This window comes from Lemur catta, chromosome 9, assembly GCF_020740605.2.
Source record: "Lemur catta isolate mLemCat1 chromosome 9, mLemCat1.pri, whole genome shotgun sequence".
Classification (NCBI taxonomy): domain Eukaryota; kingdom Metazoa; phylum Chordata; class Mammalia; order Primates; family Lemuridae; genus Lemur; species Lemur catta.
In genome coordinates, this window is record NC_059136.1 from 62,178,730 (window position 1) to 62,250,818 (window position 72,089).

Sequence of the window (72,089 nt, forward strand, 5' to 3'; positions counted from 1 at the left end):
GCAGCTGAGATTGGTCAACAGAGACAGGCCAATCCCCTTGCAAGACAACGCTTGACCACATGTCACACAAACAACGCTGCTTAAACTAACAGAGGCTGGACTTGGAAACTCTCTGTCATCCACCATATTCACCAGACCTTGCACCAACTACCACTCTTCCAGGCTTTGGACCACTTCTTGCAAGGAAAAATATTCGATTCTCAACAAGCTGTGGAAAATGCCTTTCATGATTTCATCACCACTCGCTCTCCAGGCTTCTTCACTGCTGGCATAAACAAGCTACCGTTAAGATGGCAAAACTGTGTCAATAGTTTAGGCATATACTTTGATTAATTGTACTGCTTCTTCTCTGAGATATAATAAACTACACTTTTATTTGAAATCAGACATTTCATATTTAATGACTTAATATTTGGCCACGGGCAACTACACAAAGCATGCACGATGGCACACTGTTCTCCTTAACTAGGACTTGTGCCTTTGGCCTCTATAATACTTTCAAAATTGACAGTATAAACTCAAAGCCTGTGGAAGAATCCTAAGTTCCCCTGCATCCTCTAGTTCCCCTTGAATTTTATTCTTTCCTTAATGGAATTCCACATTATGAAAATTAGATGATGTCTCCTGAAAGTCAACCAGAAGCTTTTGACAAACTTTCCATTTTACTAATGTTTCCAAATTCCGAAAATCATGGGATCTATTCTGAGAGATCGGGCCATCTCTACTGCCATCACTTCCATTGCCTGGCACGTGCAAGCTGTCTTTTGAACTTTCATGTCAATGCCACATCATTGTGTGCCCTTTTTGAAAATATTAAATAATAATTAATAACTTTTGATGGGTCTGTCTGGTGATGCAGATAGAAGGAAAGTCCCCTCCAAAGCCCTTTAATTCAAAATACTCTTTATACCAAGGAGTCATACTTTGGGGTAAAATTTCCTGAGCTCCTTCAACTCTTTCCTATGGAAATTTTCCCTTGCGAAAAGTAGATGATATCGAATATTCTTCCACTATTGAAACTGGCTGATTCTAAGGAAATGTATAGAAACTCAGAATTTTAAGACTGATGGCATCCCCCTCATGTAATAAGAGAAAAACTGAGGCAGTGAGACTCAGCAACTTGCTAGGGGTTCATGAATGTATTTAAGAACATCTCCCCATGACATTGTCTTAGCCGAAGATGGGATGAATCTGGGAAGAGGTCACGAGACTGTCTTAGCTAAAAATGGGATTAACTGGAACCTTTAAAAGCCCTGTACTTTGGCTCAGAAGCAGGACATCGGTACTTTGAGACAGGAGTCTGCCAACCTCCTCATTTGCCAGCAAATTAATAAACTTCTGTTTCCTTCTCCCCCACACTCCCCCAAAACAAACAAACAAATGAAAAAAGAACATCTCCAAGAGGCCAAACAAGCAAAAAGTGAAATGCCAGGGATGCTGGGATGTGCCTGAGCATGTCCATTGGAGAAACATGGGCTATTGCCATGGCCAGTGAGCCTTTGGAGTGTGACACCAAAATAAGGATGCAGCAGGGTAGACATGCCCTGGCTTCTCCCCCAAAGGATGATAGTTTACTTCCCACCCCCTCCAACTGACTGCTGGCAGGTGGCAGTCACAAGGAGGGGGCCCAGCTGCCTGGGGGTTGCCACTTCCTCCTCACCGCAGCAGAGGCCCTCTGGCAAGTGGATGTGTCTGTGAATGTCTCCACCTACAACTTGCAAGGAATCCTGGACTGCCCCTGCTGGAATGACTCCCCAAAGCTGGAGGGAGCATTTCTTCCTCCGCACACTGGCAGATAACAGGAAAGACAATGGCACTAACATGAAACCCACTAAATCAGGATGAAGGAGATGAAGCAATTCAGCAGTGACAGATCTCGTGATAATTGCAACTCAAAAATAAAACAAGCCCCTACTCACATAGTGTCTCAGACCTCCAGCTTAATGCCATGACTGCTTTGTGAAGGGAAGTTTGCTCAAGCCACTGACCGGGCACGTCTAACCCCAGCAAGGCATTGCAACTGGGAGCCCGAGATGAGGCTTGATCACTTGTTTGTGGCATGGGGATCTATGTCTATAGCATTTTGATCTGTCTCTTTTTGTCTCTAAGGAAGGACCAGGGGGTAAGCAAAACCTCAGAGGCATCATCAAGGCAGCCACTGCAGGATGAATTTTATGGGTTCTAGCCCAAACTTTTCCAGTTTTTCTCCTCCTCCTTTCAGGATTGAACAAGTCAGTAGGAGGTTCCCCCAGCAAACAATAGGTCCAGCAGCAAGCCTAAAATTGCATTTGGGTATATAAAGTGGACTAAACCCTTGCAGAAAACATATCTCAGGCTTCTAGGCCAAAAATGAAAAGGACTTAACTTCTTTCAGCCAGTAAACCTGCGGGAGGGGACCACCCACATACAGCCCTTCCCACCAATTAATGACTAGGTTCTCTGGCGGCGCTGGGCCAGGGTAAGGGCCTATAGCAGATCCACTCAACCCTGGCTACATGTTAGCTTAATATGGGGCACTGTCAAGAAATTCTGATGCCCAGGCTCACCAGACAGTTAAATCAGAGCATCAGGGGAAAGGTCTGGGCATTGGTTATTTTTACAAACGTTCCCTCTCCCTGCTGCACCTGAGTGTGCAGCCAGGGTTAAGAACTACTGGCCCGGAAGCTAGGAAGGAGGCCTCAGCACACTGGAGTTCCCACAGCAGCCACTAGCACGTACAGACACAAAATAGGTATCAGCGTCCCCGAGCTACAGACCCCAACCTGTGAGATAATGCTCCAGGGGTGTAGCTGGTTTCAGGTTGCTTTCTCTCTACCCACCCTGCTAGGATGCCCCAGATAGTGGATATGCAGAGTTGTGTGGACAGCTGTTGCTTTTTAGAAACAAACACCTCCATGTTTCTTTGAGGGTAGTTCTACTGGGACTGTCCACGAAAGTGCCCACCCCCTGGCTAAGGGAGGGGCATACTAGGCCGATCCAACTCTCTCTCCCAGGAATCTGACTCTGGGTGGAGTAACACAGGAGCAGAGAATGGCTGGAGTGATTCTGCTGGTATCAGCCCATGGGTAACAGCCAAGAGTCCTGGAGTTGCCCTGACACCTAAGACATCCATGTTAGGCCCCTCCTTCAAGTCTGTGAGCTGCCCACGATCCACCAATCCCTCTTTGCTTTAATTAGCCAGAATTGGTTTCTATTGCTTACAATCAAATAACTCTAAGTAATGCCTTTATTGATCACAGGAGGTTTAGTTTTCTCTGTTGGGTGACAACTCCAAATCTCAGTGGCTTAAAACATGAAGGCTGGTTGCTTGCTCATGCTACAGCCCATCACAGTCCACTGGAGCTCTGTGTCATCCCTGGAAAACTGCCAGTGACTGTGGGAGGGGGAAAAGAGCACCCTGGGGGTCTCACAATACCCATTAAATGCTCTGGCCCCTGCGGGAGTGCGGGGGGAGGCACACGCCATTGCTCACAGCTCTTTGGCCAGAACCAACCAGAATTCCCATGGCCCCACCCAACTGTTAAATGCCACTCCACAGTGCAATATTTGGCAAACAACACAAATGGTCTTTAGCTAGATTTTTTTTTTTTTTTGAGACACAGTCTCGCTCTGTCACCCAGGCTAGAGTGCCGTGGCTTCAGCCTAGCTCACGGCAACCTCAAACTCCTGGGCTCAAGCCATCCCCCTGCCTCAGCCCCCTGAGTAGCTGGGATTACAGGTGCACGCCACCATGCCTGGCTAATTTTTTCTATCTTTTAGTTGCCTGGCTAATTTTTTCTATTTTTAGTAGAGATGGGGGTCTCCCTCTTGCTTAGGCTGGTCTCAAACACCTGACCTCAGTTGATCCTCCCGCCTCGGCTTCCCAGAGCACAAGGATTACAGGCATGAGCCACCGCACCCAGCCTAGCTACATTATTATAACAGCAAATATACTGTAGACAACCAGCTATATTATAGCTTCAGTGAGTTTTTGTGGGCCAGCTTGGAAACCTGACCACTACTCAAAACAGTGTTCTTAGGAGAAAACATGTGCCAACTTCCAAGCTGCTGACTTAGAAAATAAGTTGGAACACAATCTGTTAGTAAGTCAAGGCTTCTTATACTCAAGAAATTATTTTAGAAACATGGCCCCAGAATTTGACAGGCTGGATTGAATTATTCAACCATAGCCATGAGAACCAAAGCCAGCCCTGTAATTTGTGGGGCCCAATGGTGGGGTCCCTTGTTCAAAAAAAACCAGGGGAAAATACCACTAATGGTACTAAAAGATAAAGCTTTTTCCTTTCTTCCACAATCTCTCTCTTGGTTTTTCATAGTGTTTTTATTTGCTATTTAATGTTGTTCTCAATAAAGAAAAAGTAAATTTTAATATCAGTAGCATGAATTTTTCTGTTCATTTTTATATTGTGCAATGCCCTGTTTAAAGGCAAATATAAGAGCATTTTACACACTTCCTATTTCAGAGTTGGTGCATACATATGTGGTTCATTCTTAGCAGAATAGTGGCACTGCTGCACGAAACTAATTTTATTTCACTTCTTAATACAAAGCAGAGTGCCAGCATTCTACCTTCGGCTTACTGACAAGTAAAGAAGTACAAAAAGGAAAAGGTGGCCCTATCTTTCCTTTTCCTTCTATGTCACCATTTTCAGTGTTCATGGCTGGCTAATACATGGAAGTAACAGGAGAAAGAGAACATATGGTGGGTTCCTTGGTCATTTGTGTTTCTTGCCTTCTTCCTGTGTTGAAAGCAAGTTTCGATTCAAACAAAATGCATGGCCTCAAAAGCTTTCAGAGGCCTTGCTTACTCAGGCGTAGACATATCACACTTTTTTTTTTTAAAGAAAAACTTTAGACAAATTAATTTAGCAGGGTTTATTTGAGCAAAGAATGATTCATGAATTGGGCAGCACTCTTGAAACTGAACTGAACTGGGTTCATTTGCCATCGCACAACAGAGAGCCAGACATGGAAGCACCAGGCTTTTGCAGCTAGAAAGGTTTATTGTCAGGCGGCCAAAACAAGGAGACAGGAGTTTGGCTCAACTCTGTACCCACCGAGCTGGGGATTGGGGCAGATTTTATAGTCAGAGGGTAATGAGGCCTTGTTCTTTGTGGTGGGGTGATGCCAGGAGACATGCTCTGACTGGAGACTGCCATGGGGGATGCCAGGGCTTGAGGTGATTGGATCCCGGATCCTGCCACGTGGATCCACTTCTGAATTCAGTCCCCACTCCTCAGACCAAGCATTTAGGTTCCACCCATGGTTGCACACTTGGTTCATCTAGGCATGCCCCGTTACATGACCTTCAACTTGGGGGTCCATGGCAACTGAAAAACAACTCACAACTCTGTTACATGAAAGGTGAACCAGATTAGTCTGATGTGGTTACCCTCCCAAGTAGGAGAGGTTCAGAGAGCTCCACCCAGCAGTGTGGGCAGGCAGTATTTATAGACAGAAACAGGAAGTGGCAGCTTGATTGGCTACAGCTCAGCAGGCCTTATATGGACACGAGCTGATCGGCTGAAGCTCAGCAGCCATGATTGCCTATGACTCTCAGCTATTTGTTACTAAAATGCACTCCTTAAATCAGGTTGCAATTTGTTTACATATTAAGTCAGGTGGCAGTTTGCTATGTACAGAGGCAGCTTTAGGCCAAATTTAACACCTGTGCCTGCTTCAAGTCTCACTGAGCTCTCACAGATCAAGGGGCCACTGGATTTCTGTGTTCTTGGGGCATCATGAATGTTATATGCAAATGGGGTGGCAAGAAACAGGGTCAGACACGTACATTGCATGTCTCCCTCTCTCACGTGCATGCTCGGCTGTCCCATTAGACTTCACTTACAAAGCAGAAGTTCAAAGAAAAAATTATTCAGAATTTTGAGACAGTGACAGCAGAGCATTAAGCCAAGCACAGGACCCTTCTGAGGCCCTTTGCAACTGCATGGTATACCCTTATGATGACAGCCGTATCCCCTCGTCATTAACCCTGCCACAAAATCAACTAGACCCATATTCGGCAACTCTGAGTAACACTGTACTAAGAGATAGAAAGTGTGCTTGAGCTGCAGGCCTGCCTCATTCATTCCACAAGTGTTTACTGAGCACCTACTATGTGCCAGGCAGTGATTTAGGTGTTGGAGATAAAACAAACAAAAAGCCCTGGCCTCATAAAGCTTACTTTCTAGCAAGAGAGAGAGAGACAGAGAGAGAGAAAGAGAGAATGTGTGAATAAAATAAATAGTATATTAGATGGTGATAAGTGCTAAGGAAGAAAAAATAAACCAGGAAAGGGGTAGGATTGGATTGAGGGGTGCAACTTTTGGAGTTAACGTATTAACGTTTTTACAGCCATTCACTACAACAGTTAGAAGTAGAGAAACTATCACAGGAGAAAGCTGAAGAGGAAAGTGGAAGATGCTGGTAGTTGGAGAATAGGAAGCTTTTCAGGAGAGGGGACACAGTTTGTGATCATGCTGACACCCTTCCAGCCAAGCTGGTCTAGCTTGTGTAATGTAAAACGAGCTTTATTAAAAGAGTTTCAGTGAATGTAAGGGCTGAACAAATTATTAGTTCTTGTAGTCCCTAGAGTGTTCAGTAGCCCACATTTAAATCAGCTTTTCAGTCAAACCTTTCATATTCATGGTTAAATGAGCCAGTTGATTAAGCACCATAACTCAAGCCAAAAGTGGTGTGGGGTAGTTTTTTGGGTTTTGTTTTCCCCGGTCCTGTAAATTAGAGGTCCAGTGTGCCCAGGTGAAAGAGAGAGGGGAAGGTGTCTTCTGCCAGGCCTCTTTTATTCTGCCCAACACAGACCAGCACCAGACCTTCAAGAACATGACGCAGTTCAGTCTGTCTTTTTAATCAATGGTAGAAACCATTCAAGGTCCTCCCCAAGGGAACTGTTTACTAATTTCTGTTCATTTTTAAAATGAGGTTATAATCCATGTCTTGACAAATATAATACTTGACAATAGACATGAAAATGGAAAAGTCTAGGAAAAAAATAAGATTTCCTCTTTACGCCTTGTTTTTATGATGATTTTCTCCCTCTTTTAGTAAATCAATAGACAAAGATTACCAGGAAGCTCTTGAAGTCTTTGTTCTTGAGTCGTTTTTACACCTTGGGTTCAAATTCCACTTCTATTAATTTTTAAAACATCTGGTTGTGTGGGTAACTTTGAAAAGTAGAAATCGGCGTGGAATATGCTAACTATCCAGACGCAGGTCCAGGTACCGTATCCACCTTGTCACTCTCTTTAATTTGGGCCAAGCTGAAGTTGAAAGTTAACTGCTTAGCCAAGGTTTCCTGCCTGGTTCTCCAAGCTCGTGCCTGGTGCTGGCCAGAGGAGGGGATGCTGGGGCAGCTGGGGGGTGGCAAATAATAACTAGGGGTTGGCTGCTGCACCCCACCCCCACCCCACCAGACATGTTCACCCTGTGCTCTCATGCAGAAGGAAGAGGGCCGCTGGGGACGCCAGTTACTCATTTACCACTGCCACCCGGACCTCGGGCTGAATGGGCTCTGGCATGATTATTTGTTGGTGGATTCTGCCCACGTCCCGTCAGCGTAAACCCTGGCATCTCAGAAGCTGGCCCTGTCTCCCCCAGCCATTGTTGGGTTCTGGATGCATCTCTGCATTTCGAGAACTTCATGAAGTAGAAGAGACAAGAAGGGATGGTCAGACAGGACACACTGGGTCTCACCAGCCCATCCAATGCCAAGGAGCTCCCACATCTTGAGGAGACAATGAAAGGTTAAGGCGCAGCTATGCCCCATTGACCCTTAGGCTAACATGAGAGTATTATGATTAAAAAAATAAAAAGCCAGTTGTCGGTTCATTGATTGTAACAAGCGTACCCCGCTGGTGCGGCATGTTGATGGCAGGGGAGCTGTGCGTGTGCAGGTCAGGGGTGTAGGGGAACTTTCTGTACTTTCCACTCAATCTTGCCGTGAGCCGTAAACTGCTCTAAAAAAGAAAATCTGTTAAAGACTAAAAGAAATAAAAAGCTGTGAGGAAATCCCCCTATTCAAAATGTCTTCAGAGCCCAACCCCAATTGTTCTGTGGGGATGAAATAAAATGAGATTAAAACAATAAAAATATTCTTTATCCTTAGCAGCAATTTGCATGCAATTGAAAATGCAAATATTATATTTGAAAAACTGAACGTTTTAGTAGTTCCTATTAATAAAACATTTGCTGTACCCTGAACCAAGCACTTTAATTATTTTATTGACTCGTTAAAAACCATTATGAGGAAGGTACCATTATTATCATCCCTATTTTGCAGAAAACATGCTTAAATAATTAAGAAAATTGTGCCAAATCACATAGCCAATAAATGACTGAGCTCGGAAATTAGCATAATTGAATACAGGAAAAATTGACTGAGACAAGTCACTAAATATTTTTTGCCCTAAAAAAACCCTCCAAAATAAACATGTAAAAAGATTTTAATTAAAAAAAAAAAAAAACTTACCCTGAGCTTTAAAGGATAAACAAGCTATAGTTGACAAGCTTAGAGAAGGAAATACATAAAAAATAAATAGAGGGACATAGAAAGTGAGCACCGTTTTCCAAGCAATACACAGTGGGAGTGGGAGGTTTAAGAGAATTCTGCAAAAAAAAAATTGAAGCTAAGTTTGGAGAAAGAAAGTAAATGGCGAGAAGGAAGTACAAAAGAGAAGAAAGAAGTCTGTTGACAAGGTGGGACGCTCACATTTTTATGACTTTCCTAATGGAATTAATTGGTTTCAACAAGATGATAGTCTATGGTGGCACTGGCCATGCAAATATGCTTTTAAATTACTTAAATTCAATTACTTGATTCAAATATAAAACCTCTAAGGAGTTTTTAGTTTTTGTTTAGTATAGGTGCTGCTGCCTGCCCTGTGTAAGCCCAGAATGAGCTGGATGAAGACATGACCCAACTGTCCCCTCCATTAACTGTGGTTCCTGGGCCTCTGGTGGGGAGAGTGTCTCACGGCTCAGTGCCTAAAGTGATGTGTTTGGGGCACACCATGGCCCCTAAATGCAAGCCAGGGACTTCCCCTGGTGCTTACCTGAAGAAACAGTCACCTGTCTGACGCTGAAAGAAATGCTAGTCAAGTTTGTCTTCCTGAGACATTATGCTGGTCTTTTTCTAAAAGATTTTCAAGAGGATCCTCAACTTTGCTGCATTTTTGCCCTGTGTGCGATAGCACAATGTAGCTCCATGTACAGATGGCATGGGAGGGGACTGTCCTTCCACTCCCCACCCAACTGCACCCAAACACCAGAAACATCCAGACCTGTGAGATGAGCCCTTAGCAGAAGCCACCCTCATTGACAACAATGAGTCCTCCTGCTCTCTGTTCTCTTCCTTAAAACACTCATCTTAAAAGACAAATCTTCATTTCTGCATTCGTTGTCAAATTACACCAGTGCCCTGACCGTCCTGCTTAGCAAAGGCCTGCAAATAACTCGGAAATCAGGAAATTTGGGTTCTGGTCCTGCCTCTGTCTCACTGCCTCCTCTTGACAGTGGATCAGATGACGTGAGGCCCCTCCAGCTAACAGATTTTTATGACTGCGTTTGCATAATGCCTCACAGCAGGTGAACGCTGGAGTGAAAAAGAACTCAAATTCTGATCTTGGATATGCTACCCAAGACTGACCAGTTCACACTCACATACAGGAACACACTTGCACACGAGCGCACACACACACACACACACACACAGGCACACACAAACAGCCTCTATCCCATATGGCATAATACAGGCTAAGGAACTCTCATCACACAAATACAAAAGTATTACTAAAAAACCAGTCTCTATTACTGTCCTGCACTCCCGAATACGAACCAGTGGCTCCTGCTAAAATAGAATGAATAGATTTTTAAAATAACAATGAAAGAGCAAATGTTCAACCAGCAGGAGAATGACTGGATTGGCAGCCACTGGTGAAAAATCTTGTAAAATAACGTAATTCTGCTCCAACTTGGAGATAACAGTCATGGGAACATCTTAGGACAAACTAATGACAAGGAAATCAGCAAAACGATCTGCCCTTTACCTGTGATTGGACTGAACTTCCCTGTCTATATAGACTCCTGTTGTTATTATCACCAAATAACAAAAGGAATAAAAAATAGGAATGGGTTAATATTATTATAAATTGTTGAGTAAGTCTGGGTTGTGGAGAAGCTCAAAATAAATTCAGAATGTTTAAACAACCAAAGGGTCCACAACTCTGAGAATGTCACATCTAACATCCACTGTGTGAATTCATCCATCCCTGGAGCTCTTCAGAGCCCCCAATCCTACCTTGGGTGTCTACTTAGACTTTTATTTCTGTTACCTTTTATTTCTCTAGTCTGTCCTCGTGTTTATGAATTATTTATCCCTGGAATCTTTAACTAAAGAAGTCAAGGCATGAATAAACTTATAAATCTAGAGTAACAATGCCTCATTTAAGGATTGTCAGGTGGTGTGGTCACTGCAACATCGTGATATGCATACGTTTGGTTCCTAAGCAACGTAGAATCTGAAACTACATTGCAGGAGACTTATTTATAGTTGAGAATCATCATTTATAAGAAGGAAGTTACCAGTTGATCACAGTCTTGACCCCTTTGATCCAAAAACCGGCCGTCATCCTCAGTAAAGAGTCAACTTTCGATTCCTCAGTTCATAGGAAACATTGGAATAAACAGATTCAAATTACTCCCAAAGAAAATTAGTAGAAAGGTCTTTCCTCCTGAGAGGCAGTGGAAATCAATTAGTAGTCAGCTTAACGCTTAGTGTTTATTCTCAGGCTTGCTTGGGAAAAACTGTGAATAACCCAAGTCAGAGAGTGGGAGAGAGGAAAGGAGGAACGGAAGAGACATTCCGCACCTTTGCCAGACCACAGTCAGCCTGTCATTTCTCAAGCTCACAAGGAAAAACCTGCAGAGGCTTCTTTGGCAGATTATGTGAAGATCAAGAAATGGCCCTTGCAAAAGAGTCACTTGGGCAGCTCGGCAAAGGCAGAGCGCAGCGCAGTGAAGTGGTGCAGATGTCTTTTCAGAGGGAAATCCCTTGTCCTTCTGGCACTTGGAACACAAGGACGGGCAGGCCACCCCTCCTGTCACACCCGCAGAGCCGGCCAGTTAAGCAGGAACAGGTGGCCTGGCGTTCCTTGGCACTCACACTCGGTGAATTGAATATCAACAACCAGCAGTACTTCACTGCAGCTTCCAGTGCCTGCTTTGAGAAGATAATGTACATCTGCAGACTCAGAAGACATTAATCTGTCTCCTAAGGGAGCATGCTCAAGTGGATGCTTTGATCAAACTCAATTCAACAAGCAATTATTGAGCACCTACCATATGTCAGGCACTGTGTGAGGTGCTGAGGATAAATGGATGGACAAGGCAGCCCCCAGTCCTTACCGGGTCCTGAGCTAGCCCAGGAAGCAGGTAGGGATAAACCAGCTCCCCCAGAGCATAAATGCAGCGCTGCTGGGAGGAGGGAGTGAAGCAGCGAAGGCTCTCAGAAGTGAGAGCTGGGTATTCTCCAAACTTCCAGCTCCAGGAAGCAAACCCCAATCTTTCCTTTCAAAGTTCATTGTTCTAAGAACTGGCAAAGGCTTATAAAGAGCTACATTCTTTAGATACACAACATCCTAATTAGTGGTTGTCCTCCAAAGCCAAACAAAGCAGCCGAGTAGCAGGCTTCAAAGCAACTCTTCTGGTGACAGACTAGGACACAAAATGACTTTAAATGAGAGAGAATAAGCCCTGGCTAAGCTACATTTTGGCTAGTATCTCAATTATCACCATTGTTGGCATGCCTAATATATTCACTCAAAAAAACTCTTTTTCTCTTTGTCATCCCAGACCAAGCTAAATCTTTCTTCAGTAGTCACCAAAGGGAAATATTAACAAATTCATTAATTAAAAGATTTATGTAAACTTGACCCTGAAAAGCACCATTCCGTTTGAATTCAGTAAGTGAGCAAGTTCTTGTATCCAAGTCAAATATTTCCTAGCAGGGCTGAGCTTCACCTACAACTGGAGGCTGACTTTATTTTTAAGCATGGGTTACTTAAACAAATGTTCATCCTTCAGAATGGAATTGGAACAGTATAGTTGATTCTAGTTTAGGACAATGGACTTGATTTCTATCTCCAGCTTTAACTTTCATTCATTCTAGCATTTATGAGGCACCCACTACGTATATAGTACGGACTCAAAACTGAGCTCCCTCCACCACGTTCAGCCCCTGGTCCCCTCCTTCATTTTTTGTCACGGCACTTAGACTTCCTGACGTTGTGTCAGATGATACACTTAACTAGAACATATGCTTCACGACAGCAGGAACTTCAGACTGTTTTGATCACTGCTATAATCCTGGAGCCTAGAACAGCGCCTGGCAGGAAGGTTTTTGCTCGAGGACAGCACTTGCTCCTTCACGCAGGTGAATGAACGAGCCAGGCGCTGGGCGAGGCAGTCGACAGAAAGTTGTAGAATAGAGTGGCAGCGACGTCATTTCCGTATGTATGGAAGGAGTTGATGGGTCCCAGTCTAGGCTGGGAAGGAGACTTGCCTTACAGCTGGTTCGCGTGGCAAGCACAGTGTTTCTACTCAGATCACGATTTGGTGAGAATAATGGAGACTATGGGAGAGCAGTTTAATTCCTGCCCCCCACAAGATGGAACCCTCTCCCTCGGGAAACTGAGATTGACTAGGATAGACAGACATGTTAAACAGGCACATTGCGATAAACATGGTGGGTGCAAAACATACATAAATCAAGTGCTTGGGAAGCCCCAGGAAATCAACAACTAAATGGGGAAGATGCACGAGGACCTTTGAGCTGGGCCTTACAAGAGTAGAAACCTGCCAGTGTTACTGGTTTGCTCAAAAATCTTTAATAGTTTCCTCGAACACACATAGAGACGTTCTTGACTTCCAATAGCCTCTTTAGCTTAGGCACAGGCACATGAACTCTGGAGCCAGATTCCCTGGGTTCATGCCCTGGGCCTGCCACTTGTCAGATGTGTGACCTATCTCCCTGTCCCTATAGGTTAAGGATAATAATGTTCTGCCTACCTCAGAGGGTTGACATAAGAATCCATTTGCCTTAATAAATGCACTTAGAACGCAGCCTGACATACAGAGTGACACTAAGTGTTAGCTATTATTATTATTGCCATTAACAGACTAGCATGCCTAAGGATAAAAAGAAATTACCAACTATCACGTAAAGGCAGTTCTACTTTCCAACATAGGCCCTGAGGTCTATTGGGCATCCAAATGAAGACCTACACCAAAGAGAAGGCCAGTTTTAACACTGTAGGTAAATCTTGTCCCTAAAACATCAGCACAGCTTGTCATGCAAAGGGAATCGAATTGAATCATTCTTCTATCCACAACATGGCTTCACAGAAGCAATGAAGGAGGAGGAGAAGCGAATGGACTCTTGGCCCTGTGCAAGGCACAGTAAAAAATACTAAGTAGGAGATTTTATTTACTCATTTATTCATTTATTTGTTTACAAAGTGTTTCATGCAGATCTGACATGGCCTACCACTAACTCATAAATTGGAACGGTTCCTGCTTTTCTTTCAAGAGTCTTACTGTAGTATTGATTTTATACTCATTTAATTGAGAATATCCTAAATATTTATGATATACTAAATCACACAAATAATTTAACTTTTAGAGTCCTACTCCATGTTGTCACAGATGACAAGATTTACTTGTTTTTTAAGGTTGAACAGTATTGTACTATGTATGCTATACATTTTATTTACCCATTTATTTGTTGATACACACTTAGGTTGATTCCATATCGTGGCTATTGTGGATAATGCTACAATAAACAAGGGAGTGTAGATATCTTTGATGTACCAATTTCATTTCCTTTAGCTATATATTAATACTCAGAAGTGGAATTGCTAGATGATTTGGTAGTTCTATTTTTAATTTTTTGAGGACCTCCTATACTATTAGCCATAATGGCTGTACTAATTTCCATTCCTATCAATAGTGTGCAAGGCTCCCGTCTTCTCCACATCCTCACCAACACTTACGTTTCATCTTTTGGATAGTAGTCATTCTACCAGGTGTGAGGTGATATTTCATTGTGGTTTTATTAATAATGTGTATTTCCCTGATGATTAGTGATGTTGAGCATTTTTTCATGTGAGGACACTTCAAAAAGTTCATAGACAAATGGAATTAAAAGATAAAAATAAAAAATATAAACTTTATTTCTCAGCGTAAGCTCCATCAAGTTCAAGACACTTTTGTAAGTGATGATACCAGCCATTTAGTCCATCCCTAAAGAACTGAGGGTCCTAAGAATTTAACCGTGTCAATACAGTCTTTTTTACATTATTAACTGAAGAAAAATGGGTGTGCTTTATAATTTTTTTTTACCTTATTTCCTGTGGTCTTGATACACATTTTTTTAAGATTAGGATACAAAAAGAAGTCAGAAAGAGCTACAGCAGGACAGTAAGGTGGATGCCTAATGATTTCCCATTGAAACTCTCACAAAATTGCCCTTGATTGATGAGAGGAATGAGCAGCATTGTCATGGTGGAGAAGGATACTCTGGTGAATCTTTCCCAGGCATATTTCTGCTAAAGCTTTGGCTAACTTTCTCCAAACACTCTCATAATAAGCAGATGTTATTGGTCTTTGGCCCTCTAGAAAGTCAAGCAAAATGCCTTGAGCATCCCAAAAAAACTGTTGCTATGACCTTTGCCCTTAACTGGTCTACTTCTGCTTTGACCGGACCACTTCCTTGCCTTGCCTTGCCTTTGCCTTGATTGTGCTTTATCTTCAGGACTGTACTTGAAAAGTCATGTTTTATTGCCTATTACAATTCTTCAAAGAAATGCTTCAAATCTTCATCTCATTTGTTTAAAATTTCCATTGAAACCTCTGCTTTTATCTGCAACTGATCTGGGCACAACAATTTTGGCATCCATTGAGTGGAAAGTTCACTCAACTTTAATTTTTCAGTCATAATTGTACAAGCTGAACCAGATGAGATGTCCATGGTGTTGGCTATTGTTTCTGTCGATAATCATCACTCCTCTTCAATTAGGGCATAAACAAGGCTAATTTTTCCCTCTCAAATTGATATGGATAGTCTACTGCTGTGGGCTTCATCTTCCACATCATTTCATCCCTTCCTAAAACGAGCTGCCAATTTGTAAACTGCTGATATCTTTGGGGCATTGTCCCCATAAACTTTTCATGAAGGGTCAATGATTAACCATTCTTCTACTTAAGCTTCACCATAAATATGATGTCTGTTCTTGTTTCAGTTGTAGGAGAATTCATGTCTTATCCTTCTTAGTGCCTCATACTAGAGCCTGTTCACACATGTTATAACAAGTTAGAATGCGTTTATTTTGATGCAAAAAAAAATTTGAAATCCACACATACTTTTTTCATCATAAGCATTTTCCATGAACTTTTTAAAGATCCTTTGTACCTCTTGGCCATTTTTATGTCTCCTTTTGAGAAATGTCAATTCAGGTTGAGTCATTCTTTCTGACAGCATTTGGACAGCAAAGCCAAATTATATTAAGGCAGCTCCCAGTAACCATAAGCCATGTCTTCAGCATTCGGAAGAATGTTTCCATTTTCTAAGTGTACATGCAGTACCTCCAAAAATACAGTTTTACACTACTAAAACAAAAGGCCAATGCAAACACATTGCTGTTTTACTTGATTGGAAATTTACTAATGAATTATCTAATTCATTAGGAAGTAGTTCTCAACTCTTAATTATGGAGGCAATATTAAGGATAAGTCCTGTGTGTCAACAGCCAAGAGTCCTCACCAGACTCAGAGTTAGAAGAAAACACAGAAGAAGTAAATCTTTATGATCTTAGGTTAGGCAATGGTTTCTTAGATATGACACCAAAAGCACAACCAACAAAAGAAGAAATAAACTGGACTTCACCAAAATTAAACTTTTGTGCTTCAAACAATTCCATCCAGAAAGTGAAAAGACAACCCACAGAAAGGGACAAAGTATTTACAAATCATGTGTCTGTTAAGAGCCTTATAACCAGAATATATAAAGAACTCTTACGACTCAATAATAAAAAGACAACCTAATTTTAAAATGGGCAAAGGATCTGAATAGAGTGACATTTTTCCAAAGAAGGTATACAATGACCAATAAGCACATGAAAAGATCCTCAACACATCATTAGTCACTACGAAAACACAAATCAAAGCCACAAGATACTTCAAACACACTAGGCTGGCTATAATCAAAAAAAGACTGCAAGTGTTGGGGAAGATGTGGAGACATTGGAATGCCCCTTCAATGCTGGTAGGAAGGTAAATGGTACAGTCACTTTGGAAAACAGCTTGGCAGTTCCTCAGATGAAACATAGAGTTAACTTTTAACTCAGCAATTCCACTTCTAGGCATACACCCAAGAGAAATTCAAACCTATGTGCACACAAAAATTTGTGCCCATATTTCCATAGCAGCATTATTTGTAAGTCAAAAAGTGGAAACCACCCAGATGTCAACTGATGAATAAATAAAAATGTGGGACATCCATACAATAGAATGTTATTTGGCAATAAAAAAGACTATGTATTCATGCGTGATATAAGATGGATGAACCTTGAAAACATACTAAGCGAAAGCAGTCACCGAAGACCACGTAACATATGACTTCTAAATATAGTAGTTGGTAAACTCAGGAATTGGCAACAGTAGAATTGCTTGGCTTAATAACTGTCTTAGTTTGTTTTCTGCTGCTATAAAGAATACCAGAGACTGGGTAATTTATAAAGAAAGAGAAATATTGTTAATTTATATGGTTTAAAACTGTGCTTGCAATGGCTCACACTTGTAATCCTAGCACTCTGGGAGGCCAAGGCAGGAGGATCGATTGAGGTCAGTTCAAGACCAGCCTAAGCAAGAGCAACACCCCATCTCTACAAAAACCAGAAAACTTAGCCAGGTGTGGTGGTGCACACCTGTAGTCCCAGCTACTCAAGAGACTGAGGCAGGAGGATGGCTTGAGCCCAGGAGTTTGAGGCTGCAGTGAGCTATGATCACGCCACGGCACTCTAGCCAGAGCAACAGAGCAAGACTCTGTCTCAAAAAAAAAAACCTTTGCTTTCTCGTGCTGAAATCATACATGAAGTATATGATTATAAAAAAGTTCAATTACTGTAGATGTCAAGTACAAAGTAATTTTTAAGATATTTGATATTTAAGAGAAAGTCATTAATAACCCTCATAGAATTACCTTTAAAGTCTGAAGCACCCAAACCCGATACTATAGAGCCTGAGTAACAGAGGTATAATAAATGTTAAAATAATTTAGCCTTTAAGAAAAGACTTTTAAAAACTACCAATAAACACAATTTCATGTCTTTTCATCCTAGACTTCACTATTAAATTTTATTTACCTTGTAAAATGTATAGTAATCTAATATATGTGGATATGTAGATAAATAATTGTTACCACACTGTTTTAAGTTACAGGTATACGAGAATAAAATTAGCACATGTGAAAGGAGGTTTCAGATCAAGTACTGGGACCACCCAAGAATAATAAGGTATACAATTTAATACAACCTATTTATAAGAATTTTGGAATCAAGGTGTTAAGGATAGAAAAAGTAACTTTATATTAACTATGGCCATTTTATGCACTTGACCCAAAAGCACAAATTTCCATATTAAGGCATATTCAATTGAATATTTTTCCTTTACATCTACAGAATTTTTCTTGCTTTACACCAATGGTTACCAATTTGGTTAATGTACTGGGTAGTCCAAGTAAATTTCATTCAAGAGGAATGATATGAAAAATCAACACCAAATCATTTCAGGTTTATATAACCAAGATTTATATGAACTTTAAAAATTACAGAAAAAAATTCTGGAAGAAAACACTTCTTGGGTTCTACTTGCATATAAACATTGTGAAAAGGAGAGAATTTATGTTCACAGCTCTACCCTAGTGCCTAGAACAATGCCTGGCACATAGTAGGCATTCACAGTTGTGGAATGAGGCAAAATATGCATAATATCTTTATTATCTCAGCAAAGGCAAGAAAATCTTCAAATCACAATATACAGAGAACAGAAGGCAAGTTGTAAAATATTTTTATTGTAAAAACAGTCAATAGAAGTTGACATAGAGGTTGACAATGCAAATTTTATCTCAGAACATTTCCCATTGGTTCCTGAATTTGCTAGCTTCCTATGTACCAGCAAGTCTCCATTAGCATTTCTCAGGTTTCATGGTCTTTTTCAGATATGTTGGACTGATTGTATGTATGTATTGCTTAGAAACAAAAGCCCATCTGATATTGAAAAAACAAACAACAAAACAATAAAACCCTAGTTCTGTTGTGCTTTTCTTTCACATTTCCTACAGGGAGATCTGTGTATCTCAGATGCTTTCCAAAACTTAACAGTAAAATAAAATTAGTGCCTTAACCAAACAGTAAGATAACAAAGAATCCTCCATCACAAGTTATTGAATCAAACCTCTCATGACATTTGCAGTATATTCAAATTTAAATTTTTTTTATTTAGAATTTAAAACAAACTTTAGAATATTTTCCATATTTCAAAGACTGTAATTATTTGTAGCATAGAAATGGAGAGAGTAGTGCAAAATGCATCAAGTTTTATATGATAAATATACTTTCAACCTAATGGCTGCCTCAAAAGCAAAGAATGAAAAATTATCACTTCTCAAAACAAATCTAGACTGGCTTAAATTTCACAATTTAGAAATATCAATTGCTACCCTATTTCCATAGATTGCAAAATTATTTCAGAAACAGATTACACATACAACTGTTTTACAAAAATAGAAATATTGTTTGGGACTTTACAAAACTTTATAAAATATAACACTATATTTGTAAATTCAAGATAGTTTCACACTGAAATAGATAATCAGATATGAAGTCTAGTCAAACTTTGACTTACATATTATTTCTTCCAAATCTTCAAACCTAAGTAAATCTGTGCTCTATCATGTGACTTTTTTTAAAGAGATTGTGTATTTTCAAGGGTTTTATAAGATTTTCATTCTAGAAATGTTAAAGCAGATGAATTTATATCTAAAAATAAGTCATACTAAAAGTAGAAGCTAATGCAATATGACAATTCTGTATTATTGATAAATTTCAAACCAAATTCCTAAGAATGACAACCTATTATTAATTTAAAATATATATTTGACAATTATAATTTGAGACCTATAAAACATAAAAATATAATCACAACTATTTTATGGAAAAATACGTATTCATACAGAATGAAAATACCTCCAAATTTAGTTATTTGTAGCTATCAGATGAGAAGTATTTCCTAATTATATCCATTCATAAACACTCATCACCTCAAAGAGCACCAGTGTATTTTTTAAACAAACCAAAAAGTGAGAAGGTAGGGGCTTATTTCATGTAACAGTGCTATTACGATAAGGCACCACTAGGTATATGAAAAAGCCAAACAAAGAATTTCCAAATCATGTATTTTTGTTACTGGTGTCTTAACCATTAGATAGGCTGGTTAGAAAAATGCTAATAATAGTATTAATGAACCACCTTATACACCATTTCTCATCATTCTGTGCTTTTAGTTTTTCCATATAACAGAAACGAAAATAACAATGTAGTACATGATTTGTTAAATAAACACCTTTCCCAACCTTCCAAGAAAACAATCTAGAAATAAGAAACAAAAAATTTATGTGATATATTTGTAAAAGTCTATCCCTGTAGAAGAGTGAAGAAGGGGAAAAGGCAGGGGAAACTACTTTCTATAGAACATATTGAGGCACATGTAGGTTACAAGTTTCTCAGGCAAATTCATGGCTAGAGCAAAATCAAGAGAGAGCTCAGAACTTTACAATTCCCCCAAAGCTGATTTCTCAGATAGTCACACCCAATTAATTAAATATTTCAAAATGCGTTCTTAGTCACTGCTATCATCATCGTCATCATCATCATCAGATACATCATTTAAAGGAGACTTTAATGACTGACTGTAAGAGTCTGATCTAGTAGGCTGGCATGTGGCCATGTCCCCAGTAGAAAGCAGGTCATAGCAGAAGTCACAAATCCGCACAGGCTTAGAGGACTGGCTGGGAAGAAGAAATCTCTTTTCAGAGCAGGGCCCACAGACAACAAAACCACACTTGCGGCAATGATGACGACGATTAACGGGTGTGAATTTTGCTTTCTGACAACGCATACATACAGTTGCCTCAGAGTCAGGAACCCAGACAGCTGCATGTTCATTACTGGGTGTCTTCCCACTTTTGGAGAGTAAATCAGTAACACATTTATTTATGTGATTCATCCATTCTGACTTCTCAGTAGCAGTGGCAGCATAAACTGCAAATGATTTAGTTGGTGTCTTGATAAGCCATCCATTCCTTAAGTCTCCCTCATCTTTAATGGAATCAATAGTGACATTTTCCAGGGGAATAATATGTTGTTTGTTATATTTTTTCTTCTGGATGACAATATTACCATATACAAGAATATCATTAAATAAGAAAAACTGCCTTGCTTTGGGCTTTTTTCTGCACAGCTTAGTCAATACTCCTTCTCCAATAAGAACCCGTCCTGGTATAGTTAAGGGTTGACCAGCTGCTCCAAAACAGTTTTCCACTATACTTATACGTCTAGTATTTGCTTCACTGTTTGCCAAGCGATCCACCATCTTTTCCTAATAGCCTTAAAAAAGAAAGAAAGAAATTAGCACATATAAATTATCAATTCCCACAAATTAATAAATTATATTACCTAAATTTAATCTAAAATCATTGCTTTTACACAAAGGCAAAATGTTCCAAATTCTTTCCCTGTAAGATAATCACTAAGCACACCAAAAGGACTAATATCTCTTAATTTTTATAATCAAAAATAATTACTAACCATCTCCTATAGAGCATCACATTAGTTATACTGGTATTTATAAAAGTATCAACTTCCTACAGACATAAATAATGAAAATTCAGCAATTAATATCCATCATCTCTGCAAAATGATAAACCCAGTTCCATGAAATTTAATCTCAATGGGATTCTGAACAACCAAGGACCAAATATTATATAAACTAAAAAAAAAATGACTACCATTTTCCCAGCAAGCTATTACCACTGAGCCAATGTCTTAATTCTCTCACCTGGATTACTGGAACTGTTTCCCAACATGTTTCCTTGTCTTCAGTCTTGTCCACTAAATCAATCTTTAGGCAGTGACCTCCAAAATGCTAATCTGACCCTGCCATTGCTCAAAATGATCCCCCTTAACCTATAAAATACAGGGTGTCTTTAGCACGGTACTCAAGGCCCTTCATTACCTGGTTCTTTCTTATCTTCCCAGCCTCACCATAAGTCACTTTTCACCTCAAATGTATTCTAAGAATACCCCACTACTTGTAGTCCATTTCGTTGTTGTTTCCTTTACTACTTACTACTCCAACTAACTCTTACTTATCCTTCAAGACTCAGTTTAGGTTATCATATCTCCTTTGGGAAGCCTTCCTTTAAATCCCTACACTAGATAAAACCTTCCTCTGTGCTCTCCATATTACATGTATATTCTAGCTTCACTTTTATGGAAGTACTGAAATATGTCTCTCCCACAGATAGCTGCATAGCCTGAAAAGCAGAGAATACCTGATATCTTTGAAAGTGACAGTCTGACATAGCAAAGGTATTAAAAAATGTTAACAAGAACATTCTAACTATGTGCAAAAAACCCATATTAATCAAATCTAAACAATCATAGATTTAATCTCTGGATCTAATATTGACTTCATTCAAGTCCCAGAGTTGTGTCTTATTTCAAACCTACTAAACTAAAACTACTACACTACAACCAAGTCATGTATGTTAAAGAAAAACAAGGTTTGAGAAGAATATTTAAAATTTAAAGACTAACAGCATAATCTAAGTTCCAGCATTCAGCTCACAAACTAATGATACTATAACCCTCTTGGTCTCCATTATAAAAGAGATATCATACAGTTCTGGTTATTCCTGAATTCTGTCTCTCTCCCAATCTTGTGGCCTTACAATATAAAGCCCTCTTGTCCTCCACAAGGGTAGGCTCTGGCAGGCCAGAACGTTGTATTGAAGAATTAATAAGTTAATGCATGGTTCCAAACTGTGAAGGTTTCTCTTTGTAATTACGACTAATCTGCCAGCCAATTAAAAGTCTACTATCCTATGCACAAGTACATCACAGAAGAGGAAATAAAAACAGCTCATAAACATGAAAAGAGGTCCAACTTTTTTTTATAATTAAACAACATTAAAACACTAAGATATTTTTCACTTAGATTAAGAAAAATTTAAAAATTTACTAAGATGTGGTACTCACAAAGACGTAGGGAAATAGGTGCCTTGTACACTACAGGAAGTATGTGTACCCACCAATCTAGGTATCTAAGCACAAAAATCTCACTCTCATGCATAAAGGTATATACAAGGATAATCAACACACCACAGGAAAAAAAACTGGGAAAGCCCCAAATGTCCATCAAGATGAATTGGTCGACCAAGTTAAGACACATTCTTAATCATAATTCTTGAGAATAAGATAGATCTAGAAAAAGCAATATGGGAAAATGCTCAGGTGGGGAAAAGAGCTGAACATCATGATCCCATTTTTGTTTCAAACACATACCATATTTCATCAAATCTAAAATGCTATAGACTTTAACACATCTTTATGTGCAATTGAGAAAGAAAAAAGCGCTGCCCATTAAACCACAACATACCCTTGATTATAAGACATTCCAATTTCAGAGACTTTATATACTAAAAAACATTTATCTTTAGACTCAATGAAATATATTAGGTTGGTGCAGAAGTAACTGCAGTTTTTGCATTGTTGAAATTTGCCATTAGATATTGGAAGACATTCTTAAATAAATGTGGTTATGTTATATATCATTTTAATGCACATTTCTCAATTTATGTTTTTTTGCTAATGACTTGTTACTTGCTGTTTATTTTATATTTATTTTAGACTATGGAAATGATGTTAGACAAAAAGCAAATTCAAGTGATTTTCTTGTTCGAGTTGAAAATGGGTCATAAAGCAGCAGCGACAACCCAACAACTCGCAACATCAACAACGCATTTGGCGCAAGAACTGCAAACGAACGTACACCGCGGTGGTGGTTCAAGAAGTTTTGCAAAGGAGATGGATGACAGCCTTGAAGATGAGGAGCGCTAGTGGCCAGCCATCAGAAGTTGACAATGACCAATTCAGAGATGATCCTCTTACAACTACAGGAGAAGCTGCCAAAGAAGTCACCTTCCCAACGCTGTTGTCCTCGACCATTCTACAGTCATTTGGCATTTAAAGCAAATTGGAAAGGTGAAAAAGCTCAGTAACTGGATGCCTCATGAGTTGACCAAAACCAAAAAAAAATTGTCATTTTGAAGTGTCATCTTCTCTTGTACGCAACAACAACAAACCATTTCTCCACTGGATTGTGACATGCAACGAAAAGTGGATTGTATACAACAACCAGCTATGACCAGCTCAGTGGCTGGACCGAGAAGCAGCTCGAAATCACTTCCCAAAGCCAAACTTGCACCGAAAAAAAATCATGGTCACTGTTTGATGGCCTGCTTCCAGTCTGATCCACTATAGCTTTCTGAATCCTGGTGAAACCATTACATCTGAGAAGTATGCTCAGCAAATCAAGGAGATGCACCAAAAACTGCAACACCTGCAGCCAGCACTGGTCAAGAGAAAGGGCCCAATTCTCCACGACAACCCCTGACTGCACGTCGCACAACCAGTGCTTTCAAAGTTGAACAAATTGGGCTATGAAGTTTTGCCTCATCTGCCATATTCACCTGACCTCTAGCCAACGGACTACCACTTCTTTAAGCATCTCGACAACTTTTTGCAGGGAAAATGCTTCCACAACCAGCAGGATGCAGAAAATGCTTTCCAAGAGTTTGTCGAATCCCAAAGCATGGATTTTTATGCTACAGGAATAAACAAATTCATTTCTGATTGGCAAAAATGTGTTGACTGTAATGGTTCCTACTTTGATTAATAAAGATGTGTTTTAGCCTAGTTATAATGATTTAAAATTCACAGTCTGAAACCACAATTACTTGTGTACCAACCTAATACTGTAAAAGCATTATTATAGACATTTGTAAATATGTAAGCACACACAGAAAATAAAATTAGAAAACTATATGACATACTATCCACAATAGTAATTTATCTCAGGAAAGTATGATTACAGATAATTTTTTTCATACTTTAAATTATATTCAAACATTCAACAAGTATTTGTCAGGTACTTAGGATCTACGTGCAAGAAAAATAAGAAACAATACAGACACGGTCCTTGCTCTTCAAGGTTTATGTTCTAATAAGGAAGGAGAAACAGAAAACAAAATCAAGAAGTAAGTAGTAATTAATGCTAAGATTTTTAAAAAGTGATTTTAAAAAGATCAGCTAACTAGATGGTCAGGGAAGGCCTTTCTGAAATAGTGTCATTTCAGCTGTTAAAAATTTACTAGCTAGGCAGACATATGGGGTGGGGACAGGGGAGAATATTCTAGGCAAAAAAAAAAAAAAACAACTGCAGAGACCCTAAGGCAGGAAAATAGGTTGGCACTTTTAAGGAACTAAAAGTATCTATCCCCATCTGAATGAACAACTGATTCTACTCGTTTGGACATAGTTATTAATCAGCTCATACACAATGCAAACAGGTTTCCTATTGTTGCTACCACTGGAATTATTAATAACACCACCATAAATTTGTACAGTGCTTTCTGTATTTATTATATCTTCTGATTTTAACTGTCTTAAACTCCTATAAAGTAACTAGAGAAGCTTTTATTATCTCCCAAAGAATCATCTAACAATATTAGCTGAAATGTGAGCTGAAGAAGAAACTAAAGCAAAAAGCGAGAGCTTCAACAATGTTAGAAGCAAAATTTAACCTGGAATTAACTCTACTTACAGAGAGTCCAAGCGATGTGCTGAGCATTTTGCATTTATTACTGTATTTCCTACTCCTAGCAACCTTATGCAATACGCACTATTAGCCCCATTTTATGGATGAGTAAACAGACAAAAAGGGGTTAAATAACTTGGCCAAGGCTGTCACAGCAGAACAAGGCTCAAATTTGATTTCTCTCTGATGTTACCAGTATATTATGGTATACTAATTGTTCTTTAAACTCCAGTGACTCTACAAGAACTCTATGAAAGCTATTATTAACCTCTGGACCTTCACTGCAAACTCTAAAAACACTGAAGATAGATAAGAGAATACTACCTTGAGCAAATAACCTAAAAGAATATGTCATGATTTACCCAGCTGGTCTGATAATGTTTCAATTCTTCAAATTTTGCAATATATTAAATTTAAATCTTTGTTCATAAACCTTTTTGCCTGTTTAAGAATGACGCAACTTAAGAGAGGCTTGGGGCATTATTAATTAGTATTTGGCTAGAGCAAAGCAAATAGCTTTCAAAGTTTGACAATGACCCACATAAATTCATACTGCAAGGTTACAAACATACACTCACATAATTCTTTCACCAAATGATGCATTCTATTATATTCATTTATTCTAATGATAGTGGCAGCTCATTTGATTGGTTTCACTAACAGGTTGTGACCTAAATATGAAAAACAACGGGCACACAGAACCTAAGTCCTTTGACCTAAAGCAGCTCCTTCCATTACCCTTGTTTGTCCTGAAATATCTTCTGTATGTGTCTGACATGAAAAAGATGGGAAGCACGGAACTAAAATACTCAGGAATATACAAATTCTGCCCTACACACTAACACACCCACAAGAGAAGAAAGAGAGAGATGGTGGAAGGGAAATAGCAGGTACCGAGGAGAGGAGAGAGGAGAGGAGAGAGGAGAGGGGAGAGGAGAAGAGAAGAGAAGAGAGGGGAGAGGAGAGGGGAGAGGAGAGAGAGGAGAGAGAGGAGAGGAGAGAGCAGAGGAGAGGGGAGAGGAGAGGAGAGAGCAGAGGAGAGGAGAGAGCAGAGGAGAGGGGAGAGGGGAGAGGAGAGGAGAAAGCAGAGGAGAGGAGAGGAGGGAGGAGAGTGAGGAGACGTTATCAAAAGGGAAATCAAAGTATTAATACCATTTTTACCTGGGTTACAGCTAGATCCTCCAAAGTAATGTTCTTTGGTAAACTGGATTAGGGCATTACCCTTTGGTTCAAGGCCTAGGCAGGGCCTCTCCCTTCTCCCAAAGCCCAAATCTCAATTTACTGCCAGCACACTGAGGAGTCCCAAGCAGTAAGAACTCTCAAAAAGACTTTTGCAAGAGGACTAGAACACAAGATTACAGGGCCTAGCCAAGGATTGAGTCCTTTGCATATTTTACTCATTGAGGAGTACCAAAACAGGAAACAGAAGAGAGCTATAAAAGTGGCCCAATTTGATTACTGTCTACTTTCTTAGGAAGGAATACTAGTGAATATAGGAAGAGCTAGGAAAAAAGCTTTCTCATCGTCTCACAGAAATGATTTCTTTAGGACAAATCTCAAGAAGAAAAATTACTGGGTCAGAAGATATGAATATTGAAAAATTCTCGCTACTTTTTACAAAATTTCCATTCTGGAAGGTAACACCAATTAACCATGCAGCACAGTGACAGTACCCATTCCCATCTTGTCCTACATATGATATTTTTCTTTAAAGATTTCAGCAAATATGACAGATTACAAAACAGCATCTCGTTTTATTCATTTCATTCATTTTCATTTATTGTTTAATCATTCAACAATTATTATTTTTTTTTTCTTTTGAGACAGAGTCTTGCTCTGTTGCTCAGGCTGGAGTGCAGTGGCGCCATCACAGCTCACTGCAGCCCCGAACTTCTAGGCTCTTGCCTCAGCCTCCGGAGTAGCTGGGACTACAGGAGCACACCACTGTGCCCAGCTAATTTTTCTTATTTTTTGTAGAGATAGAGCGTCTCGCTATGTTGCCTAGGCTGGTCTCAAACTCTTGGCCTCAAGCGATCTTCCCGTCTTGGTATCCTAAAGTGCTGGGATTACAGGCATGAGCCACCACTCGAGGCCCATTAATTCTTGAGTTTGAAAAAACTTATCTAGGCAATCATGATCTGAAGGCTCATAGTCTGAGATTTAAACAATCAAATTCACTATCATTATTAGTTTAAGTGTTGTTTCTTTGCATTTATCTTCTGATTCATCTAACACTTCTGAAATGTCTTCCTTTGCCATTTTTTCTCTTTGCTATTAAAGACAATAAAAAAATGAAAAAAATCTGAATTCTCAAATATGCTAAATGAAAGTTTAAGACAAATAAAAAGACTAAAAAGGATATCTCCAAACTGCTTTCATATCTTAAAAGATGATGCAACGGTGATGATATACTTCGCCACTGCATCATCCTTCTTGGCAGTTTCTTCACTCTTCTATTTTCTCCTTTTTGGCATAATTGGGGAAAATAAATGAGTAATGATTAAATATGTCCTAGTAAAATGAAACAGCAAAATGCTTCCAGATATAAGAAAAGTAAGATCACTAAGATCCCAAAATATATCTTAGATTTACATGTGCCTAATGAAATCATATGGTAATTGCAGGCTAGAATAAGATTTATTCTAGTTTTTTTAATAAGTAAATTCTCTTTTTGTTCTTTGGAAGATCTCTAAGAAATTATACAAATTACAAAATAAATCACTACAATAATTAGAACTACTCACAAAAGAAACTCAAAAACCAAAATTGAAACCAATGAACTCTGATGATAAATATCAAATGTTAAGAAACACCAATACCCAGATCCCCCAAATATTCTGATTGTATTGTTCTAGCACGTGTAGCATATGGCTTGTACATTGGAATATTTTTAAAGCACCCACAGGTAATCCTAATGCGCAGCTAAGGTTTAGTACTATTTTTTCATTACAATAAACAAAAAAATAAACAAAAAAACCTATTAAAATGTTGATGGAACTCACATATCCATAAATTATTTTAGAATAAATTAACATCTTTATAGTTTTGAGCATTCCTAGCCAGGTTGATGGTACCTCTTCCCAAAGTTTGAAATCTTTTATGGCTTAGTAATTTTGTACATTTCTTCTTACAAGGCAGTTACATTTCTTAAGTAGGCTCCCAGGTATTGTACACTTTTTGTTGTCACTTTGAATCTAATCTCTTTTCCACGTTATGTTTTCTAATTAATTAATACTGTTGATAGGAAAACTTGATATTTCTGTTCCTTTTCACATTCAGTTACTTCACATAATTCTATTAATTCCAACAGTTTTCCAATTGATTTTCTTTGACTTTGTTTTCTTTTCTAGAAAATAGTGTCTGGCAGCCCTAATACACAGTTAAAATGTAAGAACCACAGTAGAAACACATCTTTTATTAAAGCCAGATTTTATACACCCATTTTAAAAAATAAACAAAAGTTTCAAGTTATCTGCTTCACAACTGCAGACAAGAACTGCATTTAAATTGTCTAAGCTCCAACCTAGTCTTTTGGTAACATCTTGTTTGTAAAGTAATACGTTCTTCAGTGGTATCTACCACCTGTCAAAAATGTAATACTAGGAGAGACAAAAACTTTAAAAAAGACATAGAATCCTACTTGCAACTGAGAAGAGAGCCCAACTGTCATAGACTACTATGTCCCAGTTTTCCTACTGAAAATCAATACTTCTTATCTTATCCTTACAAGTGAGTTTAAAATGAAAACTCACCTAATTTATTTCTTACACATACCTATGATATCTGACATCAGTGAGCTTCAGCACTCAACCATGCATTACAGTAGAAAACCAATTAACAAAAAGACCAGGATTGTAATCTTGGCTCAAATGCTAAATAAGTGATTTCAAACAAATTACTTAACTGCTTTAAAAAGAGGAAGAAGAAAGAAGGAAGGAGAAAGAAAAAAGAAGAAGAAGAAGAAGAAAATTTGAATAATTTATAAAGTCCTTTCTGTACTTAAAATAATGAGTCTTTGATAGTAAATGGGCCATATTTTCTGGTTTACTGTAAACCTTATTTGCCTACAAATTAATTTTTAATCAAACTATGACTGTCTTAATATCAATCAAGATTTTTAAATGTGTGTTACTAATGAATTGGGACTTCACAGAAAATGTAAAAGGAAAGGCAGAGACCAAAAAGAGAGTGGAGAAAAAAGAGGTAAAAACAAACAGCAACAAACTATCAAAGGTACATCCCCCTGGACAAATGTATAATATCAGAGCAAACTGCTCCCTCTCTTAATGAATGCATGTAAGTCAAATGAACAAATATTCTGAGCCCCTACCATTTGCAAGAAACAAGACAGTTCTTACTTCCAAGTTCTACAGTTTAGTAACCAGAATAATAATCAGGGAATTCTAACTAAGAGTCTCAATAAAATATGAGGATGATAAAGCAGAAAAGAAAAACTTGAAAATTTAGCAAATTAAATTTGGAATTTTAGTAAATTCTATTTATTCCATCAACAAAAAACAGTCAACCTTTTTTCTGTCCCTTTCCACTAAGATTTCTGCCAATCTGACAAACCAATTACACAATATGTATTATAGAACTTATTACTGATAAAGGGAATAAGTTCATTTCTTAGGTTAAAGAAAGGAACAAACTTTTGTATTTTATCTTTAAACTTATTAAAACTGGATTGAGAACTGAAACTTCAAAATTTTGAATCACATTTAGAGAGAAGCCATAGTTATTTTTTAAAAATCTCTCCTAGGTACCAAATATGCCTATTCCTAAGAAGTAGACTTATTCTACAGTCTCAACCAGAAATGAAAAAAGAAAAAACTAACATTTACTCAGCACCTACACATGTTGCTAGGCATATCCACATTTTACTCTTTTACTTAATAATATCAATTTTATTAAGTATTAATAATAATTACATCTATTTTTTAAAAAGTAAATTGAGTCATGAACTCACTAGTAAGCAATTTTCCTATGGTCTCACAAGATTTTGTTTGTTTAAATGCATGTTCTTTTTATTACATCTTGCTACCTTCAGAAATAAATATTCCAGAAATATCTCACTCATGGATCTTTATTATGTATTTGGAAAAAGCCACTGACAAAATAAAAGGTAAAAATTTAAACACATTATAATAAGCATAAAATATACTCAAAATGATTCTACAAATACTAAAAGGAAGTAAAAAATAAAGCTATGACTAATTTAGGGTATCAGTAAAGGCAGTTTCAAATAAGTTAGATTTGATAGAGAAACTCATCATAGTATATAACAACAACTAACTCACAGTTCAGGAATTTAGAAAATAAATTTGGAAAACCAGAACCACCACATTGGAGGTTAAAAAAGGTCTTTAGAGAGGTAGCAGAGAAGGTAGGAATATGGACCTCAAGTTCTAAATAAGTCAGTATTTAAATCATCCTATACAAGGCAAGATTAATGTTCCTTAACTACAGCTATAATCTGTAACTCTCTATTCAAAGACTAGATTTCCTGGCCAACAGAATTAAATCTAAAATCCTTAACCTGGTATTCAAAGCCCTTCACAGTCAAGTCTTAGCCTGTTACAGTCTATCTTTCCAGTTTTACCTCTTTCTCTATGATCTCTTTGTTTCAGTCAAACCAGACTACTAGCTAGTACCAGAATGTGCTCTGGGCTTTCTTCCTACCTCTAAGGCTCAACATGTCTTCCCTCTTTTGCCCTTCTCTTCTGAAATCTCACCAGTTCTTCAAGATGCACTCAGTTCAATAGCTTCACAGCCAGACATGGTTTCATCTTTAAATACTCATACCATTTTATTTGTTGCACTTGTATTCTGTTTCATAAAAATTTACATACCTGCTTAATCCCAACAGACTTGGAGATTCCTAAAAGCAAGAATAACCCTGGAGTGGTGCCTCATGCCTGTAATCCTAGCACTCTGGGAGGCCAAGGCTCAAAGATTGCTTGAGCCCAGAAGACTAGAAGACTAGTCTGAGCAAGAGTGAGACCACGTCTCTACCAAAGAGAGGAAAGAAAAAAAAAAAAGACACTCAGGTGTTGCAGCACGCACCTGTACTCCCAGCTACCCAGGAGGCTGAGGCAGAAGGAGGGCCTAGAGCCCAGGAGTGGGAGGCTGCAGCGGCAATGGTGCCACTGCACTCCACCAAGGGCTGCACTCTGCCCAGGGTGGTGAGTGAGACTCCATCTCAGCAAAAATAGAACAAGGCAACTGAGCACCCTCTTACAACTCCTCACCCCTTCAAAAATTAATAATAATAATGATAATAATTTAAAAAATAAAAGCAAGAACATTATTTTCTACAACTTTGTTATTCCCAATAGCACCTATAAAAATGCTTGCATATACATGTCATCAGTGTGCACTGAGCTGAATATTATCAGTAGTCTTAAGTGGCAGCATTCTTTCCACTGGTCTCTACTGAAAAAAAAAACAAAAAAGAGGCAGCAGCTTCTAATTCCGGAGTTTGATGAAAATCAAAGACTTCATTTTTAACGCCTAAATTAATTTTCACAGAAAACAGGAACCACACCCTATACATCAACTGTTTCACTAGACCCACAGATTTTAAATTTATAAGCAAATGTTGTAGTCCATTTAACTATAGTACCTAATTATGAATTCTAAGTACTGAGCATGATAGATCCTGCTTTTTAAAAAAATCTCAATCCCATGATAAAATATATAAATGATTTCTTCTCTCTCCAAAAAGCACAGCTGTTTAGTTAGCAAATAAAAAATGATGATGTGTGCATATTTTCATCATCACAAAATTCAGATAAAAATACTGCTTCATTTCAAAAAGTATTTGTACACGGCAGCTGTATAATGCTTAAAGCTGTAAAAGTATTGTATAATATTTGAAAACTAAAACTAGTAAAGCTTAACTAAAACACTACTGTGGAACTGGTTATCCCGTCACATCCCTGAATTAGTACCATTCAAAACAGTGACAATCTGCTCACTACATTCAAAGCTTTATGCTTGGTGGGAAAAAAAACAAACCAGACACTGGGAAATAAGATACATACCACAAAGTTTAATACAAAGCACAAGGAGATAAGTACTATGGTAACAAAGTAGTTAAGGAAGCAAAAAAGGAAAGAGGGTATAGCACAGAGAATATAGCATGTGAACACTTGAAATAAGCTGTGAATAAGTGGAATTTCAAAAGGCAAAAAATGATAAGGCTCTACGAGTAAAAATGTATTTTAAAAAGTCACATGATACAGCTGCAGCAGAAACTGTAGGGAGTTATTTAGAGGGCATAAAAAAAATAAGACGAGATCTTGTTGATTCCTGAGACTTTCTGAAACTTTTGGAAGGAGTGGCCTGATTTGATCTGGATCTTTCTAAAATAACTGTGGAAACAATGAAAGAAACTGAGAGATCGAAAGCAGGATCCAGTTGAAAAGTTGCAAAAGCAGAGAGGAAAGTTAATAAAGAATATGAAGCTTGCAAGAGGAACAGAAAGGATATGTCAGATTTAAGATTGCAAAGTCTAATGGATATGGAAAAGCAAAAATTAATTCCTACGCTTTCAGTCTAAGCAATACGAAAGCAAATAAAACCATTAATAACTTTTGATGAGTTCTAAGTAGCCAAACATTTATTGACCACTTGTTCTGTGCAAAGCAATATTAAAAGACAGAAGACACGCAAAACTAAAAATCTCTGTGGAGAAGAAAGACAGCTATGTTCTCAAGTTTATATAGACAAGTATATATATAATTCAGGTGTGTTTCTATAGGAAAGAGGATGATGGGAATAACTGACAAAGAAAGAAAAAGCAAAACAAAACAAGAAAGGAGTTTAATATTAGTACCCCCATAATATGCTATGAACTGATGAATATAATTAACTCAAAACTGTGCACTCAAAGCGTAAAACAGCAGAGGAGAAACAAACCAAAAACATTTTTTAAAAGGGAGGGAAAAAAGTGATGAAGGTCCCAGGGGCCAAAGAGTTGAGTTAGCATGTATAATTATTTTCACCAGGTGGAACATCTAGGACTAAGTCTAAAAGAACTAGAAATTCAAGCTGGGCCTTTAAGCAAACGTAGTAGCTCAAACTATTTGGGCGTGGGGAGTAGATGAAGGTACAAAAATTTGTTCCTCAAAGAGAAAATAATTAAACCCAGGCTGGACGAAGGATGCCAGGAAAAAGGTATAGTGATAGAAGTCTGGTAAGATAGGGAAGAGACAAACTGCAAAAGAAAGTAAGCATCAGAGTGAAGAGTTTAACTTTATTATACAGGCAATGGGAGGACAAAGGTTTTTAAACAGGAAAATATTAATCAGTACACAGAGCAGTATACAAGATGAAATGGAGAGAATATGAAGCAGCAAGGCTGAAAGAAAAGAAACCAGTCAGAAGAGTATTACAATAATCTCCAAATGAAATGTTAACAAAAGCCTGAACCATAATAATTGACAGAAACAATGAAAAGGGAGGACAAAAGAAAAACAAAATTACTGAAGTACAGCAGATAAGATTTAGGAAATAACTGAATATGTGGATCAAAAGTGAATGTAAGATGACTTCAAAGGCTTAAGCATAAACCACTGGGCAGATATTACCTTTGATGCAAGAGGGAGAAGAAATCAGTGTGGGGCATATTTATCTTGAAGTCCTTCAGGGTATCCACAAGACACACATCTGACAGAGATGCCAGGATGAGCGGGGAGCTCCAGGATGGAGGGAGATTTGGCAGTCATCCACCTAAAATGCTGGTTTGATGTGTGGAAGAGAAAAGAAGACAGAGGACTAAACTTTGAGGAACACCTAGTTGAGAAAGCATGAGGAAAATCAAAGGAAGAATGGGAGACAAAAGAGCACAAAGCACCTTTTCAACATGCTCTCACATGTTTCACAACTCTCCGAGACTACATACACAGCCTGCCAAAAGGTCACAATGAGCAGTATGCCACAAGGAAAAAAAAAGTGAGGACTAATGCTAATGTACGATAAAAAATTTTAGAAAGCATTGACCTTTAACCCTGGAATTTTTACCCAGAGAAATAAATTGGGAGAGGGGGAGAAGGGGATATTGCATATAAAGTTTTCCCTCTGGCATTAACTCTAATAGTGAAAAACAAAACCTAAATTTCTAGCCATAGAGGAAAAGTTAAATATATCACCAAAAAAGCCAAGTATCATAAAAGAAAACATTTTAATACCTAAAATGTTTAAACTTCATCATTAAGGGGTAATGTATTAAAGAAAAATATTTGCAAAATGTGGCAAAAGGTCAAGATTCTTAATATATAAATGGCTCCTGCAAATCCGTAAGAAGGAAAATATCCCAAAGGAAAAATGGTAAGATACAATGGCAATTTCTAAAAAACAAATGAAAATGACCAGTAAATTAAAATGTTGGCCAGGCTCTGTGGCTCACACCTGTAATCCCAGAACTGTGGGAGGCTGAGGCAGGATGGCTTGAGGCCAGGAGTTCCAGACCAGCCTGGAAAACATAGCAAGATCTCGTTTCTACAAAAAATGTAAAAATTAGCTAGGCATGGTGGTAAGTACCTGCAGCCCCAGCTACTTGGGAGGCTGAGGCAAGAGTATCACTTGAGCCCAGGAGTTCGAGGTTGCAGTGACCTGTGATCACACCACTGCACTCCAACCTGGGTGACAGAGCAAGACCTTGTTACTAAAAAAAAATTTTTTTTAATTAAAATTAAAATTAAAAAAAATTTACTCTTGGTCCTAATCAAAGAAATAAAAGTTTAATATATTAGTCACCCCTTTAAGATGTGGAGAAAATGGACACTCATATCCTTGACAGTATACACTGGAACATTTCTAAATGCTATTTTGGCAATACAAGCACTTTAGAAAGTTTACACAACAATTCTATTTCCAGGTATATAAAAAATAATTAGAACAGTGTACAAAGTTGTTCCAATGAAGTTCACGGTAGCTCTGTCTATAATATTGAAAAGCTGGAAACAACGTAAATGTTCAATAATAAAAGACTGATTAAATAAATTATGGTACATCCATGGATTTTTAGGCAGCTTTTTTAGAGAACGTAAATTAATATTTAATGTGGAAAACTGTCAAATAAGGCATTTTATTTAATAAAGGTTTCTAAACAGCACATATAGTACAAACTTATTTGTTTTTTAAAAGTGGAAAGACATACACCAAAAAGTTAGTACTGGTTATCTCTAAGTACTAGAGTGATAATATTTTGATACTGCCTAATTATTTTTTATTTATTTATTTATTTATTTATTTATTTTTGAGACAGAGTCTCACTCTGTTGCCTGGGCTAGAGTGCCGTGGCATCAGCCTAGCTCACAGCAACCTCAAACTCTTGGGCTTAAGTGATCCTCCTGCCTCAGTCTCCCAAGTAGCTGGGCCTACAGGCATGCGCCACCATGCCCAGCTAATTTCATATATATATATATATATATATATATATATATATATTTTTTTTTTTTTTTTTTTTTAGTTGTCCAGCTAATTTCTTTCTATTTTTTTAGTAGAGACGGGGTCTCGCTCTTGCTCAGGCTGGTCTCGAACTCCTGAGCTCAAACGACCTGCCTGCCTCGGCCTCCCAGAGTGCTAGGATTACAGGTGTGAGCCACCACGCCTGGCCTTCCTAATTATTTTATAATGAACACATAAGAAAAGTTTTTAATTTAGGAACAAAATGCAAAGAAGAATGTGTAGAAAAATGTAAGTGTAAAAAACAAACCAGTTACATATACAGTTAATAAAAATATGAACAAAGAACACAAAAATCTTTTTGATTTTTCCCCGTTATTTAAATGAAACAAGTATAAAGAATTAGAGATAGTTCCACTTGTGAAAATGGGAAGAAAAAAAACGAAGTTGATGCAAAGAAGAAAATACAAATTTCACATCAAAAAATCTTAATCATTTCAGAAGGAAGCAGGGTCATCTGCTAAGAGTCAGTGTTTCAAGATTGGGATTCGCAACCTGAATAGCGTGAAAAAGCAATAAACAAAATCAATCAAGCCCGGCTTGGTGACCAGCCTGAGCAAGAGCAAGACCCTGTCTCTACTAAAAATAGAAAAATTAGCGGGGCGTGCTGGTGCACACCTGTAGTTCCAGCTACTCAGGAGGCTGAGGCAGTATAGCTTGAGCAGTGAGCTATGAGGACACCACTGCACTCTACTCAGGGCGACAGAGCAAGTCTGTGGTGGTGGGGGGGGAATGAATCAATTTATTTGATGAGAAAAGGATTAGAAAGCCACTAATAAATAGGCAGGTGGAAAACAAATATATAACAATCACCACAGAATGACTTTTTTAGGGGGATGTGGGAGAGGGACAAAAGTACAGATAGTAAACCATATTATTTACAAGTTGAGAATTGACCAGTTATACTCAGCAAAGGTGAAGAAGAGGGATTATGCAGCACTAGTGAGTTCATAGTTAGAATATGAACTACAGAGTTCAAAGTTGGAAAGGAAGACTAATGGCCTGAGAGGGACTGGAGGTGACAATAAGGACAAAAAGCTGCTTCACCATGTATGAGAGAAAAGAGAAATAGCAAACAGGCCCTTGCAATCACCATCTGGCCTAAGTGTTTAAGACTTGAGTTAGAGCGGTTCTGAATGATGGCAAGGTTAAATAACACAGTCGTACATGTAGGCTGTTAATGCAGAGTAGAGGTGAAGGTCACTGGAGTTAGTGAACTGTAGTTCCAAATTTGGCCTTTCTGGCCAGAAATGAATGTAACTGTTACTTAACCTCTATGCACTTCACTTTCCTCAGCTTTAAATAAATTCTTTCTAGCCTTGACTGATGGGAATTTGGCTAGTACTTAACCTCTCTGCATTTTATTCAACCACAAAACGAAGAGAATAAAACAGAGATGGGAGACTGAATTAAATCAAAGGCTCTCCACCTGACTACACATTTAAATCATGGGTACTTAAAAAAAAAAAAGGCAAAACTACCTATGCCCTGTCCCCAAACCCAGTAATTCTGATTTATGTGTTCTGGGGTGGATTCCAGACACCAATATTTTTAAGAAACTCCTCAGAAGATTCTAATGTGCAGCTAAAGTTGAGAACTGAACTAGGTATTTCTAAAGGCTGATTCTCTTAAAATTTTTAAATTCTATGATTCTATATAATTCACTGCCACTCTGTTCATTTATTAAAATAATACTATCATGTGCCGGGCATTTCCACAAACATCTTAGTGAATCTTCCTAACAATACTGTGAGGCAAATATTTCTGTATCCATCTTCACAAATGAGTCCAGTGAAGCATGGAGAAGTGAAGGGACTTGTTAAAGAGTCACAGGCTAGCAAGGAGCAGAGCCAGAACTCATGGTTTGTTTAATTTGTTCCAGTCCACTCTACATGCAACTTGCTTTCTTTCCAGTACACTCACAGTAACTATTTGAATGCCTTCTATTCTCTTCCCAGGACCTCCCAAAATTGACCACACTAGTTTGCGGTTTATAGATCGACTAGGGAGAAAGTTATCTTGGGTGAGGGCAGGAAATTAACCCCAAATTCTGCAGTCATTACAGACTTACAGAACACTTTAACCAAGAGAGGTTTTGCAACTTAGATTAGCACTGTGAAAGCATACCTGTGAAGTATTTTTTATTCAGTTAAACCAACACACACATTGCTATTAAGCAGACAACTCACGTACAAAGCTGGTTCCTCAAAGATAGACTTATCAATAGAAAAGCGATTTTATATACTTTCTATTAAGCAGGGCATTCTAAAAATTCTAAGACAATACAATTCTCACAAAACAGTAATTGATAGAGCAATAATGAGATTTGCTCTACCAAAGAGTTTAAATGTATAAACATAACCTTCAAAATTTTCAGGCATTAATTTATTTCTATCAAGTGCAAATAAATCAATCACACTTAAAATTATGACAAAATCCTTTTGTTGATCAACAGTTTCTCTCCCATTCGTCAGTAATTATTAATCCACCATCTACTTGGAAATTTCCTAAATATTCAAGTTCTGTACCCCCCAGGCCAAAATTCATTTAGTTACCAAGATAAATTCTCAAAAAAATAAAAAATAATGTTTATTGTAGCACAATTCACAATTGCAAAGATGTGGAATCAATGAAGTAAAAAAAAAAAATACAATCAACCAATCTGTGGATTTAATACAGTTTGTGACACGTATGTACTGGGAAAAAAGACTACAGAGATTCCACTACTACACCCATGGAAATCACAATTTAATAAGAAATTCATGATGCATATTTACAAGAAACAAACATATGTACATTCATCCATTCAAACCTTCCTGAGCATTTGCTATGTTCTTGGCATGCTAGAGATGGAGAGGCAAATCAGATCCGATGTGTTGCCTGCTGTCAAGGACGTACCTTGACAGATCTATACAGTATTTATGGGAATATCATGGGAGAAATGAATCGATTCCTGGAGAGAGAAAGGGAGTGGGGTAAGAGAACAGGGCAGAAAAGGCTTCAAAAAGTATAGACTTCAGAGTATTTTTAAGAGGAAAAATTTCATTACAAGAACACTTGCAAAATCAGCTCTCTAGGAAGCAAGTATTTATATTGAAGAACTAAATTCAAATCAGAAAGAGCAGCATTAAGAGCAAACAAGATGGATAGAGATTGCTCCACAGGACTGAGTTATGTATCCTAAAAAAAGTTATGCTATAGGAAAATGAGAAGGCTTCAGAATCACAGGACCTCAGTTAAATACTAGCTTGGCTGCTAGATTTGTGAAGTGAGTTAAGTCACTTCATTTCTAAATAACTCTAAATAAAACTCTAAATAATAACTCTAAATAAAAATAAATATGTATAATGACATTTACTTGACAATGAAGCAAAACTAAAGGAATTTTTAAGAACTGAGGAAACTGGTAATCAAATCTGAAGAGAAGCTATACTTTTACCTCTGAAGAGTAAAAAGAGAAAGTCTCCAAGATGTTTTAGGGGTAATTGTATTTGTGGTTAAGAGCCTTTTCAGTTTATTTAACCGAATTTTAAAACTAAGATGTCTCTATTAAGAAATAATTTATATTCATTTACTGGGGTAATTCAAGCTGAATCTTTTCTTTCTATGCGGTAGTCAGTGCACCACTTTTGTTTTTATTTTTTTGAAGCGATTACATGTGCTTTCCAAATAAATAGTTAACACTATTCACCTCCCTTGCTGTCAGGACCCAAAGAGACTAAAAATTAGAAGCCCTCATTAATACTTAATTAATCTGAGGACTCCATGAGCTACCGGAGTACCAAAAAAAAGGTAAATGCTCAAAACATTGGTAGGCATGCAACTCTAAGGAGCCAAAGGGAGGGAAAAAACTTGGAAATGTCAACATCACTTCACCTTACTCTTAAAAGAACAACACATGCCTTTAAGTCTCTCCGTCCACGTTTGTGTTTCAATCTTTCCTTAATGAGCCTCTCCAGCAGTGTACCAAAACACGACAAAGAAGGCATTTGTCTATGTACTTTGTGAGTCTGTGAATTATGGAGAAGGGCTTAGGTATTAGTAACCTTCATACCACTCATGTTCATTGCACATTCACACAAGTTATTGCTGTAATGTGCTAAGAGCACACAGGCTATTCAAGTAACATGAGCAGCGAGCTCTCAGCCCTTAATAACATTTTTAAAACAAAAATAAATTAGGCAAAGGACCATAAAACTAAAATACTCCAAATAAATAAACCATCGCTTCTATATAGCAAGTTCTGCGGTGCCATTTCACCCCCCCCCCAAGTCACATAAAAATATGCTGTTCAAGTTACAACGTCCCTGATGCGCACACCCCGCAAACTTTTCCGACAGAAACATGCTGGGGCCCGGAGACGCCGCCGGCGTCGCGGCCGGTCCTCCACCCCGCGACTTCTCGCCCGACCTCCGGGCTCCCTCCCGCAGACGCGCGGGCCGGACCCTCCAGGCGGTCCCTACACGCCCGCGGCGGCGCTGTCCTGGGGCGGGCGCGGCTCGCTCCGGGGCCGGCGGGCCCGGGGAGACGGCGGCGGCCACCAGCCCGCGGGCCGGCCCCGAGCGAGGGGACCGACCCGGGAGCGCCCCGTTTCTCACAGACCCCAACATGGCGTCGGCCGCCGCCGCCCGCGACGACGACACCTCCCGGCGCCGCGACGGCCCCGGGACCGCGGGAGGAAGCGCCCGGAAAGTTTCGCTTCTCCCCTCGCGGCACGCCAGGAGCCGGCCGGCCACCAACCCGGGCTTCACATACCCAGACGAGCGCTGACGCCGGCGGCGAAGGTCCGATTCCAACTAGTCGTGGACGCCGGGCACTGACTCCGCCTGCTCCCCCGCCCGGGCCTCCCAGGGTGAGTGCGGTCCGCGGCCCCGCGCAGCCAGCACGATCCGGACGCGGCGGGCGGGCAGGCGGGCTGCCAGAGCAGCCGCTCGCAGGTGACTCCTCTGCCCCTCCAGTCGAACCCGACAACGGCCGCTTGTGCCGGCCTCTCCCCTGCGCGCGCACGCCAAGCGCGGGCGCGCGGACACGAGCACACCCACCCCGCTCGCTCCCCGCCCTGTCTCGCCCGTTCCCTCGCCCCGCCCCTCCCGCCCCGCGCGACGCACTCGAGGGGCGGGGCCTTGAGCGGAGGCCACACCCAAGCAGACAGCCTGCGGGTGGGGCCGGTTTCTCCACTACGGTGCAGGGACGGGCGCTCAGGGCGCGTTTGGGTGCGTGTGGGGCGCCTTGCCTGACTCTCCTGACTCGCACGAGCCTTGGGAAAGGACTGCTCAGCTGTCTACAAAGTTCTTAGGGAGCCTGGAAGAATGGAAGGAAGACCTACCCCTCCCCGCTTCCCCCTTCCCCTGATAGGCCTCCCCAGGGAATTGAAGAAAGCAAGAAAGGCTTTGAATTTAAATGCCAAAAAGCATCAGTGTAGACAATTGTTTGCTACTCTCATTTAGCTCGGCGATCCTGCCCTGCACACCCTCTGTTTGCTTTCTCTAAAACCCCTACCTCTTGAAACGGAGGAGGCTGCGGCTACCACACACGTACCCCACATGCTCCACGCAGCCATTTCTTTTAAGTGCATGCCTTAGAACTCTGGTCTTTCCCAAACTTTTCTCTGTTGCCACAAAACTTCATCTGCCTACTTCACATACCTAGAAACTGTAGTGACTGGATCGCACATAAGGTTAAATGTGCCCTTATTCATTTATACCACAGCACGTGTTTGCTAGCACCTGTGTACTAGTTTAACAACTAGTACAGTCGTATATGGCGGCTTCAGTGGGGAGCCAGGGAAGGATTTCTGCAGGTGAGTGACACAATCCTGGATGGTCCCCCTGTGGAGGGGACATGAGAGAAAGTGAGATGAAGTGTTTTGAAGATAGATCTTACAACATTGTGCAGGCAAAGAGATTGCATGAAGGAGATGGAAAAGGGGATGAGAGGATGAGGACTCAGGAGGTTTGTGGATGGCAGGGCCATTTTACTGAGCTGGGCAAGACTGGAGAAGGCCAGGGTTTAAGCGTAGAGAGGACAAATAAATCAATAAGTAATTAAAATCCAGGTATTTGCCATCTCCCCCCTGAATGCTGTTTTCAACTAAAGGTAAACCAAAGTCTTCACTTTTGTGAAATAGGTATCCTTGAAAACTTACCCATTAGATTTAAGAAAAATAACAAGATCTTCTTTGCCTTTCAGGCTTATAGAATTGGGTTAATTTAAACTCAAATTTTACTAATATTTTCAAGTTACTCTATGTTTTAAGCACTCTGCCACTTTACACACGTTATCTTATTTCCTCTGTTCAGCAGTCCATGAGGTAGTTCCTATTTTTATCTTCATATTGCAGATAAGATGTGAGGCTCAGAGAAAGAGCTTACCACTTGACTTGAACAGGGTACCATAGTTACAGGTTTGAGTCAGGAGTTGATCCTACTGCCGTTCAGTGACATTCAGTCCCTTGTTTTTTTCAGCTTGGTCAGTGCTATCCAACAGAGCTTTCTGCTATGATGTAAATATTTCATATCTGTACTGTCCGATAGTCATGTGGCTATTAAGCACATGTGGTCAGTGTGACTGAGGAACTGAATTTTTAATTTAACTAAATTTAAATTTAATTAAGACATGTGGTTAGTGGCTACCATATCTGTCAGCACAGCTCTAAATCAATGGTCTCCCAATTGGGGTGCACATTGCCCAGGGAGAGCACAGAATATGCAGTGTGCAGAAAGAAAACATGCATGTATATATTTAAAAATCATTATTTTTAATTTTGTGTGTATATGTTTTACAATGTACCTATATAAATGTACTCTATATGAATTATATATAATAATTTTTATTTCACAGATACAGCACTTACTGTGTGCCAGGTATATGCTTTGCAAATATTAACTAATTTAATCTTCATAATGACTCTATGATATACTTTTATTATCCCCATTTTACAAGTGAAAAAATCAAGGTAATATTTGAATGTGCCCAAGGACACAGGTAGTTGGTGGCAAAGCCAAGATTTGAATATAGTCATTGTGGCTTCTATCTACGTCATTACATACTTTACATTTTTACTAATGGAGGTGAGTGACCAAAAATTTTTGGTGACTAATGCTCTAGACTTAACCTTAAACAACCAATCCGACATAGCAATTCCTAATTTCAAAATGTAAAGGGATTTTAGAGATTATTTAGTTTTGTCTTTTTCCCACCAGTAGGTATTGCTGTGCATGTGGAGAAGGATAAGGCTGAGCAAAGGTGGAGTAGAGTGATGGCAGAGACAAGAATCCTGGTGACATTTGTACTTGTCTACAGAGACAGCTATAGCTAATACATGAAAGTGTGTGTGCGTGTCTGTGTGTGTGATTATGATCCTATAACTTTCCCCATTAAAAAATGTTCAGCTTTGCCAATTTTGTTCTAGTTATTAATTTAAAAAAAGATTTGTTTGTTTTGGAGACATTGCAGTAGGGGAGACTGAGTGGCAGAAAACGCGGAGGAGGAGAATCTCAGATGCAAGAGCAGGTGGAAATAAAGCAGGGCGGAACTCAAACCTTCTCATCTTCCCTAGGTGCTCATCTATTGCAGCTTAGTTGGTGATGGTGCTAATTCAACAGCAATCAAACAAAGGTTTAAAAAAATCCTTGAAACAATAGATTAATGGGAAACATAAAATTTACCAAAACCTAATTTCTACCTACACACACACTTTTTGTTTAAAATGAGTGTGCCTTTCTTATCCCCCCATTCCTTGTCTATCCTAGACATCTTTGTTACCTCTCCACGTACCCACCAGAGCACTTAGCAAACATTGGAGGCATCGTAAATTTTATATTTATTACAGATATTTTCTGGCAGATAACAGTGAAGTGACTTATTCTAACAAAAGTATATTACAACAGTTTTCCAACAAGATGGAGACGTCTTGAGCAGTGGATGCGTTGTCTGATTTGCCCAAATATGCCATATAAGGTAAGAGCATTCCTCTCTCACTTAGAACAAAATGCCAACTCATCATAAAGTCCTAAAAGGCACAGCACAATCCAGCCCCTGCCATCCTCTCCATCTTAAAATGATGCTACGCTCCACCAAATTCCAGTCACAGTGACCATCTGCCATTTCCTAAAATACATCAAGCTCTTTTCTGCTATGGGTACCACTGCCCTGGCCATCCATCTGTCTATCTAGACCATTCACAAACCCACCTCCTCCCTGTACTTCACATAGCTATGGCTTCTTATCATCTTTCAGGCCTCAGAGAGGTCCTTCCTAGACACTCTGCCCAAGAGAGTGCCCCTGTTATTCTTGGTCACAGCCTTTTGTTGGTTTCCCTCACAGCACTTATAAATCCCCTAGAGACCGAAGCTCCAAGAAGGCAGGGACCTCATTGTTTTGTTCTCCTTTCTATCCATAGGTCCTAACAGGAGTGTGTGCCAGCTTGTCAGTAGTCACTGCCACATTATTGCCACCCCCCTTTTATATTCTCCTCTGCACCTATGGGGGGAAAGCTTAGAATTCTATTTTTGGGCCAGGCATGGTGGCTTACACCTATAATCCTAGCACTCTGGGAGGCTGAGGCGGGAGGATCGCTTGAGCTCAACAGTTCAAGACCAGCCTCAGCAAGAGCAAGACCCCATCTCTACTAAAAATAGAAAGAAATTAGCTGGACAACTGAAAAATAGAAAGAATTTGCCGGGTGTGGTGGCACACACCTGTAGTCTCAGCTACTTGGGAGGCTGAGGCAGGAGGGTCACTTGAGCCCAGGAGTCTGAGGTTGCTGTGAGCTAGGCTGACACCATGGCACTCTAGCCTAGACAACAGACTGAGACCCTGTCTCAAACAAAACAAAACAAAACAAAACAAAACAAATGAACAAACGAAGAACAAAAAACCCTCTATTTTCCAGAGAACTTATCCAGAATGATTCCAGGCTAAATTCTGTACAAGGGAGACACATATGAAAGGTTTGAAAGGCAGAAGAAAAGAAGAAACCAGTTGCTATGGTCTGAATGTTGGTGCCCCTCCAAAATTTGTGTGTTGAAATCTAATCCCCAACGTATTGGTATTAAGAGGTGGGCTTTTGGGAGGTGATTAAGCCATGAGGTCAGATCCCTCATGAATGGGATTAGTGCCCTAATAAAAAGGCTTGAGGGACCTGTTTGCCCTTCTACCACGTGAGGACACAGCAAGAAGGCACCATCTATGAGGAACAGGCCCTCACTAGATACCAAATCTGTTGGTGCCTTGATCTTGGACTTCCCAGCCTCCAGAACTGTGAGCAATAAATTTCTATTGTCTATAAATTGCCCAGTCTAAGACATTTTGTTATAGCAGCCCAAATGGACTAAGACTCCAGTGTAACTTCAAACAAGCAGCTTGGATCATACAGGGCTATTTTCTTTGACTTCTGGGAAAACATCAGACAAATGCAAAAAGACAAATATTCTGTTTTTTAAAGGGGTGGGGACTGTATTCTAAAAAAAAAAAAAAAAAAGAAAGGCAGTGGAAATGTTCCAGGTTAAAAAAGGCAAAAGAGACCTGACAACTAAATACAATCCCTGACACCTAGACTCAATCCTGTACTAGAAAGGGAGAATATTATTAAGGACAGTATTGAGTCAATTGACAAAATTGGAATATGAATGGAAAATTAGATAAAAGTTTTGTGTCAAAATTAAATTTGCTGTCCTGGTTATATAAGAGAATATCCCTATTTTGAGGATATACACATGGAAGTACCTAGGGGTAAAGGGCCATGATGTATGTATTTTACCCTGAAATGATTTGGAAAAAAATGTTATACATAACATAATTTAAATATTTTTATTTTAGAGACAGGGTCTCACTTTGTCACCCAGGCTGGAGTGCAGTGGCAATTATCATAGCACAATACAGCACAGAACTCCTGGGCTCAAGTGATTCTTCTACCTCAGCCTCCCAAGTAGCTGGGACTACAGGCACAAGCCACCACACCTGGCTTAAGATTATATATTTATATAATATTTAATATATAATTATATTATAATAATTATATTTATTATATAATATATAATTATAATAATTATATATTATATAATTTTCACATATTATATAAAGGAGAGAAACTACATACATAAAGGCTAAAGCAAATGGAGTAAAATGTTAGTAGGTGAATCTGGGTAAAGAGTGTTTGGATGTTCTTTGTACTAATTCTATACTTGCAACCTGTTTGTAAATTTGAAATTATTTCCCCAAAACAGTTAAAATATATATAAAGCACTAAACTACTATGAATAATTCATGACAAACTAATATTGTTGTCTTAAATATTCAGTCCCAAAATGAGCCTAGACTAACTGCTACATGATTAAGAAGCAACACATTTTATGCTTTTTCCTAATTCCCCAGTTCACAGAAAGTAACTTTACTGTTATTGCAGAAGATAATATGTTCCCTGGCCATGGGAAAACAACCCATCATACACAGGGCATCTTTCTAAACATTTAACTATGAGACATTGTGGCTTTGCTGGCCACTGTAACCTACAAACCAATTGGCGCAATCACATTTGTGGCAAATCCTGGGCTGCATGGAGTGGGAACAGATATTATATTCATTATAAAAATGTATTATATAAGGAGAATAATCCAAATTACAACCACATCCCCATATTGCATCATTTCACACATTTTGCTCTGAAGCAAGAAGACCCTGGGCATTGAAATACAGTTCTATGCCATCTTATCAAAGACCATTCTGTTAGCTCTTAGGAAACCATTTAGAAAAGTTTCCCAGTTAAATGACACAGAGGTTCCCTTAAAAAGATTGCAAAACCGTGAAAAGATCAGTGGTTGCCAAGTGTTAGTGGGGAGAGAAGGATGAATAGGTAGAGCACAGAGTATTGTTAGGGCAGTAAAACTACTGCATGTGATACTATAATGGTGAATATACACCATCATGCATTTGTCCAGACCCAAAAGTGAACCACTACACCAAAAGTGAACCCTAATGTAAACTATGGACTTTGGGTAATATTGACTATTCCATGTAGATTCATCAGTTGTAACACACATACCATGCTGGTGCCAGATGTTGATAGCAGGGAAGGCTGTGTGTGCTGGGGGTCAGAGAATGTATGGGAACTCTGTACTTTCTGCTCTGTGTTGCTGTGAACCTAAAACTGCTCTAAAAAATAAAATCTATTCAAAAAAAAGGAAAAATATTGCAAATGTCTCTTGGAGAGGTTGGAATGTAAGCTTGGGGAGTTATTTGAGAAGCTTTTTGGCAGGCAATTAAATTCATCTCTTGAAAGATTTATTGTAAATCATATTTCTTAGACTACTGCTCTTTTAACCATCTGTCAAGCTATCTCATCTTAGAATCAAAAAATGATGTTTAATTTTGAACAGAGACACATTCATATTTTTAAAAATTAAACTTTCTTGGCAGAAATTTGATCTTGGTCTTGGGAGTTTTAACACATAAATCTAATATACATCAAGAGTCTTGTGAATTTTCCCAAAAATAGATATAAATTGATTGAGAATTTGCCTTGTTGCAAACTAAGTTTATATATTTCTAACAGGGACATTGTTTATTTGTCATATTGGAAATTAAGGAATTAGGTTTATGCTCACCTCTGTCTATTAGAAACATAAGGCTTAACACCCTACACTAAAATTCCAGGTAGATTTGTAAATTACATGTAAAATATATAAACTTTAGTAGTAAAAAGACATCAAATACACCACTCTATTAATATTTTATTTTTGACTGGTAGGGTTATGCATGATTCTTTTTCTTTTTTTCTTCTGTGTATTTTAACAATTTTCTATAATATGTATGTATTGTTTTATTAAAAAAAATACAAGGCATAATCATGGGTAAGTTTTGCAATGAAGTATAAATCCTATTCAAATGCTCATACACAGAAAGACACAATGGCTGCTTTCTTCTGTAGAAAATTCCTAAATTATTTGCACATTACCTCTCCTGCCAATAAAGGGAAATTATCCAGCAAATGCCTTATTCCTCAACATTAAATCTTACGACAAATAAAACATTAACCTCAACAAGTAATTATTGAATAACCTTACTCACTATGAAACTACCTCAAAATAAGTATACAACCTGCAAAGTTAGAATACTGTATTAAGTTTTTAAAACTTGGTGCCAGATTAAATAAAATTCAACAGAAACTTTAAATCCAAATATTGCCAAGAGAATCTATTTAAAAAGCAATATATTTTTCCAGAACACTGGCATAAACATGTCATTCATACTCCTATGTAAAGAAAAGAAATTTAAGCATGATTTCATTTTAAAAATTCATTTTCAAATAAAAATAAAAACTTTCATAGTTTGAAGTCAGATAGACCTGGATTCAAAATCTGATTCTGTAACTTCTTAGCTGTATAACCTTGTGTAAGTGGCTTAACTGTTCTACACCTGAATTTCTTTATTTATAAAATTTGTAAAATAAGGAAAATAATTACTATCCCTTAGGATTATAAAGATTAATGATGATGTAAATAAACACATAGGACAGCACCAGGCAAATAGTAGGTACTCAATAAACAGTGGATGTGGTGCTAATAGTTATAGTAGTAAATGCTGTTGCTGCTGAAATTATTAATAAAAATATAACTTTTTCCCAACCATGTGAAAAGTTGGGAAATAGCATATTAAACCCTGACAGATCTGATTCACAAATCCCTGGCCAATTCTTACAAAGGTCTTTCCTCCATATCTGCTTCTCGACAGTGACTCTTTATGTTTTTTAAGTTGAGAACACACAAGAGCTGGGCACAGGCAAGACAAATGTTGTGTAAACAAGCCACTGTTCAGCTGTAACCACCCAATCCTACGCCTCACCTGGTCTCCTGACTCTGTCTGGAGCTGCCCCCGACACCTGTCTCCAGCCCTGACTTCTACCCCAATCCACCCACATGTTTCTTCACTTCATAGCTCAAGCTCAGCCACCAGGCCTGGAAGGCGTCAGGACAGGCAGGCATGGCCAGATAGAAGAGGTCACCTGGTTCCAGAAGAGGGGCAAGGTGGCTGGACCAAGAGTGCCCCAGAGACGGGTCCATGCCCTTGCAGAGCATTTGCCCTGCTCCCCCTCAGCTGGGCCTCAGCACACACAATTACTATTTATGGCCTTATGACTCACACATAAGGCAGTCATCTTTTAGGAAAGGAAACCAAAATTTGGAAATGAAACCAAGTGGCAAGGCAGCCAAGGCAGCCCGGAAACAGGGAAGGGAGGCAAGAGACGTAGGCTCACAGCCAGAGACCAGAAGACGTGGTGCAGAGGGCTGTGTCTACAACGGGGATCAAAATTCCTAAGTATTGGAAAGGAAATTTTGACATGGAAAACACTAAATAACATTCTGATGGTGATACGAATTTATGAATGGTCTCTCCTGGCTTTGCTACATCTTCTTCCCGCTGTCTCCATTTACTGAACTTTTCTCCTGTCGTTTCTTTTCCATATCATGTCCATCATTTCTTCACCTTATTTTCTCCTGGTCTCTGCTTTCCTGCAAGAAGAATCCTGATGCACATTCAACTTTCCAGAAATGGACTATCATATATATGTAGAGAGAGAAAAATATAAGTATGTCCAGATAGTCCAGAAATGGACTATCATATATATATAAAGAGAGAGAAATATAAGTATGTTTATAGTGGATTTGAAGACCAAAATAGTCCATGGACATCTTCTACTTTGGGTTAAGGTTGGGATGGAAAGAAAAAAATAGAGTGAATTCATCTTATTTATTTATATATCAACTCATTCACTTATTCAAAAATATCTTTTGACTGCTATGAATTAAGTATTGTTCTAAGAGTTGCAGATGGCATGGAGTTGGGTAGGCAGGAGGGACAAACAAGGTCCCTGTCCTTATGGAGCCTACGTTCTAGCAAGGGGAGAAAAGACAGACAATAAACAAGATGATTGCAGACAATGGTGAGTGCAATAAAAGAAATAAACATGGTAGATACCATGATGTCACCTAGGACTATTTAGGGTGAGAGGTACTTTAGCCCCATAATATGCATCACCACTTCCACCACCATTACTCTTTTTGGAGAAGGACAACTGACAGTCTTGCAGTACCATGTAAGTTGTTATGCAAATGCATCTTTAAGATAAGTTTCCTAGCCAAAAGTTCATAGCACCTCCCACCATCACACACTCTCAACCAGATTTTTGTCTCTCATCCACTCTTGTATAAAAGATCTGGAGCCAGTGCAGAGTATTTAATGGAAAATGATTTGCTATTCTAGTTAGGACTGTTCATACAGCCTCTCTTAGGAGGTGACAACAGAGCTAAAAGAGAAGGAGCGTGTGCAAAGGCCCTGAGGCACAAGGAACATATAGTGAACTCAGACTAGAAAGAAGATCAGTGTTGTGGTGGAGGAGCAGATGTAAAGAGCCAAGTGAGATAGTCAGAGGCCAGACAGATTCTGGCCTGAGCCAGAAGGGTCTGAACTGAAGGGGTTAAAAGCAGGAGACTGACACTATTTGATTTCTGATTTAACTTAGAATGGAAGGCAAAAATGAAAACAAGAAGATCTCTCAGCAAGCCATTGCAGTAGCTCAGGAGATGATAGCCTGGACCAGGGTGGCAGCTTTGGAAAGAAAGATAAATGGACAAGTGAGGTATATTTTGGAGGCAGAACAGGCAGGACTTGCTAACTAGCTGCAAGAAGGCAAGAGAATGGGAGGAATAAAGAATGACTCCTATATTTAGGCATAAACAATTGTATAGATTGTGGCCCCATTCACTGAGATAAAGATGCCTGGGAAAGGAGCTGGATTGAGAAAATTGGAGGACAATCAAGAATCATTTGACATACTTAGTTTCGAACATCTATTAGTGATTTCAAGTCTAGAGTAAGGGGAGAGATCAGAACTGAAAATATAGATTTGGGCATTATCCACAAAGAGATGGGGAATGAAAGTAGGGTTAGGGGTGCTTGCAAGAAATTTTTAAGAATAAAACTTTTTAGGCCGGGCGCGGTGGCTCACACCTGTAATCCTAGCACTCTGGGAGGCCGAGGCGGGTGGATCGCTCCAGGTCAGGAGTTCGAGACCAGCCTGAGCAAGAGTGAGACCCCGTCTCTACTAAAAATAGAAAGAAATTATCTGGCCAACTAAAATATATATAGAAAAAATTAGCCGGGCATGGTGGCGCATGCCTGTAGTCCCAGCTACTGGGGAGGCTGAGGCAGTAGGATTGCTTAAGCCCAGAAGTTTGAGGTTGCTGTGAGCTAGGCTGATGCCACGGCACTCACTGTAGCCAGAGCAACAAAGTGACACTCTGTCTCAAAAAAAAAAAAAAAAGAATAAAACTTTTTAAAACCCAAGATGCAAAGATGAATGAGTATAATCTATCTGTTATGAATGGAATGTTTATGTCACCCCAAAATTCATATGTTGGAATCCTAACTCCCAATGTTATGGAATTAGAAAATGGAGCCTTCATAAAGGGGATTAGTACCCTTATAAAAAGGATTCCAGAGAGCTCGCCCCCTCTTTTCAGCATGTGAGGATACAAGAAGAAGTAGGCAGTCTGCAACCCAGAAGGTCCTCACCAGGACCCAATCATGCTGGTACCTTGATCTCAGACTTCTGGCCTCCGGAAGTATAAGAAATATTGCTGTTGTTGATAAGTCACCAAGTGTATGGTATTTTGTCATAGCAGCCCAAACTGACTAAGACACCATCATAAAGAAATAGTACTTTATGCACAAAGATGTTTATTGCAGTACTATAGCATCAAATAAGTGGGAAAACACTAAATGTCTATTTTGGAGCAGTTGAATATTTTGTCACAATTAAATATTATTCAATAATTAAAAGTCTAAAAGACAAATATTTAAGGTGATGGATACCCCAAGTGCACTGATTTGATCTTTACAAATTATATGAATGCATTAAATTATCACATGTACCCCAAAACTATGTACTAGATTTATGCATCAATTAAAAAAAAGTTTTCACTAAGACTTCTTGATAGGAAAGGGATCTGTTTATATTATAACATAATTTTAAGTGATAAAAACACTCTATAAAAACACATAAACTTGTCTATATATAATTTTAAGTGATAAAAACACTATAAACTTATCTATATAGCATGATAACAACTATATAAAAATATGCACAAGAAAAGACAGGAGGAAATACATAAAAGGTTAACCATAGTCATTCCTTTTTTTTCCAGTCTTCTTTACATTTTCTACAATTCCCATTCTATTAATCAGCTTAGGCTAGGCTGATGCTGAGGTAACAAACAACCCTAAACATCTTAATGGCTTAACACATAAAATTTATTTCTTACTCACATAAAGTTCACTGTAAGTCAGGTGTGGTAGATAATATAACAGATAGCCATTATCAATACTTTCCCTCCCTCTATCATATGCTACTCACTGCATCAAGAGCAGGAGTCTAGTCTCTCCCCCACCTTTGGACCCATACTGGCCTTAGTGACTTGCCTTGAGCTATAGAACGTGGCAGCAGTGATGCTCCAAGACACCCAAGGATAGGTCGTAAGAAACCTTTCAAATTTCTCCTTGGCCTCTTGGACCCAAGAGTAAGTACACTCTTGGGATGCTTCCAGTGGGAACTCGGGACCCATGCAGTGAGAATTTCAAGCTACATAGGTGCTCCAGTCGATAGCTCCAGAACACCCAGTCAACGGCTAGCATAAATTCCAGCCTGATGAATAAGCCATATTGGACATCCAGCTCAGATGAGCTGTTAGGGTGACTGCAGCCCCTGTAAAAACCCAACTGCAACCAATGAGAGACCCTAGCAAGAGCTGCCCAACTGAATTCAATCAGCCAACACAGAACCAGAAGAGATAATAATAAATTGCTGCTTTAAGCCAGTAAGTTTTAGGGTGATTTGACACACAGAGATCAATAACCAGAACATTTATTTCATGACTCTCCAAGCCATGCAGGACTCAGTGATCCAGGCTGCTTTGTTCTTATGGCTCCACCGTCTTAATATCTGGTCTCTACCATCACTCTGAAGGAGAAGGGAGAACTGAAAGTTCCCATAGGACATTTTGCTGCCTCAGCCCAAAAGAGACATATGTCATTTTTGCTCACAGCCTATTATATGGTTCACCTAACTTCAAGGCAAGCTAGGAAGTGTAATCTTCCTGTGCATGTGCACCCAAAAAGGAGAAAAAATGATAGACTGGCAAGCACTGGTAATGTCTACCATGCCCGTGCATTACTTTCACTTTCTGATTGTGAAATATTTCAAACACAACAAAAACTACAATGACTAAAATAATAGGCACTTATCTACTCACTATCTAGACGTCTAACTTTCATAACAACACAAAAAAAGCTCTATTTGTAAAAAGATTATTGGATATTAAATGCCCCTGGAGAGCTTTCTGTGGATGTTGGGTGATAATTGCTGACTAAAATCTTTCAAAGGATGTCAAATTCAGACTCCTTAAAGTCTTCCACTATCGCTCACTCCTTAGCCCACCTTCCTGGAGAGCTATAGTTTTCCTACCAATACACTTAGTAGAGGGTGTTGGTAAATTTTGCCTCATTGCATCCATTTACTCTTCCTTTGGTAAAACAACTTCCCAATTTTCCTTTGTATAACAATTTCTACCCCACTCTCAGCCAGACAGTTTGGGTGGGATTAACTATCCCTCAGCTCAACAATGATGAGCTGGACTATGCCCACCAGGATACAGTCCTTGGTCCAATCAGAGAGAAGCCCAGGAATTTATCTGACAACTGAAGGAAGAGAGTTTCTCTCTCCTGCTGACATGAACAAGGAACCATGTAAGTCCAGGACCATTGGCATCTATTTCAGGACCATGAAGGAAGTCTGCCCTAGGATGCCGTGCATACAGTGGAAGCCAGAACAGAGAAAGGAAAAGAAACAAGATGCTTGATGCCATCAAGACTTATCTAGAGCCTGAACCAACCCTGGACTTTTTCAAGGGAGACAATGGATTCTCTCTACTGTTTAAGTCAGTGTAAGTTGAGTTTTCTGTTGATTTCAACGAAAAGACTCTTAATTAATAGTACCAACACAATGATCTAGCCACACTGAGTCACTTCCAGTTCTCTTAACTATGTGTACTTTTACCTTAAAATATGGCTAAGCTGAGCCTAAAATGTAGTGAGCATAGTCACCACAAAAAGCATGCTGTGGGCTCTATCATCATGGCTGAAGCAGAAAACCACCATCTGCAGCACCTACGATAAACTTTAAAAGCTGAGAATATTCCAGATTTCCAGCTGTTGAGGAGTGCCATTCTTTAAGCATTGACTTGTAGACATTTGTCACTTTAGGGCATCTGCCTGGACAAATGGGAAGCTCTCACACCCTGAGATCCAAGCTTCCCTCAAAACTATCTACGCAGCAGTCAGGTTGAGAGCAGCTGGGGATAAACCTTGAGCAGTGCAAAGACCCTCATCTGGGGCTGGGCAGCTCATGCATATAAAGTGTGTGGATAGAAAGCCCCTGTTGAGTCAAAATTATGCCTCTAACTTCCCAATGTGGTCATTTGAATGGAGAAGTGTGTGTTCCTCTGAGTAGGTGCAACACAGCTCTCAACAGTCTGACTGAGTCAACTGGAGAGAGTTTCAAAGATAACAAAAAGAGGGGACATGAAGAAGTAGTTTTTAATTAAAGGAGCAAGACCCTTCCCCTCTTCTTACAATGCTCTTATCTTCTCAACACATTTGAATAGCTAGAGAAGCCTCCAAGAAATGATAATATAACAACATTTAAAAGTCACCAAGACATACCTTCCAGAAATAGTGCAGTGAATGAAACATGTTGTTTGTATTAATAGTTATCTCAGCCATACAAATCCATCTTTTCTTTGGTCACTATAATTGTTTCCTTTTGCCCTTCCTAAAGGCAGTCTTTCATCCCTCTTGGTGCTGACACATAGTGAGGTGTTCAAGACAAACTTTGTAGACTTTCAGTAGCAATGCCATCATTTAAACATAAAAAGAATTTTTGAAGAGTTGATAATTTGGCAAGTTGGGCACACAATTTGATGGGCCCTTCAAATGTAAGTCTACCTTTACGTACGCTTTTGCTTATTGCCAATCTCCAGAGAGCGTTTACACTAGATTATTTGTCATTTCAGATCTAAATTGACGCATTAGTATCAAAGTCAGTTCTATAAATCTCTGCGAAATATTAAAAAAAACATATCTGCCTTTTTTGTTGTTGTTGCTATTTTGATCTCACAGGGAAAAAAAGTAGGAAAAGGAAAGAACGCAGTTATCACCTGTATATGCTGAATGAAAGAACGAGATTATAGAACAGTGGTAGAAAATATATACAGAAAGTCAGCAAGATGACTCATAAGTACAGTCACTGAAATAGCTCGGCTTTTGTATATAGTGTGACAGATCTGCCAACAACTAACTAATGTAATGGAATAACGAATCATTTGAGACTAGAGCTATTTAAAAGTTCCTGTAAAGTACACCTACATGTGCAGTTCCAGAAAATGCCTCTGACTTTCGGCAAAGACGGCTAATGGCATATGGGGGCAAAACACAAGGAAGTCACCTTCTGGTAAATTCCATGGCACCAGCTGCTCTTGCTTTCCTGAGGCCTCCCTCACTTTCTCCTCCGCCTGTATTCAGTGGTGAAACCCCAGGGGCCGCCCTCTGGCTGCGGCTGAGGCAGGCCCCTGGCTCACCTGTCTTGTGCAAGCCGCAGGCTGCTTAGGGCCCTTCCGTCTTTAAAGCCAGCACCACCCATTTTCTCCCCGGCTTCCCTTCTCCCCTCCAAGGCTGAAGATGCAAGTTTGCTTGTTTGTTCATTTATTTTTTCTGGCATCAGTATATTCTGGTTTTTTTTTTAATTTATACATATATATTTTTTTATTTCAGAACATTAACGGGAGTACAAATCTTTAAGTTACATATATTGCCTTTGCCCCACCCAAGTCAGAGCTACAAGCGTGTCCATCCGCCAGACCCTGCGCACCGCACCCATTAGGTGTGAATATGCCCATCCCCTCCTCCCCCCTCCCACCTGCAGGTCTGCTTGTTTAATCCAGGCTTTGCTCCGCCCTGACAAAAGCACTTTCTCCTTTCCAGGCTGCGGCTTCATTGCAGATCAGGGAAGCAGGCAGGGGAAGAACAGCCAATGCCAGGAGGCCTCAGAGCTTCTCTGCCCGCCCGTCCTGACTCCCTGCACGTCCCTGACCCTCAAACTCTGTGTACTCTACACGGGAGCTCCCCTCTCTTCAAGCTGGGGATGCGGCCCCCCAGCCACACTGCTGCCCGCTCCCGCCGGGGCTGACCAATTCCTACCCGAGGCCTCCCCCCCAGGCACTTAAGCCTGCAGTTCCAGTGGGGACTGAATGACAGTCAACTAGTACCCACTCTGGCACTGTTTTTGTGACACAAATAATTTCATTTCTGAGGGCCCCAGACTGGATGACACTTCTTTCTAAGAACTCCACAGCCAAATAGTTCTCTCTGGGCACTTCCTCACACACCCCAGCGCAGAGCAGAGAGACACGGTCAGGCCGCCAGGTTTCCAGCCCTCTCCCCCACGTGCCTGCTACCTGCGCAGCCGAGCGCATCACTGAACCTCTCTAAGCCTCCGCTGCCTCACCCGTAGGGCTGGGGTGAAGTCTCAAAGAGACAGTCGCTTAGCACGGATCCCGGTACACGGTAGGAGTTAACATCAGGAGTCTTACCGATACCTGCTTGCCAGGATCCAGCACCCAAGGGACAACACCTGGCACGGCAGGGGCCGCCCGGACTTTGCTCCCTCGCTGCGGCTGGCGTCCGTTCGGATTGGCCAGCACCCGGGCCATCCTGGTTGTTAAACATTTTTTAATCTTAATGCTGTTTGTACTATGTGTGCTAAAAGCAAAGCCACACAGAGAAATGTATGCTAATGGTTATCAAAGTACAGGAGAGGAGAGACAGGAATCACAGCAGGAGCAAGGTGGGATGGGAGGAAGCAGGATGGTGGGGTGGCTTTTGTCTGCACGCTGGTGGGCAGACAGGAACTTCATGGCTCACCGCAGGATAGAGAAGGGTACAGAAGATTGTTGTGTTAGTTTCCTGTGGATGCCAAGAAGGGATCACCACAAACTGAGGGGGTTAAAAACAACAGAAATTTAGAGGCCAGAAGGTCCCAGTTCCCTCCGAAGGCTCTAAGAGAGAATCCTTCCTTCCCTTTTCCGGCTTCTGGTGGCCGTAGGAGTTCGCTGGCTTGTGTGGGCATAACTCTAGTCTCTGCCTCCCTCTTCAAGTGGCCACCCCCACCCCCACCCCCGTGTGTCTCTGTGCCTCAAATCCCCTTCCACCTATCTCTTATAAGGACACTTGTCACTGGATTTGGGCCCACCCCATGATGACTTTCTCTTGAGATCCTTAATGTCATTACATCTGGAAAGATACATTTTTCCAAATAAGGCCACTTTCTCGGGTTCTGAAGATTCAGACTTGGACATATATTTCTGGAGGCCACTATTCAACCCACTACGATTACATACAAAAGCAGATGCCTTTGCTCATAGAGAGCACTCAAACATTGTGGCTGATGCATGACTATCTCACGCTTGATGGTTTTCAGAAGACTATAATCCTATAACATTGAAGAGTGCAATATGGTGGCCTTGGCATTACCCAGAAATATTCCTCTACACCATTCTGATGCTCTGGCTCCAGGGTAGAATCAATTTTCATGTGTTTACCAGCTTGTAATCACTGGAATTTCTTGATTCATGTCCCCATATCACTCCAAACTCTTCTTCCATCATCACACCTACCATTCTGATCTTGGCCCTCCTACTCCCATCTTCTAAGGAGCTTTGTGATGACATCAGGCCCACCCAAGTAATCAGGATAATCTCCCCACTGCAAGATCCTTAACTTATTCACATCAGCAAAACCCCTTTGGCCATGTAAAATAACATAATCAGGTCCCAGGGACTGGAATGTGGATTTCTTTGGTGGGGGCATTATTCTGTCCACCATAGTTGGGGAACTTGGGTTTCATCCTAAGAGCAGTAGGGATTAATGGAGTGTTTTAAGCAGGGTGGGGCAGCAAGGGGGAAGGGGACAAAACCTACAGAATCAAGATGCAAAAGCAGAAGAAGAATCCTACTGGACAGCAGGGACAAAAGGCTTAGCCATGGCTCAAGGACTTAAGAGTGAACATAGAAGCACCCTATACAGTATTTTATATATGGTCATGTGTAGGATAACTGGTAAATTATACATTTTTATTCTTTCATAGTCTAGGCTTGGTGTTTCTCAATTAATCCTTTGAGGTTTTTATGAAGCTCTGAGTTCCAGGACCCTTTTGGTTGTTACTAGAGGTGGACAGCTGGACACGGCAGATCACAGATGACTATTTTGGTCAAGAGTCTTGTGCCCACAATGAGCAGGCAGGGGTATGTGTGCCTGGTGGGATGCAGCTCTAGCGGGCACATTTCCCTAACACCTTACCAAAGCACTGCCTACAACGGCAAGATACTGGAGCCAACTCAAGTGTAAGCAAATGGCTAAACATCAATAGGAAGGAATGTCCTAAGACTATTATAGATCCAAGAATGTGTGCTATCTGGATTCCTGGAAATGCTTTATTAACACCAAGTGAAAAGAGTGCAGAGAATTTCTCCTACTGATTACGAATGTATTTAAAGGATACATAAGTTAGTAAAGATTTGAATAGAGTTTCAAGTTTTCTCTGATGTCTGTGAAGTTTATTGTAACATGTGTCTGTGCTTCTGGCAACAGCTCCCTGCCTCTGATCTTGCACAGAGTTGCTTGGAATTTGCCTGGAATGCCCTGCAGCGATTCCTTTTGGCTTGCCTCTTCCTGCTCTTGTCTTCACTGGTCTTCTGATACCATTCCTCCTTCCTTCAGTTCTCTGTACCTACCTCAGTGCTACCTTGTTTAGATGACCTGTTAGGATGACAGTCTTGAGTTAATGGGCTACCCCCAACCAATCAGGGAGTCTCGGCTCCTCCTCGAAACTGTGGGTAAGAACCCCGGGCTTCCCGCCCAGGACTCTCTGAGTGAGCCACTCCAGCCCATCAGGCCTCACCTCCAAGTAGAGGATCAAAGAGATGAGATAATAATTCTTTCCAGAAATGCATTGCCTGAAGAAGTTACAAGTTATTTACTTATCAATCAGCGTAGGAAAAACTGCATTCAACCAGAAATTTTCCATAGTAACAGAAATCTTAGCACTGACACTGAATTTTGGGGTCCAGAAAGGACATTATCCAATGACACCTTGATGGACAAAAAAATAAAAATAAAAAATAAAAATAAAAGCCAAAATGTCCTTCAGGAGACTGGAAGACAACAACATGATTCTGATCCATTATAGCAAACTACACAGTTACAAGGAAGACAGAATAACAGTAACTTAAAGACTTAAAAGGGCAGCCTCTGGACCCAGATCCTCTGGGCTCAAACCCCAGCTCTGCCACTTACTGGCTGCTGTTCTTGGATCAGTAGCTTAACTGCTCTTTATCTTAGTTTCTACACCTGCACAATCAAGATAATAATAATACCTACCTTACTGGGTTCATTTGAAGATCACAGAAAGCACTCACAACAGTGCCTGGAACACAGAAGCCCTCAGTGTGTGTTAGGTACTATTATTTTTACTGAAATGTGTCCAACACTGTATATCACTGATATCTGAAACTGCTTTGCTAGCCCATCTGGCTTCTTAAGTAAGTGGCACCCTTGAGCCATACCTTACAGAGGAATGAAATTGTTCCTGTTCTGTCTGATGCACAGTTTGTTGGTTAGCCAAGATGCTAATGAGATCACAACTATAGAATTAAATACATTTTTTCTGTTCTATGACCCCAAACTGAAGTCTTTGCTTCTCCAACCATCTCTTAGGCATATGCCACTGGTCCTAAGGACACCTGGTCACCATTATTGGCCATTATTGGACTAAGAGCACCACAATGGAGAAACTGCCGCAGCTCCATGGATAACATGATGGGTCATTATAATCCCCTTCCTAAATTGATAAGAATGCATTTTACCACAGTCCAGGAGATTGGATTAAGGCAATTCAAAGATGATATAAGGAGACGAATACTTATAAGAACATACAGATACTTCCCTGGTAGTCTAATGGTTAAGAAAAAAAAAAAAAAGAACATACTGATACACAACTCCAAATTGTTTAGAAGTGTAACAAAATATTCCATAAAAGAGGCAGAGACAGACTCATCTGCATAATCTTAGATAAGTCACCTTCACTTCACCAATCTGTAAGTTTCCATATCTGTAAAAGAGTGAGTGAGGTGATTAAGTATAAGTGGGTATAGAGGGGACTGCAGCAAACAGGACAGACCATGCTCTATTTGAAATTGGCAGTCATTACTCAGCTCTAACTGATTATTTCCATGTGAGAATGAAATAAATATATTTCCACTTTACAAATGAGAAAACAGAGTCATCGGTTGATCAAGATCTATTTGGCCCCACACTCTGTTCCTAACAACCACCAGTACAGTAGATTTTTGCCTGCCAATCAGCCATTCCTCCTTCGTCAGGTATTGGCAGCTTGATTCCCCTTGGGATTTTCTCTGTACACTTGATAGGGGCAAGATTGACTCACTTCTACCTCCAGGGGTAAGATACATCAGGGCTGGCCAATCAGAGCAACAAAGCTACCTGAACACTATGATTGGCTCAGGAATAATTAAGTGACACAAGCTTGGCAAACCATAGTTAATTAAACTTAATCTTGTGCAATCTGGTGCAATATTGGGGGAGAGAAGTGCTCTCTTCCCAGTGGGATCCCAGAAATGAAAGGCTAAAAGCCTGGAGCTGCTGGCCACTGTCTTGTTACCATAAGGAGCATGCCTGTGGAGCCTACAGAGAGGAAAAGAATGCAAACATGGTGAGCCAGCTATCAATTTATTGCCTCTCAGCTTGAAATGCACCCTTTATTGCTTGCTCAGCAAAAATCTAGATGGGCCCATACATATTTCTTGTTTACTAGCTGTCATGATGTTAAACTTTGTCAGTAGAAGGCACTGGAGAGACACTGCAGAAGATAAGGGTTTTGCTTCCTGGTTCTAGTGTGTTCACTGGGAGAAGGTGCTGCTTCTCCAGCATCTAGCTGTCACAAGCTGATAACTTCTTTAGCACCTGGCTCCCTCAACACCAGCAGTTTACCCAGGGACCTCCCTCAGATACCTTCAGTGAGGCACCTCCCCATGAGTGGCTTTCCCCAGCATCCCGGGAAACAAATTTACAGCAAGTTCCAGGGAGTAGAATTTCAGCAAGTTCCACTCATACTACATAACAGCAATTTCTCTGTCAATCAGTGAAACACAGCTCTACCCTCTTCAACAAGTTCTGGATCTCAACTTGGGGCAGGGAGGCTGGAGGTGGCAGGTTCTTCCTTAGGTGCTCTGTCTCAGCCCTAGGGTGAGTAGTGCTCCTCGAATCTGCTATTCCTGCATTTACATTTCTCCTTACTCCTTACTAGTCAATCCATTGGTACACCGATCCCAGACATAGTTAATAATTCTTAAAATTAAACTTTTCCTGTTCAAGTGATCATGTGGCTTCTCTCTCCTAATGGAACTCTGAATGACACAGATGGCAAGTGAGACCAGGCCCTGATGGCACTGGATGAGCCTGGATCTAGCTGGGTCAGAAGCCACCTCTTCCTCCGGACTTTTCAGTTACATGAACCAATACTTTTTTTTTCTTTACTTGAGCCATTTTGGAGTTGGGTTTTCTGCCTCTGTCAAATGAAAGAATCCTGATTACATAAGCCACAAAAGGAGAATAAACAAGGGAACAAAAAATGTTTATCCAGTAGAGTCATCTTCTTAGGAGACAGAACTATGTGAAAGAAGAATTTCAATGTTACAGTGAACTTGAATTATATGACTGTGATATAATTCGTCATATGATGATCAAATTAGGACCAATGGGTGGAAGTTACAGACAGACAGTTCATTGTGACATCATGAGGAAGAAACTTCCAGCAATTCAGTGTTTAAAAATGGGATGAACTGCCTTGCCCAGTTGTGAGCACCCTCACCTTGGAAGTGTCCTGAGACAAGGGATGACAGCCACTGTCAGGTATGAGGTATGCTATGGAATTGGGAGGGAATTGCAACTAAGTGACCTATAAAGTCCCTCCCAAATCTAAGATTCTACTATTAAATATAATAGTAAATTCCTTAGCCCAAATGCTAGCAGATGGTCCCAGTTAAGAGAAAACCAGACAAGAGCAACATTGTGCATTATGTGAACCACTTGGGAACTTTAGGTACTGACGTCTATAATCATCAGATGCAAAGAAAATGGACTAAGTCACCAGACAGGGGTATTTTAATAAACACTACTTTGTCCTGTTAAGAACACAATGTATTGCATGAAAAGCAGGAAAGCAATTACTATAAATAAAATCATTCTAAAAATAAGCATATTAAACACTTGGTTTTAATTTGACTCAAGCATATTTACCTGACTCAGAACTAGATTGTTTAAATAAGTAGGTAAATGAGAAGTGTTCCAAGATCGGCTTAACCCAAGATATAGAACATTAAGCTGGGAGGCAGCCAACACTGATTCTATTCCTGCTTTTTATAGTGACCCTGGGGCAAGGGAAGTGGGGAGGAAAGAAAGCAAAGGATCTTGATTTTGCTGAGCTTTGGTTTGTTCAACTAAAAGAATAAACAAAGCAATAGTCACACCTACAACAAAAGTATGTGAAAGTTAAACAGGAAATACCTGCGAAAATAGAAAACAATGTATTAGTCTATAGACACAATAGATAACTTTGAGTCAATTTTTTTATGCAAGGGTTTCTGGATGTAAATTATACTGAAAGCTGCATCATTTAGCCAATATTTCCCAGCATTTTCTAAATTAATATAACTTCTAAAGATGTCCAATCCAAAACTACCTAGTTCTGGTATACAAGATAAATTGGTTTTAACATAAGCAAACATAGAAAGTGAAACTAAAACCTATAGAAAATCAGTAAAGCAGTGTATTCAAAGGCACAATATATACATTCAGGAAGTCAGAGGCAACTTTGTGTCTGACATTATATGGAGCAGTTCTCTAGACCAAACATTTCAGCAAATCAGATCATTTCCTTTTCACTATCAATAATATTTTTCCTTTTCTTTAAAAGGTAAAAAATCCACCCACTGCTCCATCACAGTTTTTGTGGAGCAGAACTTGCTTTCAAGTTAAATTATTTGCTTTGTCTTCTATTTATTATTGTTCTATTTATTTTTTGCATGCAGACAGCATCCTGAGGAGGAAATCATTTTTAAAACATAATTCTTACGGATATCCTCATTTCAGGAACATTTTGTGATTGTCCATTTATTCCTTACACAAAGTGAACTAAGGCAGGAATGGATTAGGAGACAAAAACGTAGGAAGAGCCCTGAATTGAAACTACAATTTGGCTTGCCTAATCATTTTAAATCCATTTCTAGGTGAGATAGACATCATGTTCAACTCACCCCAATCCTCAGTATGATTGAGGGGTCATTATCTGCAGCCCAGACCAATGCAAAAGGGCCTAGACATGTCTGCAGATGTTCTCCTAAAGCCTGGGGCAACAAACAGGGCACCAGAGAAAGCATTTAGAGGCTAAACTTGCGCTAATGGAAGATTAATTATTTTAGAGGCACTTACAGATGCTCTATTATAGGAAACGCTTTCAAGATGAGACAATGGAAATGGCATAGTTAGGAATGAGGAGAACTGAACTTCTGGATGGCTGCGTGCTTCAGCAAGCCCCAGTGAAATGAACGCCTGGGCTCTGTAACTGGGAGTGAAGAGCGTGAAAAGGTAGAACATTTGAAAGTCTGGTCTCCAGAGGCTGCCTCGAGCGAGCTCTCTTCTGTTTAGGGTAAGAAGAGCACTAGGAAGGCACTCCTTGTATCAAGTCTTTGCATGAACTATCAGCAATTCTGGACAGACAGCAGAAATTGGGGTGGGTGGAGAAGGTGGAGGAAGGCACGGATGAGAGTAGCCGTTTTTGTTGGCCGGGTGGAAGCCCAGGAGAACTGGTGGTCACTGGTGGTGGCCCAGAAGAATACATCCTGAGAAGCCAGCTTTCAAGAAAAATTAATCTCTCCAGATTGGGATGTCCAGTGCTCTAGGCATCTGTCTGCCAATTCTGAATGCTCAAGATGTAGCAGTAGACATTAATTTTGCTTATTCTGTTAAGAAAATTCACTTTTGGGAAGCAGAAGAGACTCCAGATTAAAACATCATCACTAAGGCATGAGTTGCTCTCACCTGAAACCCTTTATAAACAAGGAGCTATAGGAAATAAGGAACCTCCCCTCACCTTTTTAATATACAACAGAAACTCCAGACAAAATCATCCAAAACCAACCAGAAATCTCCCTCAAACACCTGCACGCCACCCTCTGCTGCAGCCCAGGCCTCGACTTCAGAAAACGAAGTAGGCCCTGGTAATGAGTCATAGGCCTAGAGATCTCTCACTAGTGACAGATGAGCCACCACCTAGGAGGAATTTGCAAGGTACTTCACAGTCAGTCATCAGATCCTAGGTTCACCAGTGCTTTGTAGCTTAGAGATTAGGTCTTTGGGGAGTACGCCAACTTCTAAATGCTTAATTTTCGACTGAAGGGCCAACAACATAGGCAGAAGATGGATTCTGTAAATTAATGACTGTACACTATTCTACATCCTCGATGGTTGAACATTTATGTTGTTTCCAATTGTTTGCTTTTACCAATTAGGCCATTACCAATAAGGGAAGTATCTTCAATATTTCAAATTGAGACGTCTACATTTAATCTTTTCGTTACTCATTCTTAGCTTCATTTCATTTGTAGTCAAGAAATGTGGCCTCTATAATTCTCCATTTGGAAATTTGAGGCCTAGTGCATCATATATTTTGGTAATTTCCCATGGACACTTGAAAAGAAAGCTCATTCTCTCTAAGTTCATAATACACTTTTAAAATGGGCAATATATCTTTAGGCTAGCAGTTTGAGAAAAAAATAAAAAATAAAAAAATAAAAAGGGCAATATATCCAGCCAGAAATAACAATACAGAAATGATTTTGTTCATGGCCCCAGGGGCTCCCTGTTAGCCTCCGTAGGTGGGATTCCTTTAGCATCGCTACTCACCAGCTGCCACGGTCCCAGGTGAGCCACAGAGGCCTCCTTCACGTGAAAGTATACAATATCTCTGCTTCCACCTTGGCAACTGCAATAACAACAGCAACAGCAGAACCAACTCCTTCCTGCAGTTTTTCTTGTAAAAAAATACAAAATTGGACCTGCCTGTTTTTGCCCCATGGAGACTCAGGTAATGAACCTGGTATGGCAGTTTTGAAAAAAGTCAGTGTGGACTAAGGGCTGAGAGAAAATGATAAAAGTGAAAATGTCACAATATGATCTAATTTGAATAAGATAGTTCCAATGCTTTTGCAAGATGTTCATAGACTTTTTAACAAGACATACATCCTTGAAGTATTTTCAGAATGAATCCAGTCTCCTCTGCTTACCAGCTATGAAACTTCGAAGTACAGTTTCCACTCCCATAAAATGAGAAGAATAAAATGCTAGCCTCATAGAGTCATAGGGAGGCCTAAGTGGGCTGACCTTCCTGGTCTCTGACTGCCCCTGCACTCTGCCCTGGGACTCAAGGGTTAATTGCGTTTAGATTGCCACTTTGATAAGAGAAGGAGGCCACTGGGCACAAGGTGTGGCGGAAGATTACTGACTCAGATCCCTTTTCCCATTAGAATAACCCCATCTCACCCCACTCTTATGTCCTTCCTTCTCCAGCAGTACAAAGGTGACCATCTTCCTGGCCGGCTCCACCCTAAGTCTCTGGGTGTGTCACACCACCTGTTCCCCTCATTCAGCCCTGAAGCATATTGTACAAAGTAAACACAGAAGCCTGCATGTAAGAGGGAAAGAATCCTCTATAAACATGCATCAGACTCAAACTTACAAAGTCCATGTCTTTTTCTTTTTTGTCTCCTCAGGTGCCAACAGAAAACTCAGGAGAGGATCAATAGAAAGATGTGGAAAATTTGGGTAGGGTGGCCAGAAAGGTGTAATTCAGTGAAGGAAGAAAAATGTGCACCCTTTGAAGGGAAGATGTGTAGCAATCTTATCACTAGCTAACATTCACTGAACACTCACCATGTGTTAAGAATTGCTTTAAGAACATTGCATATATTATCTAAGCCTCACAACCATTGACCTAAGGAAAGAAACTGAGGCAAAACTAATACAGAGAGTTTATCTGGACCAAGGTTGAGGATGCACCTAGGACACACTTCCATGTTGCCTTGAGGAGTGGTCCGTCCCGCCTCTGTTATAGGCAGGGATTTAAAGGCAAAAAGGGGACAAAGCATGGTCTGACACAAAGTTGTTTGACAGGAATTCTCATTGGTTTACAGAGACCACGTTGATTAGTGATTCGCCATACCTTGTTGAACTAAAAGGTCTGAGTCATGGTGTCCAGCCTGTGGTGTTTTATGGCTACTTGGCATTGGTTAGTCTAGAGTCCACATAGCAAGTAGCTTTAAGAGGTAACTAATCGAACTCCTAGCACTTTGGGAGGCCGAGACAGGGAGGATTGCTTGAGACCAGGAGTTTGAGACCAGCCTGGGTAAGAGTGGGACCCCGTCTGTACTGAAAATAGAAAAAATAGCCGGGCATGGTGGCATGTGCCTGTAGTCCCAGCTACTCGGGAGGCTGAGGCAGAAGGATTGCTTAAGCCCAGGAGTTTGAGGTTACTGTGAGCTAGGCTGACGCCACTGCACTTTAGCCCTGGTAACAGAGCGAGACTCTATCTCAACAAAAAAAACGAGTAATTATTTAGCTCAAAGGGAGAGTGAGATGTGATTACTGTCACACCCTGTCACATTTCAGTGCCTCTCTGGGCCTGATAATTAAAGGGGACTCGCATTCATCAGATAAAATATTTTTCTTTCTAAAGATAGGTATTATCACCCTGATTTTGCTGATAAGGAAGCCGAGGCATAAAGTAGATTGTTCAAGGTCCCTAAACTAGTGGTGGGGTCAGAATGCAAACACACCAAGGCTGACTCTAGAACCCAAGCTACCTCTGTGCTCCACCCCGACACGGCCCCCAACTTCCTAGGAATTAGAAGAGCTACCCAGTGAGAAGTATAAGATGAGCGCCATGGTTATGAATTTAGTTGGAACTAACTCAGTGAACTCAACATATGTTTCCTATAATTCAGATTCTTAGGGGCAAATGTGCTAATGAGATTGAAGATCAGCAGAGAGACTGGATTTATTTTGGATACTATTTCTGCAAATGTAAGGATGGATATAGGACTTTGTATTGACTTCAAAAGGCTTCGTGAGATATTAAATAGCTCCGGTAGAAAATGCTGACCCATTTGGGGTCTGGCCTGGAAAAAATCAGTGTGGAATCAAAATGTGTCAAAGTGGAACCTGAAGTTAACTACATGCCAGATAATTTCATGTAGAGACAGAGGAAGACACACAGGTGTGATTCAAAACTCTGAGTGCAATGTGAAGTTGGGAACAGTCCCGAGGTAAATGAGTAAGGCGTAAATGTGAAAGGTGAGTGACGTCTACTGTTTACAGTTCACATGCAGTTAGGCAAATTGTCCCAGAGCATGATATAATAAAAAAGAGGTGGGCAGAGTTGCACTTGCCTTAAAGGCATTGAGAAAAAGGAACAATTGAGTTATTTTCTTCTGCCTCAATAAATGCAGGCAGGGGTTTTTAGGGGAAAAGAGAGAATACTGTAAGAGACTGAGGTTTTCTGGAAGAGCTTCAGGATGAAAATAAAGGAGATGGATTTCAGCTGTGGTGGGTTTTTGGCAAATGGAAAGATGACCCTCATAATATTAAACAATGAACAAACAGGGTGGTAAGAAACAGTAGGGACAGGAAATGAGAGGACCATGAATCCACTTTGTCTCAAGCCTGTAGAGGAGGAATACGGGGCAGAGGGGACCACCCGGAGGAGTTAACAAGGGACAGGTAAGGCAGGATAAGAGTAGGAGTTTCATTATATGACACTCAAGTCTCCAGGAAAGAAATTTGGAACACAGAGCTGGAGACAAGAATAGAACATGAGATAAAAGCAGCACCTGAGAAGTTGAAAACAAGAGAAGGCAAATTTAGAGCATGAACTACAGAATGAAGTAAACACAATCATACAGATATTAACATTATCATACTGAAGTAGCAGGTGGGGCTGGGGTGCTTAAGTGGCCTAAGAATGCAAAATTCTAAAGATGGAGTTTGAGGGAGGAGAACCCTGAGGTGATACCACTTCCTGTGCACAGAGACAGCTGTGGGGCTCTCCCTATAATGGGTTGTCTGGGAAAGGGGGCACATTGGGTAGAACCAGATGAGATCCTGAATATTTAATAAGTATTACCCACCCACCATTCAGAAGAGACACCTGCTGAGGTGCAGGGTCCTGGAAACCCCCAACCCCATTCCAGGCCCCCAGAAGTGTGGGAAGGCATTTGGGGGAGGGGCTTGGAAGGGCCTGAGGTAGGAGACCCTCAGGGCTGTGGACATTTACCCAACCAGTAGAAAAGCACAGTAAAACCCCATAATAGTATGATAAGTGGAGTCTAATATTAAAACATAAAACACAGGTCCCATTATCGTGAAAATGAAAATGATATTTTTCAATTTGTTTGGGGCTTCCCAAAAAGCACTAAGGTAGGGAAACAGTCTGTGCCCAGCTGACCCCACCCTGAACTGAGCAAACGTAAATGATGACCAGGCAGTGAGTTAGTGACCCTGCCCATGCTCAAGATAGGAATTTGGGCCCACTTGAGAGAGAGGTGCTCATGGCCTATGGTAGCATTTCCAGTCTGCCTTAGGGATGGTTTCACTGGGTTTGAGGCAGTGAGTGCCTGGCACAACTGGACCCGTAACTTCTTGGAGAATTACTGCTTCCACCCGCTATGCAAAGCTCTAGGGTTTAAGAGTAGGTTCGAGGCCGGGCGCAGTGGCTCATGCCTGTAATCCTAGCACTCTGGGAGGCCGAGGCGGGTGGATCGCTTGAGGTCGGAGTTCGAGACCAGCCTGAGTGAGACCCCGTCTCTACTGAAAATAGAAATAAATTATCTGGACAAATAAAAAAATATATAGAAAAAATTAGCCAGGCATGGTGGCGCATGCTTGTAGTCCCAGCTACTCGGGAGGCTGAGGCAGTAGATGGCTTAAGCCCAGGAGTCTGAGGTTGCTGTGAGCGAGGCTGACGCCATGGCACTCACTCTAGCCCGGGCAACAGAGTGAGACTCTGTCCCAAAAAAAAAAAAAAAAAAAAAGAGTAGGTTGGAGATATAAGCCATAGAAGAGAAAATCCTATTTATGAAAAGTGAAAATATTGACAATTCCCTTCCCTTTTTTTCTTTTATATACAGTTTATACTCTCTCTATATTTCTTCTACATAGAGTAATACTGGATGAGAATTTCAAAGGAATCTTCAGAAAAGTCATCTGGCTGAAAATAACCTAAAACTGACTTTGGAGGCCAAAGCCTGAGATCTCTATGTGAGAATACAGTGTCTAAATCTCCAATATACATTTCAAAGAGGGGAATGGGCTGCAAAATCCAGAGAAGGGACGGCCCCTGCACACCCATCCTGGGGGGTTACAAAGTGTGGGAAACAGCCTATGGGGAAGGCGTCTTTGGGGGTTGGGAAGGAGGGTAGTCGGGGTAGAAGGAAGCAGAATCTAGACAGGCGATGGGAAATGGAAGAATGTTCAACTCTTGCACAACTTGGGAAAGGTAACGACTATGACCTTCTAGTTTCAGTTTCCAGAGGGAACCTGGAAAGAACCCAGAATGGACAAGGGGCAGCCTCACGTTAGGACTCCATCCAATGGCCACGCCTGTCCCTCGCCAGCACTGCCGGGCCTCTAGGGGTCCAGGATGGGCGTGGCTTAGCGCAGCCAGTGGGAGGCTGTCAGCCCAGCGGGGTGCCAGGACTCTGCAGTCCCTGCAGCCCTGAGGTCATCGGCAGACCCCCAAATGGTGGCATGGTGGCAGCCACAGTGCAGGCAGCTGGCTGTGGACGACGTCCTGGTGGTGGGGAGCGGCTGGCCCAAGGCGCCAGGCCCAGCGTGGCATCTGCAGGGTCTGCTACTCCTAGAGTATTTCTGAGCAGCTGCTCCTCTGCTACTGGGAGACAGCCCAACGGGGCAGGTGGAGGCTGAAGTTTCCTCAATTAGCTGGAGAAAGAGGGAGATCCCACTGTCTTGAGAAACAGGGGCGTTTGTGGTAACTGTGTATGTGCCACTCCCTGGCCCTGAACCAAATGTGCAAGAAAGACTGGAGGTTGTGAAATGTACGGGGAAGACACTGGTTCTGTGCCAAGAGTGGAAATGAAGGTCTCCAAAGCCAGGTGATGGGTCAGCTTCACCCAGGACGTTAGCAAATGTGCGTTAGAACAGAAAGAAATGAAAAATAAAATGTTAAAATTAAATAGAAGGACAAGAGAAAAAAGTGTGGACCTCTTTTCGTGGAGGCACAGAATGGTGAGAAATATTTTTAAATGTTTTAAAATAAAAGCCCCTAAGGAAAGGAGGAAGCCAGTGAAATGTTTTCCACTGCAAATAGAGTTCTGGCTGCACAGAAGTTTAAATGGAAGGCACGGACTGAGGAAACGGGTAAAAGAAATGAGCCAGCAGCCAGAAAAATGCCAAAAAAGCAATTGCCACGGCGAAATGATGGGATGAGGTAAAGGCCGGGAAATGGGAGGGGGAACTTCAGGCATGAAGAATCAGAGTCCTACTCCAAGAAAGGAAAAAGTACAAAGAATTACAGATATGGCGATAGAAAATCTTTGGATAGCAGAAAAGTGGATACTTTTAAATGTATAAGAAGCAACCAGAAAAAGGAAAAAAAAAAATTATAGGAAGGAGAAAAGGGAAGACGGAAGTGTAGAAAGTTGTATTTGACCCCAAGTGACTCCCACAAAATGCAAGTGGTGCACCCAGTGGATGGCTCGCCCCTCTCCCGGGAGATAGTGCCACCACCTCTGCACCCCTGGACCCCCTTTAGGGACTCTAGGGTGTATCGACCTGATGGCCACGGGAAAGGGCACTCCAGAGGACGAGAGGAAGGAGGGAGGCATCTCTCGTCAGGTTTGGCTTCCCACCAAAGGATTAGGAGGAGGGTTTAAGGGAAGGAGCCATTTCTGCCTGGGTTGCTCTTTCTGAGAGCAGGATTAGGAGAAGCAGGGATTAACTGAGGATTGGGTGCTGTCATGACAGCAGTGGGGCCAAGCAATGGGGCGTCCATGGTAACAAATGAAAACAGCAAAGTGGGTCTGGGGTTGTCACTGGTAGGAATCAGTAACTATGATTGTGATGACTATTATGAGGGTTATTCTGTTAACTTTGTATCTGGCTTTACCTGTCTCTGTCCTCTTAGCCTGATTAAAAGTGGGGCTTCTTTCTTCTTTCTCAGTTTGAGCTGATTTTTATATTTTCGGTCTCTGTCTGTTTTTTCTGTTTCAGACCCATGTTTTGGCCAAGGGTAGACAGGACATTATTCTGTGAGATCTAGATTTTCAGAACTATAGGCAATTCAGAGATCAGAGCCTAGAGCTAGATGTAAGGAAGCTTGTAGTTCCTGCTGTACAAACTGTGGCTTATGGGACAGGACAATGGCCACACATTAGCATTTAGGGCTCTGGAGGTCACACATTTGAATACCACAAGGCAGACAAATACTAGGAGAATAGATTATGATCAGGGTGTGTAGTTCATTTCTAAACCAAGACACAAGTTCACTCAAATTATACCAAGAGGACAAGTACCATCCCCAATCTGCAGAACCTGCAGATCCAGATATGGGCGTATTAGGCAAATTACCTAATCTGATTTCCATGTCTGTTTCTTGAATCTTTTTAGTAATGTTGAAGAGTCTTGAGAGGCCTGTGGAAATGCAAGTACAGCATTCTTTTGAGAGGCCTCTATGCTATCAAGAACGGTTCTATTCCCAGCCACCACCTGTCTGACTTTATGAACCGCCTAGATGAGGTTTTCTATGACCATGGTGACACTGGCAGGCTCTACTGCTAGTGAGAACCATGTTCTCATTCTTCAGGCCTTTTGTAAAATGTAGAAAGAGGCATAGGAGAAGAAAATTCCTCTTGAGTAAAAGTTTTTGAACTCAGATCAAAGTTCAATTTTTCTCATGCTTGAATCACATTATCCAAAGACCTCTTTTTCCAAAAAGGGAAGTTTATGGACCAAATGGACCCTGGATGATGTCAGGGCCTATCCTGGAGGCAGGCATTAGTTTACCAAGAAAAAAGATCCCCGTCCAATTGGCAAGTAATAGCCAATATACTTTTATGCTACAAATCCAATACCAGTTATTAGGGGCCATTAGACTTTGGCCAAAATACTCCTAAGGAGTTGTCAAGTGGTGTCCTAATGTTGTGCATCTTTATCACATGTGACTCAGGCCAACGATGTTTTTAGTGTAGAGATCATCAGGTACATCTAAACCAAAATTACATAGGCCTGAGCCTACATGCTATGCCTTTTTAAAATAAAGTCTGTAAAAGTAAGACTGCCTCTAACTATATCTATTCCCC

At 40.3% G+C, this 72,089-nt stretch overlaps 1 protein-coding gene across 3 annotated transcripts; it reads right to left on the minus strand.

Annotated features, from left to right (window-relative positions):
• Positions 1-18,119: 18,119 nt before the first annotated feature.
• On the minus strand, positions 18,120-40,499 carry PLEKHF2 (pleckstrin homology and FYVE domain containing 2). 3 transcript variants are annotated; one of them, XM_045560730.1, is made up of 2 exons: positions 40,234-40,499; positions 18,120-20,732 (listed from the first exon to the last, which is right to left on the minus strand). In XM_045560730.1, exon 2 carries the CDS (start codon positions 20,716-20,718, stop codon positions 19,966-19,968), a length of 753 nt encoding a protein of 250 aa, XP_045416686.1. In that variant the 5' UTR covers positions 20,719-20,732; positions 40,234-40,499; the 3' UTR covers positions 18,120-19,965. The 3 variants fall into 3 exon arrangements, with proteins under 3 accessions (XP_045416686.1, XP_045416688.1, XP_045416687.1); XM_045560732.1 differs by lacking the exon at positions 40,234-40,499 and adding an exon at positions 33,600-33,755; XM_045560731.1 differs by lacking the exon at positions 40,234-40,499 and adding an exon at positions 21,184-22,346.
• Positions 40,500-72,089: the final 31,590 nt, after the last annotated feature.

What these genes read in the sequence shown, in the direction of transcription:
- PLEKHF2 (XM_045560730.1), bottom strand. Translation starts at nt 20,718, where the DNA reads ATGGTGGATCGCTTGGCAAACAGTGAAGCAAATACTAGACGTATAAGT.